At 39.6% G+C, this 72,089-nt stretch overlaps 2 protein-coding genes across 2 annotated transcripts; one reads left to right on the plus strand and one right to left on the minus strand.

Moving 5' to 3' along the window:
- CRYZ (crystallin zeta) lies at positions 634-29,166 on the minus strand. Its single transcript, XM_005678257.3, has 9 exons — positions 29,049-29,166; positions 23,814-23,937; positions 22,047-22,199; positions 18,259-18,422; positions 11,786-11,837; positions 5,833-5,982; positions 2,167-2,268; positions 1,973-2,068; positions 634-1,563 (listed from the first exon to the last, which is right to left on the minus strand). Exons 2-9 carry the CDS (start codon positions 23,922-23,924, stop codon positions 1,399-1,401), a joined length of 993 nt encoding a protein of 330 aa, XP_005678314.1. The 5' UTR covers positions 23,925-23,937; positions 29,049-29,166; the 3' UTR covers positions 634-1,398.
- TYW3 (tRNA-yW synthesizing protein 3 homolog) lies at positions 29,187-51,977 on the plus strand. The gene is made up of 6 exons (XM_005678255.3): positions 29,187-29,454; positions 34,409-34,489; positions 36,756-36,854; positions 37,072-37,143; positions 39,439-39,572; positions 51,528-51,977. The coding sequence occupies exons 1-6, from the start codon at positions 29,281-29,283 to the stop codon at positions 51,742-51,744; spliced, it is 777 nt and encodes a 258-aa protein (XP_005678312.1). The 5' UTR covers positions 29,187-29,280; the 3' UTR covers positions 51,745-51,977.

Consider the following 72,089-nt stretch of genomic DNA (forward strand, 5'->3'; position numbering starts at 1 on the left):
CTTGGAAAATACAAATAGTAAAAACACTTCCGCATGGCATATGAGCCAGAAGCCAATGACGGCCCTGAATTATAAAAGTTAGCAGTGCTTTCTGTTCACTATGAAAGCAGGATTCCCAGTTCAAACTAGAAATTGTTATTCAACAGAACAAATTAGGTCAAGAGAACCAACCATACAACAACAGACAGTTGTTCATGCTGTGTTCACATGAAGAAAAACAAGAACAAAAATAACAACGAAACCTCATTTCCTGAGACATAATGTTAATGGCTTCCCTAGTGCTCAGATGGTAAAGAATCCACCACCAATGCAGAATGCAGGCGACCTGGGTTTGATTCCTGGTCAGGATGATCCCCTGAAGAAGTAAATGGCAACCCACTCCAATATTAATGCCTAGGAAATCCCATGGAGAGGATCCTGGTGGGCTAGGTCCATGGGGTTGCAAAGAGCTGGACATGACTGAGCGACTAACATATGTATTATTGATGGCAAGATTTCCAGGTAATTAACCTTTTATTTAGTTTAGATAAAGACTTCCAACACAGAACACTGTTAGGAAGTAACCTTAGTTTGGTGCTATGTAAACCTGATATAAGGCAAGTATTACATGTAAAATAAACAGGAAAACCACCATTTTTAATTGCCTCTAGAATTTATTGCAATTACCATGTTATAATAGCAAAAGCAGATCATTCTTAATGCATCTAATTTGATTATTAGTTTAAATAAAAATATATGATCCCAATCACACAAAGAGATAATTCTAAATTTACTTTGAAGTTGAATCAATCAATACATATCTATTTGGAAACTATGCACCCAGTATCATTATAGCAAAAAGAAAGCTGCTGTTCTCACAGAATATGTGGCTCATTAACCTAGTGAATATCATAAAATATTGGGGATATTGGGAAAATAACAAATTTCTCTGAACACTGTTTATCTTGCCTTTCTGAGAGACTTGTAGATCTAGATGGGATTAGTTTGGGAAAGGGGTCTCACTTACTCCAGAGAATCATCAGAGTCCAATGTAGTTCTGGGCTAATCAGAGATTAAAGAGCCTTTATAAGGAGAAGTAGGCGTGGAAATTAAGCAGTCCTATTTTGGATTAGTATGTTTTAGTCAAAGGTATGGGATTAATGATGAGCATCGTTTAGGAATTTCTGTAATGTCCTCCAATGCCAAATGACCACTAACATCCTATTTCCTACTACAGTGATTCCTTGATGAGAAGTAGAAGGCATAAAGAAAGTTGCCAGCTATCAAATAAACAGTACTCCAATGCTTATGATCACTAAAATTCACTGAATCAAATGAATGCTAAGTAGAGCAAACACAATGCACATAAAACTGAGATATGGAACCGCTAATTACACAGGAAATCAATGGAAGGATTGATCATTTTAAGAGAAGAATCATTTTTCCAGTAGCCCCACTGCTATGAATGATATTTTCATGAGCCTGGGCAGCCTTCTCCAGTAAATACTGGGGACCTATTACTGGTTTCAACCAACCAATTTCCATTCCGGCGTGAAGGGCTGCTGCAAACTGCTGAAATTCCTCCTGAGGGAAAGAAAACGTCTTTTTCAATAGAGGAACACATGACAATTTTCAGAAGCATTAACATTTTTTAGAGTCTAAGAAAGCAGTAAGAGTTTTCTCGTAAATGTGTAGCTTTTGTCAACTTGTCCAGAACTATAAAAACAGTAGTTTCCTATATGCTAACCAACACTGCAATTTGTCTGTGGCAGTCTCAGTTTACAAAATAGCTATTGTTATGGAGTAACTGGTAATTACCAACAGTATCTCCTCTCTCCTTCATAAGTGCCCTGGCCTAAAAATAAATTATATTGTCACCCTAGTATTCTTCCAGGGATTAATCCTTAACCCACTTAGATAACTAACCTTAACATCTACTTAAATTTTCAGTCTGTCTGACTAGGCAAATTACCCCAATGTATCACTTTCCTACCTTGGTGGATGAAAACAGAGTAACTCCTTTTATGCTAGATTCCTTTGTCATGGTGTCCCGTGGGTTTATTTCAATAGGGCCTCTGCTGCCAACAACCTAGTATGAAAAACAACATGTCTATAGTTAAAGATAACTGAAAAATAGTGTTAAATTATGAAAAAACTGCAGAGTGATAAAAAAAAGGAAATACTTACTATCACTCGTCCTCCATGTGACAAAAGATTCAAATCATTGCTAAGATTTACATTAGCTAACATTTCAATAATCACATCAACTCCTTTTTCACCAACAGATTTCTATATAATATAAAAGAATGCAAGTAGATTAGAAAAAAAATTATCATAGTGCCATATATTACAGAAATATATTTAAAATGACATAAAATGCTATATTTTTAAAGAGTAATAATGCCAATTTTAAGATAACTTAATTATACAGTGATGCTGCAATTCCAAGGTACCAGCCACATCTAGAATGACAGAATTGTATTAAATAAATTGCTATAATGAAATAAAATTTGTCCAAAATTTTCATGTGTTTAGACTCAACTTGACTATAAAGTACTTCTTCCTTAGGTGAAAATTTTCTGTCTTCAAAATGTATTTTAATAGAGGAAGAAGCAACAAATCAAAAATCAAAAACTGCACTGGTGCTCCCATTTTTATTAAAAAACAGACAACAAAAGAAAAAAAATACTGACTTTTTGGTATTGCAGTATTCTGTGTGTGTGTGTGTGTGTGTGTGTGTGCATGTGTGCACGTGCGCATTTAGTTGTGTTCTCAGTGGTCTACAATCAGCTTGGAACACTACTCCTTTTCTTTTGGTCTTTCTGATGTCAATTCCCAACATCTAAAACCAGCTCTTAAATAAGCTAAGCTATATATTTTCATTTTAAGAAAAAAATGAACACCTATGCCCAGCACTGTGTGAGGTATTATGAATGTCAAGATGGACATAGAGAACCCAAAATAAAGAGGAAAATGGAAAACACTACAATTAAAGGTGTGATGTGATGGGCTAAGTACTGCATTGAAAGTGAAAGTGAAGTCATGTCTGACTCTTTGCGACCCCATGGACTGTAGCCTACCAGGTTCCTCGGTCCATGGGATCTTCCAGGCAAGAGTACTGGAGTGGGCTGCCATTTCCTTCTCCAGGGGATCTTCCCGACCCAGGGATCAAACCCAGGTCTCCTGCACTGCAGACAGATGCTTTACCATCTGAGCCACCAGGGAAACAAACCATACGTTTTAGAGGAGGGGAAAGGTTACAACTCTGATCACCTGTAAAGGTCAAAGAAAATTCCACAGAGATGATGATCTCAGTCCTGAGGGGTAAGTAGGAGTTCTTAAGTAGAACAGAAGGAAGAAGGGTCAAGGAGAAGCTAGACATGAGGCAGTCAGTCTGGACAAAAGAAACAGAAGAGCAAAGACACAGGGATGGAGAGTCAAAGCTGGAATTGGCAAGTGGCCCAGCAGAGCTGGAGTATGCATTTGTGAAGGAGATGGGGGTGGGGGTGGGAGGGGAGAGGTAGGAGATAAGAGACTACAAATTGGTTCAGACTACGAAAATACATCAAATGCCATGTTAAAAGATTCGGACTTTGTGGAGACAGATGTTCATTAGTTAATTCTTGTGCCAGGCACTGTTTTAGGCCCTGGAAGTACAGCAGGGAACAAGAAAATAGAAATTCCTATTCTCATGGAGCTCTCGTTTATTTCTGAGGATGTTTTTCTGTTTCTTTCTTTGAAACAGAGAACCAAAGGACTCTGGAGACAGTAGAGGAGAGAGAAGGGGGCATTAGCTCAGCTGTGAGTAAGTCAAGACTGGAAAAGATGAGGACTAAATGAAGTTACAACAGTGAAGGGGAAAGAGAAACAAAGACAGATATGAAAGGCATGTCAGAGATCAAACTGATAGATAAGGTGACCAATTTGATGTGCAAGAGGCAGAAAGGTGATTAAACAACAGGAACGGGAAATGAAATGTGGGTGTCTATCCTGGGGGACCAGATGAACGGCCATGTCTAGCAGGCTGGTGGTGTGAAGGAATGAAACAGGCCAGAGACAGTGCTGGAAACCAGCAGTGTAACGACATGTATGAGATGGTCAGGGTGACGGTGTAGCACCAGAGAAAGTGAGAGACCAAGAGGAAAGACCTATGGAATACCAAGTGAAATGAAGAGGAGGGAGACTAAAAGTGAAGTTAGAGAAGTGAGAAGAGAGCCAGCTTCCAGGAGGTGTGGTCAGGGTCAAGTACAATGAGAACTGAGCCAAGAGCAGCTGACGGGTGATGGGATTATCAGCGCCCCTGACAAGCCAGGTAAGTAGCTGGTATGTGCGTGCGGGCTAAGTCACTTCAGTCATGTTCGACTCCTTGCGACCCCATGGACTGTAGCCCACCCGGCTCCTCCATCCATGGGATTCTCCAGCCAAGAATATTGGGATGGGTGGCACTTGTCAAGGGCATCTTCCTGACCCAAGGATCGAACCTGCATCTCTTACATCTCCTACACTGTCAGGCAGGTTCTTGACCACTAGGGCCACCTGGAGAGCCCTGGGGTGGAAGCAAAATTGCAGTGGGAGGTAAGGAAGTAAGAGTTTAAGTACCCCCTACTTTTTCAAGAAATGTGTGGTAAAGGAGGGAAGATGAGGAGAAAAGGTTAAGAGAATGTTTTTGGAGAATGAGAGAGACTTAAGCAGGAGGAACCAGTATAAGAGATAGAAGCTATAAGGTCTTGTGGTTTTAGAATTACATTGCAAAACAAAAACCTATTCTTAAAATAACTGGCCAATTTTCATCTTTGATAATGACATCAGGAGTGCATGCTCAATCAATTTTGTATTCCTCAGCATATACAAAGGAGAGCCTTTATTCAGGTTTTTGGCAAGATGATTTAGAGGTAACAAACAAACTCACACGCGTTTCTTCCGCAGTTTGTAATGACCTTGTTTACATTGTAATCAGTACCTGGGATATCCTAATTCTTTCTCAACATGAGCAAGTAGTGTGAGGATCAGCAAAGCAATCAGTGTTTAATGAATTGTTGCTATGGCAAAGATGGAGAACTCCAGAACCTGCTTGCATGAGGCTGCAGCAATGGAATAGACGACACAGTCAATCCTGCCTCACCATTTACATGAGGCAGCGGTTTCTCCTCCAAAAACATCCAGTAGACAAAGAAACTTAATTCCCCAGGCCAGACAGATCCAGTCTGTAATCCACGGATAATTTAACTTTCTATGGAAAATTTATACCAATAGAAGTTATATTAAGAATACCTTTTTGATGCCAGAGGTGGGGCAAGGGGTGGGGAACGGGGGAAATGGATAAAGGTGGGATCAAAAGGCACAAATTTCCAGTTGTAAAATAAATAAATCATGAGGATGTAATGGACAGTGACTACAGTTAGAAATACTGTATTACATGTTTGAAAGTTGCTAAGAGAATAGATCTTAAAAGTTCTCATCACAAGAAATAAAATTTTATAACTATGTATGGGGACAGATGTTAACTAAATTTACTGTGGTGATCATTTCACAATATATAAAAATAAATGTTTAAAAAATGCCTCACAGCTGTAAATACAAAGCTGTGGCTTTACTTAAAATGTGATTTGCGTTAAAGAGTACTGATTTTTATAACTATAAGCTTCTAGAGAGGCTATATTTTATTTAGTAAAAATAAATAAGACAGAAATGATAGTGAAGTTTTGAAAAGTAGACATCTCTACTTTTAAATTAATTAAAGCTTTAAAATACATAGGCAAAACAAACAATTTGAAGAGAGTAGTTGATAAAAAAAAACTTATGAAAGAACATGACACAAAATTTTAGTTTTATAAAATTACAGAACAATTTTACCTTAATTTTATCAATATAGTTAGCTTCTTTGTGATTAAACACTTTGTGGGCTCCATTTTCCAAAACAATCTTTTGTCCTTCCTCAGTACTAGCTGTGCCCAAAACCTTTAAGCCGTAAGCTCTCGCAATTTGGCATGCTGCTATTCCAACCTTAAAAACAAAATACAGCCCAGTAGTTTTAGGAACTTTGCATCTCTGCAAACATTTATTAAATACTTATAATTAACGTAAGGTTCTTCTATGTTCTAGAGTATTGCTAATAAATGTTAAGAGTCTAAACAAAGAAATAAACACTGCAAAATGTTCACTTAGCGTCTGCTTTGTACAGAAGATACAGGATTTAACGATGGTCAAAATATACTCAGTGACTTCATACTTTAACAGTACACATAAAATACTAGATAACAACAGTAAGTCATCTACCACTTACGTAGAAGAGACTGGTATGTACATGGGCAATTTTATATTCATGAATACGATAAACATTTATTATTTACTACATTCGAGACATACGATAGACGGAGTGCCTGAAGAACTATGGATGGAGGTTTGTGGCATTTTACAGGAGGCAGTGATCAAGATCGTCCCCAAGAAAAAGAAATTCAAAAATGAAAAATGGTTGTCTGAGGAGGCCTTACAAATAGCTGTGAAAAGAAGAGAAGTGAAAGGCAAAGGAGAAAAGGAAAGATATACCTTTTTGAAGGCAAAGTTCCAAAGAATAGCAAGGAGAGATAAGAAAGTCTTCCTCAGCGATCAATGCAAAGAAATAGAGGAAGACAATAGAATGTGAAAGACTAGAGATCTTTTCAAGAAAATTAATGATACCAAGGGAACATTTCATGCAAAGATGGACACAATAAATGACAGAAATGGTATGGAGCTAATAGAAGCAGAAGATACTAAGAAGAGGTGGCAAGAATACACAGAAGAAGCACACAAAAAGGATCTTCATGATCCAGATAACCATGATGGTGTGATCACTCACTTAGAGCCAGACATCCTGGAATGTGAAGTCAAGTAGGCCTTAGGAAGCATCACTACAAAGCTAGTGGAGGTGATGGAATTCCATTGAGCTATTTCAAATCCTAAAAGATGATGCTGTGAAAGTGCTGCACTCAATGTGCCAGCAAATTTGGAAAACTCAGCAGTGGCCACAGGACTGGAAAAGGTCAGTTTTCATTCCAATCCTTAAGAAAGGGATTGACAGAGAATGTTCAAACTACCGTACAACTGCACTCATCTCACATGCTAGCAAAATAATGCTCAAAATTCTCCAAGCCAGGCTTCAACAGTACATGAACCAAGAACTTCCATATGTTCAAGCTGGATTTAGAAGGCAGAGGAACCAGAGATCAAATTGCCAACATCTGTTGGATCAACAAAAAAGCAAGAGAATACCAGAAAAATATCTGCTTTATTGACTACGCCAAAGCCTTTACTGTGAAGATCACAACAAACTGTGGAAAATTCTTAAAGAGATGGGAATACCAGACCACCTGATCTGTCTCTTGAGAAATCTGTATGCAGGTCAAGAAGCAACAGTTAGAATTGGACATAGAACAACAACAGACCAGTTCCAAATAGGGAAAGGAGTATGTCAAGGTTGTATATTTTCACCCTGCTTATTGAACTTATTTGCAGAGTACATCATGTGAAATGCCAGGCTGGATGAAGCACAAACTGGAATTAAGATTGTCAGAAGAAACATCAATAACCTCAGATAGGCAGATGACACCACCCTTACGGCAGAAAGCAAAGAACTAAAGAGCCTCTTGATGAAAGTGAAAGAGGAGGGTGAAAAAGTTGGCTTAAAACTCAACATTCAGAAAACTAATTTCACGGCATCTGGTCCCATCACCTCATGGCAAATAGATGAGGAAACAATGGAAACAGTTACAGACTTTATCTTTTGGGGCTCTAAAATCACTGTAGATGGTGACTGAAGCCATGAAATTAAAAGACACTTGCTCCTTGGAAAAAACTTATGACTAACCTAGACAGCACATTAAAAAAGCAGAGACATTACTTTGCCAACAAAGGTCCGTCTAGTCAAAGCTATGGTTTCTCCGGTAGTCATGTATGAATGTGAGAGTTGGACTATAAAGAAAGCTGAGCACTGATGAACGATGTTTTTGAACTGTGGTGTTGGAGAAAACTCTTGAGAGTCCCTTGGCCTGCATGGAGATCAAAGTCATCAATCCTAAAGGAAATCAGTCCTGAATATTCATTGGAAGGACTGATGCTGAAACTGAAGCTCTAATACTTTGGCCACCTGATGTGAAGAACTGACTCATTGGAAAAGACCCTGATGCTGGGAAAGATTGAAGGCAGGAGGAGAAGGGAATGACAGAGGATGAGATTGTGGATGGCATCACAGACTTGATGGACATGAATGAGTTTTAGTAAACTCTGGAGTTGGTGCTTGACAGGGAAGCCTGGCGTGCTGCAGTCCATGGAGTCTCAGAGTCGGATGCAAGTGAACTGACTGAACTGATGTGCAAGATGGGGTTCTTCACACATGAAACGTATGTTGTTAGGAAGGGGGAGATAACAAACACACGAAGAAATAAATGAATAAAGTAAATTCAGAGAATGAAAACTACTTGAAAAAAATAGCATATTGGGTTATAAAGAGTTGGAGAACCAGGCCAATTAGGTCATCAGGAAAGGCATTCTGAAGAGACCTGAATGGAGAGAGGGACAAGCACAGTCTGGGACAGGTCTGGGAGGCCTGCTGGAGAATGCTGCAGACTGAATGGTCATGGCTATCCTGCTGAAGTGGGGATGAGCTTGGGGCATTCAAACATCAGAAAGAGGGTCAAGAGGCTTAAGGGTGCGACATGCGGAAGGGAGCAAAGATGAGGCCAGAGAGGCACAAGAAAGGCCAAGGCACACAAGGCCTTGGAGGTAAAGACTTTGGATTATATTTAAGAGCCATCCAGAACTACTGGAGAGTTTAAGCAGGACAGGGATATGATCTGATTTAGACTTTTAATAGAACATTCTAATTATATGGGAGCCAAAAAGAAGGTAGGGGGAAATGGGAGCAGGAAGATCAGGACTTCATCAAAGATTGGAGGTGGGAGGTGAGGAATAGAGAAAAATCAAGAATATCTCCTAGGTCTCAGGCCAGAATAACTGGGTAGACTGACTTGGATGAGGAAGATGAGTGAGGATCAAGTTTGTGACAGCATCAAGAATTCACTTTGAACACACTGAATTCAGCCAACTGAAGATGCTCAGTCATTAGTTGAATATGATAATGGACTTGAAAAGAGTTCAGAATTGGACATATACATTTGAGAATCATCAGTTTATAGATAGTACTTAAAGCCACAGGATTGCATGAGATCACTAGAGCACTAGATAAATGTGCTTAGCATAAAGGAGAAATAAAACTATTTTAGGAATATAGATAAAAGCAATCATTTAAATTATAATACTAGGAAAAATGTTTGATCCCATGCCAAATGAATGGTACAGATAAGGGTCAGCCCATACATTTAGAATAAGCTTTCTCACACTTGGCCCTATTGGGCCAGGTACTTCTTTGCTGTGGGGACTATGCTGTGCAGTGAAGGGTGCTTAGAATGAGCATGCCTAGTTTCTGTCCACTGGATGCCAGACCCTTTCTTCCAGTTGTGACACTCAAAAATGTGCCCAGACACCACCAAATGTCCCCAAGTGAGAGAAGAGATGGTATGAAATTACCCCTCATTGAAAACCACTGCCAAAGGAAGATACAATCATTATGGACTGGGCAAGATAGAAGAGAATTGAGATGAAAAAGATGATGGAAACTAATTAAAATTGTAACAGAATCACAAACTCCCAAGCCTGAAATAAGACCTTAAAGACTGTATGGCATATGGGAGTGAGGAGCCTGAACCCAGCTGGGTTATGCTGAGGATTTGTTTGATTTAACCAAAACAAACAGGGAACTCACTGTGAGTGTGAGAGACATTCAGTTTCATGAAATACCAATACACCATGGGGTTACCATGGCTGATTTTTGCCACTTTAATTTTTCAATTAAAAAAAAAGGGGGGGCCTCTAATAAAACCACGATTTAACCTAAGAGATAATATAAATATTATCTCCTGATGATCTAACTATTTCAAAGGGGCACTCTTTGAAGAGCTATTTTAAAGGAGTTGCTTATTCTATTCTTGTCAACAATTATACTAACAATATTTCTTCAATAGATTATATACCATTATGTGTCAACTATTTTCTTCTATTTATTTTGCTGACAATAAAACAGGGCACTCCCCACCAACATATCAGGATGTTGGCTGTGTTCACAAATTCTACACCATTTTAAATACACAACATAATCCCAAAGGAATTTGATTTAAATGAGGACAGAAAGTACAAATAGAAGCAAGACAAAACCCAGCACTGTTTCCCCCTGATGGGCAGCCAGGATCAGAAGCGCTTCACACACCAGGTCGCCAGCCTATCCCTGCCAGCCAAGGATTTAACAAACTCAGCCAGCACGGAGAACAGTCTGGATTTGGCTTTAAAAAAAAGAAATCATGATGAAGCGACCTGGCTTTTTACAAGAGGGTAAAGGGAATAAAAAGAGATTTTCTTTAAAATCGTCTCTCCCCTTCCTACTGAAATCTCTCTTTTTGATACAGAGCACAAGGTTAGCTCTGTGAAAGCCAAGGCAATTTAAATAAATACATGTTGGACAGATTCTGTACTTATTTAGCATTAAATTTATTTATTTAGGGCTAAATTTAATTTAACCCCCAAACTGCCTCTTCAGTGAGGCTAAACAACGGGAGTTTTTGAAAAGGGTATGTGTCATATTTTCTCAAGCCCCAGAAAGACGATCTTGGTGTTTTTTTTAAGTAAACAGTCTATCTGTGAAATCCTTAAGTTGATCTATTGGAAGTAAATAGGAAGCTGGGCTTGAAACCTCGTGATACATCCACGGAAAGTAACAATTATACAGAGGTTTGAATTCTCTGTATTGCCTGTCCACTTTTAGAGGTAAATGCATTGTCAGGATGCCTCTCATTATGCTGGGAACAATCTGCCATTAATAGGTTACTTCTTTCCATCTCCTCTCTGGAATCCAGTGTCCTGAAAGGGTTAATCTGCTTCCTCATACATCCAGCCCCAGGCCCTGTATTTTAAAAAGGCGAAATGTCTCCAAAATTTCTAAAGCCTCTACATGCAGGATAGAGGTCATGTGGATTTCTTGTTAAATTCCAACCTCAGAGCTCTAACTTTTCCTCTAAGCTCCTCGGAGGCAGATTGACAGCCAGTTTCTTGAAGAGGTTTCTGACAGCTCTGTGTTGGGTGATTTCACTGCAGGGCTGGTTTGATAAGCTCTGAGCATTCCCCAACCCCCATCCCCCCCCACACACCCATTAGCATTTTAAGTTGTGGGTTGTGGTGTGAAGGACACAGCTGTACACTATGCACCCTGCGAATGTCATCAAAGCGCAGCAAGAGAGCAGGAAGGGAGCTAGCAAGGATGAAGAACCCACAGTGTGGCTTTGCAGCGCTGTCTGGGGCAGCAGAGGCAAAGCTTTAATGAGCCTTAGTTTTCTTATCTAAGGGGATGTGGAATTTATATTAACCTTAAAGAACTGTATAAAATTCTAAATAAATATTCTTATAACATTCACTTCTTGAAAAGAAAAACAAAGCCCGTTTATCTTGGTCCATACCCAACACAGGTGGAAAACCGAATGCATACATTTATGATCGGGTAATCTGTTGAATATATTAACCAAGAAATGCTAAACGAATATGATGGGGAATCACCTTCAGAAGACAGAATCTAAAGTCTCACTACAAAAAGAAGAAAAGTCATCACCCTTGACTATATTTATAAATTTGGTTTTTAAAAGCAACTTAAAGAAATATAATGTGAAACCCACAAACATAACCTCTTAAAAAAAAGGCAAAAAACTTAAAAGAAAAAAATACTTACTCCTCCACTAGCTCCATGAACCAGAACACTTTCTCCAGGTTTCACACAGGCGCTGAAAAAGAAAGCACAGGTTCATCGCCTTACTTTGGAGCTAATTAAGCTCAGTGTTTGTAATAATTCTTAAGAAAATTCTACCTTCATGTCAACCAACAGTTACCCAAAGAGGAAACTCATCCTGATAGACAACCCGAGATATTCTCCACACTCCCCAGACTCAAACAATGGTTCTTTAGAGCCACAGATAGAAGAAAACATTCAATTCATTTATTCATTCAACAAATGTCTACTGGGAGTCAACCATGTGCCAGATATTGTTGGGGTGCCAGGATCATAATTGTGCTACCTGCTAAGAGGTTTTGTGAATGTGTCAAGGGAAATTGCTTCACCTGGAAGAACTGGAGTCTCCCATTCATTCCCACAGAAAGTGTCTCAAAAAGGGTCATTATAGCTCAGTCTTTATTCCATGGTTCAGACTCACACCTGAGTAAATGCAGCAGCTACTCTCTTCCTTCTCCATGCTTTTCAACACCTGGCTGCACAGCCTCCAAGCCCTTGTTTCAGAAACCAATGCTGAGTCAGCGATGGGAAGAGAGTAAGAAACATAACAAGTCCTGTCACACAGGTTCCCCTACCACCCCCTAAAATGCCCAGAGCCTCTGGTAAAATGACATATTCTTTTGACCTCTGGTTCACCCACTCCTTTTCTATTACACTGAAAACAAAAACATGCAGCAAGACACAGTGATGCTTTATCATGTCACATGGACAAATGCTGACGTCACAGGCCAGCAACGGCCGTGTGGTCCGGATCTCTCAGTGAGGATCCCTTGTTTACCAGGACAATAGAGGGTGGTCACCCTGTAGAGTGGAGAAGGAATGGAAACCCACTCCAAGAGTCTCACCTGGAAAATCCCATGGACAGAGGAACCTGGTGGGCTATACAGTCCATGGGGTCGCAAAGGGTCTGACACAACTTAGCAACTAAATCACACCACCCTGTACAGATATCCTGTTCAATCTGGGAGTGAGAACACAGTCACCCAGAGTCCTGCTCAAGGCCGTGTGCCAACAGCTGACAAACGGCAGCTGTGAGTCAGTAAATGAAGTTTCTCCAACATGCTCGCTTGGAGATGGGGGGTTGAGCACAGTGAGTTAAACTGAGGGTTTGGAGTGATAAACTGAGACAGCTATTATCAAAACACTTGGACATTTTAAAAAGTAAAATACAAATTTAAGGAAATAGGATTACCAATGTTATACTCTGGGTCATGAAATACTTCCAGTGATTTTTTCTAAATCTTATAAACAAGTCTCCACACACTAACTACATTGTCCTAAACCTCTGGGCCTGCAGCAGGTGGAGAAAAAGCAGGCAAACTGTCTACTGGGTCTCCATGGCTACCTTCCTTCTATCCTCGTGTAGTCACTGTTATGGTTAAGTTTGAGTGTCAGCTTGGCTGGGCCATGGTGCTGGATATGGGTCAAACATTCTGGATATATCTGTGTAGGTGCTATTCTGGATAAGATTAATGTTTAAGTCAGGAGACTTTGAATAAAGCAGATTATCTTCCATAGTGTAGATTGGCCTGGCCACTTGAAGGTCTTAATAAAACAAAGACAGACTTTTCCTAGAGCAAGAAATTCTGACAGCAGACTATCTCTAAACTTGAACAGCTGCTCTTCTCAGGCTCTCCAGCCTGCTGGTCTCTCTACTGACTTTAGACTCAGTAGGACTCCATCCCTCAATATACACATTCTGCTGGTTCTGCTTCTCTGGAGAACACTAATGGTCCTCTGCCCCGGGGCCTGTAGCAGGGTTGGAGCATGTGGCCTGGCTTTCCGTGCTGCTGTGTTACCCCCTCCTAGTCACTGAAGCCTAGGACCTGGCTCATAGGTTTCCTTGTTGTTCAGTTGCTAAGTCATGTCCAACTCTTTGTGACCCTATTGTCTGTGACGTGCCAGGCTTCCCTGTCCTTCACTATCTCCTGGAGTTTGCTCAAACTCATGTCCATTGAGTCAGTGATGACATCCAACCATCTCGTCCTCTGTTATCCCCTTCTCCTCCTGCCCTCAATCTTTCCCAGCATCAGGGTGTTTTCCAATGAATCAGCTCTTTGCATGAGGTGGCCAAAGTACTGGAGCTTCCGATAGGTTTCTTCTTCCACCCCAAATCCAGTCCCAACCTGAGAGATTTCAACATTCATGGGAAGAAAACTCACAATTCCTGAATTCTCCTCTACTTCTACCACTCTCTTCCCATACCTAGCAGTCATCCCTAACCATTCTACCTGAGGAATATCAGACACTAATAACCAGTCTTGATCTCCTGTTGATTCTGTAACCACATATTCCCTCAAAACCTTTCCTTTGGCTTCACAGAGCTTGCTGTCTGCTCCTTTTCTGCCCTCTTGCTGCTCCTGCCACACTCCCATCAGCCTGGATGCCATGGGCCATTACCCCAACTTCCTTCTTTCTCTCCAGTGTTCCCATTTCCTTTGTGCTCTTTCAATTTGCCACTGATATTCCAGCCCTGGATTAATATTATGGTCTACTTTCCCCGGATAATGTATCCAAATGGTTAAATACCCTAAGAAAAAAATCACATGACCATGCATTTTGGTACCACTACAGTTCTGATTCTCAAAAGGTCACTTTGCTTCCTATTTAGTTATGAAAATGAAGCAATCACATATGAGCTCCTTCAATGCCTCACCTCCCTGCCCACAAACTTTCCATTAAGTACACCAATGCTGAAAGGTTGCTGTTGAACCACAAAAGACGCTGGGATTCTTGGCCTCTGGAGAAGAATTCAATCCAGGGCTAGAGACGAGACTTGATTGCTCAGAGCTTTTGTGTAATGAAGTTTTATTAAAGCATAAAAGAGATGGAGAAAGCTTCTGACAGGGGCAGAAAGAGTGCCCCTCCCTAGTGTTAGCAATGGAATTATATACTTTTTAATTAGTTATTACAATGAATCAAAAGAATGTCTGGAGATTGCAAAGATCTTACTAGACCCACTCCCATAATTTACATTTTAAGATAACAGGATTAGCCAGGTTTTTTCCAGAAACTGTCCTCAAGCAGGATACATTTTTGTTATATAACCCTTAGTACAGAGTTTAAACTGAATTGTTTTTTGTGTAATCATCAGTTCAAAGCTTAAAGATAAAAACATGATTTATGTGACTAAGACCAAGGAATGTAGAGGAAAAAAAAGTTTGTCCTTTCCTCCTCCTTGAGCATTCCAGACCCTTCTCTCCTTGGGGACCCCGGGACTTCTTATCAACCTGCCTAGGAATTGACTCTCTCACTGCCTCTGCCAGGTTTGACAGGTGAGTTGTCCTTTTGATCAGAAGCCAATCTCTCTAGCTCTGTGCTAAGTCCAATCCTTGCCCAGCACGGGATCTTGTTACATCTACTATTCTGCCCTCTTCTCCAAGCTTCCCATCTGTCTATTTCGGCTACATCCTTTCTTAGCTATAAAAATAACCAAGTCCTGTCCATCTTAAAAAAAAAAAAAACCTTTTGTTCCCACACTCTCTTCAAGTAGTTTTCCTACCTCTTTCTGCCTGTCTCCCCGCTTTTTAAGAGTAGTCTCCATTCAAGAATCGATTTCCTTTTCCTTTCTCAACCCATTCATTCAAGCTTTGCTCCATCACTCTACTGAAAGTGATCTGACAAAAGCCACCACTGACCTCCTATCACTAAGCCTGGCTGTTATTTTGTTCCCAAACAGTCCTCACTGCTGCACTGACAGCTAGCTTCCCTTCTTGGTAGCAACATCAGCTACCACCCCTACCACCACCCACGCTAACTGAGCACTTGCTCTGTACTATTCGCGTACTAACAGCTTTATATATGCGGGTCAGGAAGCAACAGTTAGAACTGGATATGGAACAACAGACTGGTTCGTCAAGGCTGTATATTGTCACCCTGCTTATTTAACTTCTATGCAGAGCACATCATGAGAAACACTGGTTTAGAGGAAGCACAAGCTGGAATCAGGATTGCCTGGAGAAATATCAATAACCTCAGATATGCAGATGACACCACCCTTATGGCAGAAACTGAAGAGGAACTAAAAAGCCTCTTAATGAAAGTGAAAGAGGAGAGTGAAAAAGTTGGCTTAAAACTCAACATTCAGAAAATGAAGATCATGGCATCTGGTCCCATCACTTCATGGGAAATAGATGGGGAAACAGTGGAAACAGTGTCAGACTTTATTTTGGGGGGCTCCAAAATCACTGCAGATGGTGACCTTGGCCATGAAATTAAAAGACGCTTACTCCTTGGGAGAAAAGTTATGACCAACCTAGATAGCATATTCAAAAGCAGAGACATTACTTTGCCAACAAAGGTCCATCTAATCAAGGCTATGTTTTTTCCACTGGTCATTTACGGGTGTGAGAGTTGGACCGTGAAGAAAGCTGAGCGCTGAAGAATTGATGCTTTTGAACTGTGGTGTTGGAGAAGACTCTTGAGAGTCCCTTGGACTGCAAGGAGATCCAACCAATCCATCCTAAAGGAGATCAGTCCTGGGTGTTCATTGGAAGGACTGATGCTGAAGCTGAAACTCCAATACTTTGGCCACCTGATGGGAAGAACTGACTCCTTGAAAAAGACCCTGATGATGGGAAAGATTGAGGGCAGGAGGAGAAGGGGACGACAGAGGATGAGATGGTTGGATGGCATCACCAGCTCAATGGACATGGGTTTGGATAGACTCTCGGAGTTGGTGATAGATAGGGAGGCCTGGCGTGCTGCGATTCATGGGGTCACAAAGAGTCGGACATGACTGAGCAACTGAACTGAACTGAACAGCTTTATAAGCGTTACCTCATCTAATTCTACCACACCCCAAGGTGCTTTCTATTATTATCTGTATTTTTCAAGTCAGTAAACTACAGTTGAGACAGGAAAGCAACTTGACTAGTAGTAGGTGGAGACAGTACTTAAACTGAGGCCTTCCTGGCTTCAACACGCACGGGTTACAGATGTTTAGCAGACTCAGTGACCTCTAGACTCTTGGCCTTGGGTTACCCTCCCTTTGCCTCTCTCAGGACTCTGTCCCCTACCTCTGACCACATGCTAACTACTAATGCTCAGTACAGCTCCAGTCTCTCTGCACTGGTGTTCTCACTCCCTGAGGAATTTCAGTGATTTTCACTTCGTCAGCTCTTACCACATGCTGACAGCCCCAAATTTAAAGCTCCAGCCTTTGAGTTTCAGACTCTTTCATCCAACAGGCTGCTGGACTTCTCCATGATGATGTCTGTCTCAGTTTCATGACCAAAACTGAACTCAGTTTCCTTCTGAAACTTTTCCCTCCTTCTCTTTGTCAAGTCAAACATTACCCGTTATAAAGCTGTAAGTATTCTTAAGCTCTTTCTCTTCCTCATTCTCCACATGCAAATAGTTCCCAATTATTTCTGATTTTACCCCCTAAATAGTTATCCTTTCCTCCCCACCTCTACCATGAGCCTTGCTCTGGCCCTTAAGTATTAATAATGTCCAGAGGGTACTTCTATAAGATTCTCCCATGTCTTTCTCCACTCTTGTCATAACATCCATCCTTCCCATAGCAGATGGGTGATCCTAATAAAACACAGATATGACAATATCATTCTCCTGAATAAAATACTACATGACCCCCAAGACCTTACAGAACAATATGTGAGCACTAAATCTAGTGTTTTACAATCTGAGGTGCACCTATTTGATAATGACAGCTAACACTTACTGAGAGATTACTATGTTCCAACTTTATTCTTCACCACTCTTTGCCTTGAAATCTTCTAACAAAAGCAAACTGCTATAGCTCTTCTCCCCAGATACCCCGATGTTTGCTCCCCACACCAGCTCTTCCCATTCTCTAGAATACCCTCCCTATTCCCAGCTACCCTTCCCCAGGATAATGCTCTCTGATGCTTTTCAAATACCTAGGGAATTTGATTAAGACATAGATTCTCAGGTATCAGCCATGGAAACTGACCAGGGGGACTAGGGTAGAGCCACTGTACTTTAAAGTTGCAGCAATTAGTTTCTGGAGCTGGATAATGAGATTTTTGAACCATGGCTTTAAAATAATCCAAGACTTATGCCTTGCCAGGAAGCCTGACCTCATTACCACAGGCATGTCCCTTGTGATCCCGTAAATCCCTATGCACATCTCTACCGCTGTCCTTTCCACATTATATATCAGTATTATTACTCTTATGTCTCTCTCCCTTACTAGACTATGAGCATCTTGAAGACAAAGATGGGGTTTTGCTGTTCTTGTCTTTTTTTCTTCAGTGATTAGAACAATCTACCAAATTAGCAGAGTTTCCGCTCCATAAACCTTAACTCAATGGGAACCAAAAATGACCAATGGGTAGATGGGTGGTAGGAAGCATAAATTATATATTACCTTCCTCCAATTAATATCGCCCTCCTCTGGTGCTGGTTATATAGCTGACAGAGTGTGTTATTACCTGTGAAGCAGAGCTCGATAAGCAGTAAAGTATGGGATGCCGATGGCAGCTCCTTGTTTAAAATCCAGTTTTTCTGGCAGTGTGTAAACAGTGTGATCCGCTGCCAGAGCATACTCAGCATAGCCCCCAGAGATCGTCCTGGTAGTGAAAACTCTGTCACCTTTCTGGGGAAAGCAATAAATTAATAAATGCTTCAGGGATTAAAAAGGTTGTCAACATGGGTGTAACCCTTTAGAATGCAACATTTATAACAAGAAATAAAAGGAGTATTTATATATTGTTGTCTACATCCTAAGATCTCATAAAAACAACTTCAAAATATGGAACATTTTTAAATGTTTTATTAATGGAAACTAGAAGAAGAAAAATCAAGGGAAATAGGAAAAATAAGAAAAGAGAGAATGTCCAGAATGGTCTAAAGATTATGATGATAACTTACCTTTATTGACGGCTTGCTGTGCAAGGCACAGCATTAAGTGTCTAATGAGTGGTATCTAATTTGATCTTCACAACAGTCTATGAGGAAAACTTTCATTACCTCCCTTTAGATAATCCCACTTCAAAGATGAGGAAATGAAGGTGTAAATAAGTTCAGTAATTTGCTCAGATCAAGCAGTTAATAAATGGTAGTTAACATAAACGTTTTTTATCCAAAATACTGGGGAGAAGAAACAAATACAATGTAAGGTTTCTTCCAAACACCTGTTCTAAATCCTTTCTGTAGGTTTGTTCCCGCATTTCCCTAATTTTTCACACATGGACCAAAAGGCAGGCAACTCTGCCTGGATCCCGACAACAAAGATGAGCCAGGAAAATGTCCTGACCTGTTGCAGCACCGGAAACATATAACAAACTCTCCATAAACTCCTGCTGGGTCCTCACTACTGGAAGGCAGATGTGTAACTGAGGGTAAGGAAAGGCACTATGCACGCACTACAGGCTGGCTCCATGTGGCCTGTACACCAAGGAAATTAGACTGCCCAGTACAAGCACCTTTTCTAAATCCTGTTTCTTCAATTAAAAAAAAAAAAAAAAGTAAATAGTCCTTGGAATAAGCAAAACATTAAGGCAGTAACTCTCAATACACTTAAATTTGCCCTATAATACAACATTATAGGGTGAGGTAGAGACAGAAAAGTTTCCAAGGGCACCCGGGAGTCAAAGACAAGCATCACTGCTTAACAGTGTTGCCTGCAAACGGTCAAGTATGACTAACATCAGATTAAAAGCACACTGCATTGATTTCAATATAATCCCAACCTGTTTAAGAATTCACTATGAAAAGCAGTACTTTTAGTTCTGTGATGGATATTAACAGCAAGACATTCTCCCTAATCTCAAGCTTCTTAAACTCTAGGAAGAGGGGAAAAAAGGAGAGAGAGAATTTTACAGCAAGGTAAATCTGATGAGCCATCAAAGATAGGTACAAGAAAAAGAAAGAACTATTTCAAAGTTGAGGGAATCAAGAACAGCTTGACTGAGAAACTAGTACTTGAGTTAGGTCTTGAAAGATAAGGGGCTTCCCTTGTGGCTCAGCTGGTAAAGAATCCGCCTGCAATGTGGGAGACCTAGGTTCGATCCCTGGGTTGGGACAATCCCCTGGAGAAGGGAAAGGCTACCCACTCCATTATTCTGGCCTGTATAGTCCATGGGGTTGCAAAGAGTCAGACACAACTGAGCAACTTTTTCACTTTCACTTTGAAAGATAGGACAAGATCTTGAAAACTGGAAGTGGGAAGAGATGCTAGCGATAAAGGAAACAAAGTTAAGTCAGGGAACAGTGATAGGAATAGGTGCTGAGAAATCACCAGCATGCATTCCCAAGGAATAAGTAGTTTAATATGTGGAATATAACAGTTTTGGGAGATAAAAATGAAAAGAAATGAAAGCTGGAGGGTAAAAGCCCCTGAACCCATGTTTACAGGCTTTGATTTAGTTCTGTCACATAGAAGAACCAATACAAAGACACAGAGATGAAAGAGCATGGGACATGCAGGGAAGAACAAGCAGTTATTACTCAAGGATAAACTACAGAGTGAGAAGGAATGGGAGATAAGAATGGAAAGATGGGTAGGAGAAAGACCACGAAACAGTCTTCTTTTGTAACATAAGCATTCCAGCAATACCCTGAAATCTATAAAGAACTGATACAAGATATGAAACATAGTGTAAAACAATCTAAATTACATTTTAGAAAATAACTCCTTATAGAGCTAGGATAGATTTGAGGTACTAGGAGTGAGGGTGGTAAGTTAAGTGTCTGTTATAAAAATCCAGATAAGCGACTATGTAAGATAACCAGAACTACACTACAGTGGGGAGGAAAAGAGAGAGAAAACAGTCCCCCAAGTGGCAGTCAGGGAGAGCAGAGTGAGGGATAGATAAGCCTCAGACCCCAGATGTCACCAAGACAGTCCCACGCGAGCAGCAGGTCCACTGGGAGAAAGAGAAGCTCAGTTGTAGACGTGAGTAAGAGGTTCCTCGAGTTTGCTGATGTGGGCCTTGCAACACAACTTTCTGTGATGATGTAAACGCTCCCCATCTGCACTGTCCAACGGTGGCCACTAGACACTTGGCTCTATTAAGCAATGGAAGAATAGAATTTTTAATTTTAATTGAATTTGAATTTCAAACAGCCACATGTGGCTAGTGGCCACCATATTTGGAAAGAACAGGTCCAGCTCCTAAGCTAAAGATATCACACTAAATCATGGAAACTGAGAGCATACGAGCCCATCATGAAGAAGGCAGATAATACAAAAGGCAGAGTCTACATAGGGTCAGTGGGCACTGGGCAACACCAAGATGTGAGGAACATCCAGAGAAAAAGAAGCTTGAAAAAGGATGCTCAGAGAGGAACAGGAGGTGGGGGTGAGGGGAGACCTGGAGAATATAATGTTACAGGAGCTGAAGTTTTTTTTTTTTTTTTAAGAAAAAGTAAGTGCCTCAGAGTGTCAAATGTCCCAGAGAAGTCAAGACAGATAATAACATAAAAGGACCCATTAGCTTCAGCAACATAGAGGCCATTAGCGACATTAGTAAACATCATCTCAGTGGAGAGGCGAGGGCAGTAGCTGGACTGCCATAGGCAGGGGAGTAGAAGGCAAAAGGAATTTTCCTGGCTTCCTAGGCCAGACCCTGTTAATCTTCGCTCAGTTCAATTTTGGTAAATGTGCTGCCACAGTTGAGCAGGTCAAGGAATGATGAAGACAGATGCTAGAACGTGAATATGCTATCTAGGTTTTTTATATCTTTTTGCACATAAATAACAAAAGCTCTGATCATAACTCATAACATCTACATTGACTCAGCCACCTTGGTCTGAATCATAGCTCCAAAAATGTATAGTTGACCTTGCATTTGTTCATCTTTTACTTATTATTCAAAAGAATTAGCCTTCCCTTTATTTTGTGGAACTAAATTTTATAGAAGGAAAAAAAAAGAAAAAACTATGTTGGCTGAGTATTATCAAGAGTTAGGAAACAGTATAATTTTCTTACTTATTATATTCTTGCCTTAAGTATTTCTGTTAAATCAAAGGATCACAGTTCAATTCTACGGGGATGTGGAGACACAGAAATTACCCAACACTTATTCCCAACAATGCAAACAAGCAAGGTCCCTGGATAAAAGGCAATTTCTTTTTTGACTAGAGGAGTCCCCCAAGTGGCAGAAATTGTGTCACTGGGCCTTTTAAAGACTTAAATACAAACACATTTTAAAACTATGTCAAAATGTTAAAAAATATACATATTAAGCTAAAGCAGAAATAATTAAAAATGTAATACCTTGAAAGCAGATACACTCTCCCCAACAGCTTCTATTATCCCAGCCACATCAAAGCCAGGAGTATAAGGTAGTAGTGGTTTTACACTATGAGTGCCAGAGCGAATGTATGTGTCCACTGGGTTCACACCACATGCTTCGACTTTGATGAGAACCTGCAATGACAATGGACTTCAGTTCATACAGAGTAGTTAGGCATTCATTCAGCATTATCATCGGACTGGAGTGGAGTGATCATGGGAGCTACAAAAAGAGAGGAAAACCCTGCCTTCAGTGAGCTCACATTCTAGTTTTAGAAATCACCATATAAATAAAAAGATAAGACAGAATGGTTTATGTGCTATACTAAACACATCTGGGGAAAATAGTGGTCGAGATATCCGAGGGGATGTGTGCAGAGACCTCTACATGCTCATCAAACCTATTTTCTCCTCCTGGACAGCAAGGTAGGAAGAATATTCCTTCCTGGTTTCTTCAGAGTTATAAGCAGTCAACTCGAATGTAAACATAAGCGACGAAAGCTACTTTCAGGACTGACCCACAAAGTCCTTCCTAGGCAATGTCCATAGTGCTTCCACCCTTTCTTAGTGACCTCAGAAGACAGGTGTTGAAGGTGGCAGAGCCACACAAGAGAAGAAGTACAGGTCCCTAAATCACTTTGGAAGAGAACTCTATGCACTGACATTTTAGAATTGTGGAATTTAGTGAATGAGAACCCCTGAAATTTTTTTTTAAAACTTTTTATTTTGTATTGGGGTATAGTCAATGAACAATGTTGTGATAGTTTCAGGTGAACAGCAAAGGGTCTCAGTCATACATGTACATGTATCCATTCTCCCCCAACTCTCCTCCCATCCAGGCTGCCAACCATTGAAATTTTGAGGCTACATCTATTATAGAAGCTCATCTGACCTTAATATAGGATGATACTTCTGCTATCAAAGTAAGGAGAGGCCTTATGAAGGAAGTGGTATTTGATCTAGCTCTTAAAGGATGAGTAGATATCTTTCAGAATGGAAGAAGTTAAAGGAACAGTATGTGCAAAGACAGAAGGGATGAAAGGACCTCTTGGGGAAATCAGACAAAGCTTGTATTGTCACAGCAGTCTACTGAGAAGAAATTATAAGAAATAAATCTTTGCCAAATCATAACCAAACTGTAAAAATTCTCATAAGGCTTGCTAAGCAAGTTAGACATGGGAGCGATGGAAGGTGCAGTAATAAAAATATACAATGTTTATTGAAAAAGTACATTGTTAAAGTCACTGGAAATGATTAAAATCTATATTTAAAATCTCTTGTATGTGAAAGAGCATGTATGCAGAAGAAAATTATTCTCCCCATGCATAAAACAAAGATCATGAAAGACTGTAATTGAATAATCATGATTCCATTCAGAAAAATCCAATTACTTCACTACACAGATGATTTTCAACTTCAAAAATTTTCTTAGGTTCTTTCTTTTTATACATTGACTTCACTAGTTAGAATTATATGTTCTCTTTGTCAGAGCTTAAGGTGTAAACAGTACAGTGAAGTGAAGGTAGCTCAGTCGTGTCTGACTCTTTGTAACCTTGTGGCCTGTAGCCCACCAGACTCCTCTGTTCATGGGATTATCCAGGTAAGAATACTGGAGTGGGTTGCCATTCCCTTCTCCAGGGTCTGTCCTAAAGCAATGTCTTTATAAATGATTCTTTCAAACAATAACTTCATGTGTTAGAGACATACACTCAGTATAATTATTGCCTGTTTTTAAGTAATGATTTCCACCTGATGGTCTTTTGGAATTGGTACAGCAACATCCGACTGGAGTTTCAGTACTTCTGGTCCACCAAATTCAAAAACTCTAATAGCTCTCATCAACTTCTGTCCAGTTGCCATGGTGATCTAGATACTAAGGGAAAAAAAATAACATATTGTCATATTGTATCTAGGCTATCACTGTGTTTTTCCCCCTGGAGGGGGAAGATCAAACAATTTTTCAAACAACAATTTAAATCATGAGCTTACCACTGATCTCATTTCATGTTTAAGGACCTTTCATCTTACAAATCCTTCAGCTACAAAGCAAAATGCTTCATATTATTTCCTGTAGGGATTCAGTGCTTTCAACAAGGGAATCAAACATACAAACAAAAACATCTGGATAGACGATGCATGATACAATTATCTTAGGTTTCGCTTTGTGTAAGCTTGGGCTATAACATCTTGGAAATTCTAGGAGCTAATGTAAGTTTTCTTAACATTAGATAAACAGATCTTCTTTTGTTAGACTATATTTCAGATATAGAGAGAAATATAAAATATACAATAAACATTTACCTGCTACCCAGCTTTAACAAATCTTACCACTGTAAAAACCTGAAACATTGTATTATAGATATAAATGAAGCCTCCTCTAACTGTCCCCAGACCCATTTCTATGCCACAATTCTAGGAGGTGACTATTCCCATAAACTCAGAGCTCATCGTTCTCAGGCAGGATGTAATTCCACTGCTACATGTCTTTGCACTGTTAAACAGTATGTGCTATTGTTATTATTTTGCATGTTTTTAAACTTTATAAATAAAGTTTATAATCATAGTGGATCACATTGTACTGAATTCTGCAACTTGCTTTTTCCTCTCAGTATTAAGTTTTTGAGATTTATCAACACTGAAACATTCAGTTTTATGAAGTTCATTCATTTTAACAAAGAAAAATAAACAGCTAAAAACTGCTTTGAGTGTAATCTTCTGTAAATCATAAGTGTAATTTATAGTTATCCTTTCTCTTCTACCATTGTAAATATTGAAATGAAAACTCACAGTTAAAATAAGCTTAGAAAGGTAAAGAATATATATATAGAGAGTAACTGGAAATCTTACATTTATAGAGATGTAATGAAAGGGCTTTGTCTGACCTCCATAATTTTGCTTGTCTGCTATGACAATTTCTTGAAATTAACCACACCACATATTGCTAAACTCTGCCACCACCAGGAACATCTTTGCTAACTTCTGGAGTAATCATATTCATCAACCACAAGCAGCTGAAACATCAAAAAGAGCTGCAGAAACTAAGACTTGAGATGAAAGAATTCAGACTTTCGGTGTACTGAAGCCCAACAAGGGACTCCTTGGAACAAAGCTCATGCTAACTATAAAATGCCCTTAAATGTGTGGGGGGAATCAAAGCACTTTGATGGTGTTATTAATGGAAAGTTCTTGATATAATTAACCAAGAGTGGTGCCATTTTAAAACCCTTTATTCAAAATGATTTAATATAGTACCTAGTATAGAAGAGAAAATAAACTCTCCATTGCTAAAAGGCTGTTTAGCAATGAAATAGCCTAAAGGGCAGTATTCTTATTGAAAAAAGGGGTGGGGTCAGAAGCAGGCATAAGCCTCAGGCACTGTACAGCAGCTGAGCAGTCTTATGGGTAAGAAGCCCATGCAGGAACTAGGACAGGGGAACAGGCAGCTCATGCCCTACCTACCCAGCAGTTTCACTCCTGCCTTTCTATTTGTATCTTCACTCAAGCTGAGTATTTCTTAAGACTTGAAAGCAAAAATATATATAAAGAAAATAAAACAGAAAAAGAAAACGTTGTACAGACCAGAGTTTTCTACTCTGAAAAGAAGAACATAGCTCTTTTTTTTCTCCTTTTTGTCTTCAGCATGGTGTTGTGAAAAGAGTGCGGGCTTTGGAATCTGACAGCTCTCAGTATGAATCCCAGATCTATCATTTACTAGCCATGTGGCCTTGGGCAAGGCAGTCACTGTTTTTGAGCTTCTTCATCTGAAAACTGAGTTCTACTCAGGGTTACTATGCAAGAGCCAGGGTAGGTATGAAGCACAGAACCTAGCAAATGTTTACTTCTACACATAGTGATATCATGATTCCTTTCCCCCTTAGTTTCTCCTTTCCAACTTCGTATTCATTAAAATATCTTTGGTTCTATAATCCTATAGTCATCTTTAATTTAACAATATTTATGGGACTGTTGTAAAATCAAGTCCTTAACCTCAAAGAGTTCACAGTCCAGAGAACTATTCAAACAAAGCACTAATACCAAACATTGGTTGTTATTCATTCAACATGCGTTTTTGAACATTAACTACAAGGGAGGCACTGTGCCACACACAGAGAGCACACAGGGCAAGGATAACAAGCCCCAGACTCTCCCCACTCTGCCTTCATCTCCCCTCAATGCACGTGCATGCGCGCACGCACACACACCATGTTAAGAGGTGTAGCTCTCTTTCCATTTTTAATATCTACTTACTTCCTCTCTATTTATTTCTTTCAAGCTCTCACATCTATCTTCTCACCAACAGACATCACTAGTACCCTCAAAAAACTGTAGCAATAATAAAAGCAAAATTACCCTGAAATAGGATCTGTCAAAAATATCTAGCACATACATTTTTTTCCTCGCATCTGGACATTTGCTAAATTGGAAGAAAAGAACAAAGGAAGGTAGAGACTCATGCTTAATCCTGGATTTAGAAGACCCACCCCCAGCCCGATCTTGCCCAGTACTACCCCTTAACCTGTGGAGCTCATAAGGAAACAGGGCATGACCTTGACAACTCTAACTTCTACTTTGCTTCTGGTGGTCTTATTTCCTGAAGAGCCCTTGCCACTATGATTGCTCAGGCTCCAATCTGCAATCATTGCCTTTGAACCCCCTCAACTATCTACAGGATCATCATTTGCTTCATAATATAGGTGCTATGCTAAAAAATTGTTAAAATAGTAATTATTATTCTTAAACCCTTGCAATACCTGATTTCTTCTAAACAGCACATCTTTCACATCCATTTACAGAATTTTCACAATAGGTAGAGAAGCAACAGTTACTAAAACCACCATTTAATTGTATGCAGAACTGGAAATAAAATCACCATCCTTCTTACAGATGAGGAAACATCTAAGGGGTTGAGATTCACCAGGGTCACACTGAAGCAGAGCTGAAACCCAACACCTTAAATGTTATTGGGCATTTTTCCCCTCTAACTGTAAAATCCTTTTCATCTCACCTTTGAAATATTGGCAGAGAGGACATTTAATTTCTTAGAGATAGAATTTATAATGATGATAGTGAGACAGAGTGAGCTAGAGAGATGAAATTCAGCTAACCTGCAGGTAGCATTACATATTTTATGATTAAGACATCTGCTTTGAGTCTGAAATTTTTCAAACGCCTATAAGTTAAGGGATCTACTAGAGATACACAGAATGTGATTCTTTTAGGAAAACTATAATAATAATAAATAATAATAATTTTCCTATCTATAAAATGGGGCCAATGCTCCCTAGCATAGGATCCTTGTGAAGATGAACTGCAGCAGCACATGGGGGAGTGCTTCAGAGCATGCCTGACAGGCTATAAGCTCTATTATTCAGAGTAAATCATTTACAGTCAGCAGCAGGCTCATCACACTGCTTGTGTTTTTTAATTAAAATGTACTTTAGCAGGTTTTTCTATTTATCAAATATAAACTTTCAATCAGAGCACCTTGGTTTATTGTTCAGTTTTACTTTTTAACCTATGAAATGTTACCAACCATATTTTGCAAATAGAGGAAATACAGAATTTAAAATTCTTCCTTCAACACTGATATTTTTCTAGCTATGCTTGAACCCGTTTGGTTTAAATGAAAATTAAAGGGATAGGGAAAACGTTGGAAATATATTCTCGCATAGAATGAACAGATCGATTCACAAAGCCAAAGCAAAGACATATATTATTTTTTAAAAAATTCTTACTTTTCAAGAATTTCTAACAAGGAAAAAAAAAAACTTGGAAAGAGAATCAAACATTATAAATGTGCTACGGTTGATCAAGAATGACTCATAGTAACATATTTATTCTTAAGCCAGAAAAAAAAATTTTTAAATTAAAAGCAGCCAAAGAAAAGTCTCTTCTTAGCTGAATGACCTTGTCAGGATACTACTTCTGGGCCTGGCTCTTAGCACCCACTTCTGATTAGGAGGGCAGGAGAAACTGATCAGATAGTTATTCTAACCCCCTGCAGGTGTTTGGAAGAAAAGATTGGGTGGAACTAACTGGTCAGGCTGCTCCTGCGCTGGGGGCGCAGAGCTCCCTGGGATTTACTACTGCTGACCAGACACTCATGGAGTGTTCCGACGGTTTCAGTGGGAATCACACAGCCATTTTCCACTAATGCTGTGCTGTGCTCAGTCCTGTGGGACTCTTGGGGACCCGGTGGGCTGTAGCCCGCCAGGCTCCTCTGTCCATGGAATTTTCCAGGCAAGAATACTGGAGTGGGCGGCTATTTCCTCCTCTATGGGACTCTTCCCAAGTGAGGAATCAAAACTGCCTCTCTCACCTCTCCTGTGTTGGCAGGCGGATTCTTTAGCACTGTGCCACATGGGAAGCCATTTCCACTAGTTGCTGACAATCAGTCCAAACTTTAGCCTTTCAATGGTTGAATCATTACTACACCTTCCTTGGTCACTGAGATAAGTCTCCTCTAGAAACGTATAAATACCCAACGATGTGCTAACAGGGAATTTTGTTTTTTGCAGAGTCTCCTAGATGAGGGTCATGGCGGGGTGGAAGGGGTCTACACAATTCTCTCCAAGACGTCACCAAAGCAGGAGGAAAGACCGGAGAGAAGAAGCCCTAGGAAAGCCGAACACGAGTGGCCCCGGGCACAGCGGCCGCGAGAGGCCGCAGGAATCCAGAGCCCAGGCCGAGGGGAAATCTAGTGGGGGGCAGGCAGGCAGAGGCTGCGGGGTGGGCGCCCCGCGGTGGGACCCTGCCAGTAAGCAAAACCGGGCTCTCAGGACCAGTAAGTCAAACTGTCCTGGTGACCTACAGGTGATCAACTTGCAGCCCCAGGTGCGGAGTAACTTTGGCCACAAACTCCTTATCCCATGGTTCTCGGGCAGAACGGGACACAGGAAAGGAACGCAGCCAAAATCCAAGTCGGTTCCTTTTGGACGAGCGCTGGGGAAATCCTCAGCCTGAGAGACTTTTAAAACCACTTACCCCGTTCTAGAGTGGAAAATCAAAACTTGCGAGCATCCCCCGAGACTGCACTGGGAAATCGGGAGGACCTGCCCGGGTACAGCAGTTTCAGGCTCCGCCCCGCTCCGCCCCGCCCCAGGGGCGGGGCTCAGGAAGGAGTTTGGACCTTCCCGGCCACCATTGACGCCAATATGGCTGCCTCCAGGGGAAACAAGGCTAACGCGAAAAGTCCAGACCGTAACTCCTTTGTCGCATGGATCTTAGCGCAGAGTTCAAGAGGTGGAAAGCGCAGTGTCTGAGCAAAGCGGACCTCAGCCGGAAGGGCAGTGTGGACGAGGACGTGTTAGAGATCGTGCAGCTCCTAAATGGGCAAGAACAGTTTTTCACCACGAGTTCCTGCGCTGGCCGAATCATCCTCCTAGACGGGGTGAGGACCCTTTGTGCCCTTCCAGTCCTGCCCTGTATTGTGCACGACGGGAACTCCTACACCCGCCCGATGTAACACCCCAACCCAGCTTGCCTGTTGGTCCTTCTGCTCGGTGATCTCGGTCTCCTTAAACTGACAGCGTTACTTAAATCGATGTGTCTAAAACTTTAATGTGTTTATTAATTACTTGGGAGAATTTTTAAAATACATATTCTGATTCTACACGTCAAGGCTAGGGCTTAATCTGCATTTCTTACAAGCCCCCAAATAATGCTGAAACTGCTAGCCTGGGAATGATGTTGAGTTGCAAGGGTTAGAGACTTAAAAACACACACACACACACTCAGGGAATTTTATTTTTTCAATACTAAGGCGATTTAAAGATTTTCTAGTCTGGCGAGGCGGCTCCCTTCTGGTCGACCGCTCTACCAAACCTTTGTTAACCAGTTGATTGCTGCTCGCTATGGTTAAGGCGGAGAAGGCAATGGCACCCCACTCCAGTACTCTTGCCTGGAAAATCCCATGGACAGAGGAGCCTGGTAGGCTGCAGTCCATGGGGTCGCTAAGAGTCGGACACGACTGAGCGACTTCACTTTCACTTTTCACCTTCATGCATTGGAGAAGGAAATGGCAACCCACTCCAGTGTTCTTGCCTGGAGAATCCCAGGGACGGGGGAGCCTGGTGGGCTGCCGTCTATGGGGTCGCACGGAGTCGGACACGACTGAAGCGACTTAGCAGCAGCAGCCGCATGATTAAGGGGTTCACTGCCTCCTAGTGGCCCACTGTATTATTACAACTCTGGTAATTTTTCAGTTCCGTTCAGTTCAGTCGCTCAGTCGTGTCCGACCCTTTGTGACCCCATGAATCGCAGCACGCCAGGCCTCCCTGTCCATCACCAACTCCCGGAGTTCACTCAGATTCACGTCCATCGAGTCAGTGATTACGTTGCTTCAAAAAAGGAAGCCACGAGGGAAGCCTTTGTGTCTCAGCTGGTACAGAGTCCACCTGCAGTGCGGGAGGCCTGGGTTGGGAAGATCCCCTAGAAAAGGGAAAGGCTATCCACTCCAGTATTCTGGCCTGGAGAATTCCATGGACTGTGTAGTCCGCTGGGTCGCAAAGAGTTGGACACAACTTTAAAACTTTAGCACCCTGCCTGGCATATTAAGTGCACTATAAAAGTTAGCTGTGTGTTCACTTTAACATTAAGATCGAATTCAGAGCTTGCAAGACGCCATGCTTGTAAACTCATTCTTTAGATCTCTCACTGACAGGTCATGTGAATGTCTCCCAAGTTAGCAGGGTCTATTCATTCTTATTTTGCTTCCATTGTTTGGCTTGCTTTCTCTCTCTTCCCTCATTTCTCCTGCCCTGTCTTACCTGAATTTATGCAGTGATTTCCTAACAGGTCACTGAATTACCAGTCTCCCTACCCCAAACCATGTTACACGCTGGTAACAGATTCCCCTTTATAAAGCACAGTTTGTGTATGTCACTCATCTATGCTGAAATACTTTGTGCTTTGTTGTGCTTAGTCACTCAGTCGTGTCCAGCTCTTTGCAACCTCATGAACTGTAGCCCGGCTAGGCTTCTCTGTCCATGGGGATCCTCCAGGCAAGAATACTGGAGTAGGTTGCCATGCCCTCCTCCAGGGGATCTTCCCAACCCAGGGATGGAACCCAGGTCTCCTGCACTGCAGGTGGATTCTTTACCGTCGGAGCCATCAGGGAAGCCCTGGTGAGATACTCTAATACACTTTTCAGCTGTTTTTCCCCTCTGACTCCTCATCTTAATTTGGTCACTGAAACTGAACTATTGTCTTTTTCCTCTTACATTTATCTGCCTTTGTTCATCTTTATTTTTCCTGAAATGTTTACCCCCATCTTTGCATATCTGAGACATACCTCCCCAAACTCCCCTTTCCTACCTGAGCACAAACACACGCATCCGCTTGGAAGCAATGTCTACTTCTTCTGAACTATCTTTAGGACTTTTTCCTGAACATCTTTTCATTTTTATTACCTTATACCTTGTATTTATTTTCACTTTGCCTTATTTCTGGAAGAATTTGGATCAGCTTACAAGTACGCAATACAAAAAGGAAAATAAAAAGTGAGAAAATCTGGATAAAAGGAGTATAGATAAGATGAAGCAGAAATGGCATTAGTTCTCAAAATATACCGCGAGACTGTTAATTTGCTAGAGGTGGCTCACACATTTGGCTGTAAGATTTAGGGCAGCCAGCATTAGATCAACATCAGTCCCTGACTGAGGTCATTCAATGAAAACAGATCAGTTATTTAAAGAAGCGCAACTCTTCTCCATTCTAAAGCCAGAGGGCAAAGTCTCCTGTGTACCTAATGTATAAAAGTCACCTTGTGGAAGTATGGTGATTGATTTATTTTCATGAAACACAGCATGACTATGTTTTAATACACAAGCAAAATATAAAACATAGTAAATTGACAGTAAAATACGGTATTTCATTTTCATTGCCTGACAAATGGTTAACCTTAGTCATAAATGAGCTCTTGGAAACCAATAACAAAGACATTGATAAACCAAGACAAATGAAAAAAAAAGAAGAAAATGAAATAACACAAGTGACTAGTAAGTATTAAGCATAAGAAGATGACTGAGTTGAACAGTAGCACATGGAAAGCAGTTTCTTTATAATACCATATTTGGATCTGACCTGGGTCTCCTGCATTGCAGATGAATTCTTTACTGTCTGAGCCACCAGGGAAGCCCAATATTAACATTTGTACAGTTTTAGGAAACATACCCACATAAACACTGGGGGCCAAGACTGATGAAATTCCCTCTGTATAGTAGGGGAAAATCTATTAATAGTTTAGACTCAAAACTATAAATTTTGTATATTTTTAGTCCTAGCAGTTCCAATTTGTTGGAATTATTTCAATAAGTTAGTTGGAAAATTTTACAGTTTATATATAGACCATGTTTACTGCATAGAAAGTGCATGTGGTTTCCTGTATCCTTTTTCAATTGTCCTTGAGGATAGGATCTGTTTATATGTGGTGTTGTCGCTCAGTCAAGTCAGACTCTGTGACCCCATAGACTGCGGTAAGCCAGGCTTCCCTGTCCTTCACCATCTCCCAGAGCTTGCTCAAACTCACGTCCATTGAGTCAGTAATGCTATCTTACCATCTCATCGTCTGCTGCCCTCTTCTCTTTTTGCCTTCAATGTTTCCCAGCATCAGGGTCTTTTGTAATGAGTCAGTTCTTTACATTATGTGGCCAAAGTATTGGAGCTTCAGTTTCAGCATCAGTCCTTCCAATGAATATTTAGGACTGACTGCCTTTAGGATTGACTGGTTTGATATCCTTGCTGTTCAAGGGATTCTCAAGAATCTTCTCCAAAACCAAGCTAGAAAGCATAGTTCTTTGGCACTCAACCTTCTTTATGGTCCAACTCTCATGTCCATACATGACTACTGGAATAATCATAGCTTTGACTATGCGGACCTTTGTTGGCAAAATAGTGTCTCTGATTTTTAATATGCTGTCTCGGTTTGTCATAGCTTTTCTTCTGTTTATATACAAAGTACCTAATAGAACTTGACAAATAAACATTTTTACAGTTAATAAACAAAGAATACTGGTAAAATAAAATTCTTTTTTTTTTTTTTTTAAATAAAATTCTTAACTTTCAGTCCTAGCTCTGCTCTTTGGTGCTGCATATAAAGTCTAATCCAGAGGTCACAAATTTATGCCTATAGTGACTAGGGACATAGAAAGGTATGAACAGATCAGGCATCAGTAAAAAGTGGTAGATCTTGTGTGGGACTGGAACAGTGCTTTCTTACAAAAGGAATTTTAAAAAATATTTTTAATGTTCTGCTAATCATATTAAAAGACGCTTACTCCTTGGAAGAAAAGTTATGACCAACCTAGATAGTATATTCAAAAGCAGAGACATTACTTTGCCGACTAAGGTCTGTCTAGTCAAGGCTATGGTTTTTCCTGTGGTCATGTATGGATGTGAGAGTTGGACTATGAAGAAGGCTGAACGCTGAAGAATTGATGCCTTTGAACTGTGGTGTTGGAGAAGACTCTTGAGAGTCCCTTGGACTGCAAGGAGATCCAACCAGTCCATTCTGAAGGAGATCAACCCTGGGATTTCTTTGGAAGGAATGATGCTAAAGCTGAAGCTCCAGTACTTTGGCCACCTCATGCGAAGAGTTGACTCATTGGAAAAGACTCTGATGCTGGGAGGGATTGGGGGCAGGAGGAGAAGGGGACAGAAGAGGATGAGATGGCTGGATGGCATCACGGACTCGATGGACGTGAGTCTGAATGAACTCCGGGAGTTGGTGATGGACAGGGAGGCCTGGCGTGCTGCAATTCATGGGGTCGCAAAGGGTCGGACACGACTGAGTGACTGAACTGAACTGAATCATATAAAACAGCTAGAATACAACTTAGGGGCTACTAGTATACAACCCTTTGTAATAATACCTTTTCTTCTAACAAAAACATGACCGTATTTCAGAAAATATTTATTAAATATTTTTATCTTAATAAATTTCTATCTCAAATAATTTCATTTCATTTTTGTTTTATGTTTAATTTTACCCAAAAGCCTATTCAATTGTTCTTAGTTATACTTAAAACCACCACTTGTGATTCTTAATTCTTAGGAGAAAGCCTAAAATGGGCTTCCCTGATGGCTCAGACAGAAAAGAATCCTGCAATGTGGGAGACCTGGGTTGGATCTCTGGGTTGGGAAGATCTCCTGGAGGACAGCATGGCAACCTACTCTAGTATTCTTGCCTGGAGAATCCCCACGGACAGAGAAGCCTGGGGTCGCCTAAGAGTTGGACATGGCTGAGTGACTAAGGACAGCACAAGCACAAAATATGCTACACATTGTACTTCTTATTTTATAAATATTATGTGAGTAACTTAAATTATGTTATTTTTTCATTTTAGAGTATAAATGGTTCTGAGGTTCAGAAACAAAACTGTTGCTGGCTACTGGTTACACACAAAGCCTGTGTGAAAGATGATGTGGTAAGTTTTTATATATAAATTTAGAAATAAACTTCAATTCACAATCACTTTAAATATATATGAAAATAATAGAAAATTCAATTTATGTGCACAATTTTAATGATTGCATATTACAAGGGCTAAAGAGCATTCATTACGATGGCTGTTTTTTTAGTTGTGGGAGACTACTATCTATGCTGGATTATTTAGTTCCCTAAATTAAAATGTTTAGGTGAGTTCATATAAATTCATATTAGTCGGGCGTTTTACATTACTGGCTCAGGTGCCTAAATGTTGTATTCAGAGTACTCACTCAGTCCCCCCGCTCAGAGTACTGGTTCTCTCTGTATGTTTGCCCTTCTCTTCTGCTGCAGATAATCTTTGTGGCAGGAAAGATAGCTGCCAGCAACCCCAGCAGAAAAAGATTCACTTTTAAGATCCATGCATTATTTCCAAAGGACTCTGAGTCATCCTGCCTGGTGAGGCATTCTCTGCCAAGATGAGTTATCTTTGGCAGTAGAATAGAATGCTCTCCTTGATTCGACCCAGGCACTTGTTGTCTGATATTATATAGTGGAAGCAATGAGCGACAGGGTCACGACTGACAGTCGCACCAGAGTCAAATGATGTGAAGGAGGGAGAATGGTGCGGTTAGGTTAGGCAGACAGAGGTAACACCTGCCTCGTCCAGATTCTGTTGCTGTTCAGTCACTGAGTCACGTGCAACTCTTTGTGACCCCATGGACTGCAACACACCAGGCTTCCGTGTCCTTCACCATCTCCCGGAGCTGGCTGAAACTCATGTCCATTGAGTTGGTGATGCCATCCAACCATCTGTTGTCCCCTTCTCCTGCTTTCAGTCTTTCTAGCATCAGGGTCTTTTCCTCATGAGTCAGTTCCTCCCATCAGGTGGCCAAAGTATTGGAGTTTCAGCTTCAGCATCAGTTCTTCCAATGAATATTCAAAACTGATTTCCTTTAGGATGGACTGATTGGATCTCCTTGCAGTCCAAGAGACTCTCAAGAGTCTTCTCCAACACCACAATTCAAAAGCATCGATTCTTTGGAGCTCAGTTTTCTTTATTGTCCAGCTGTTACATCCATATATGACTACTGGAAAAAGCATAGCTTTGACTAGACAGACCTTTGTAGGCAAAGTAATATCTCTGCTTTTTAATACGGTGTCTAGGTTGGTCATAACTTTTCTTCCAAGGAGCAAGCGTCTTTTAATTTCATGGCTGCATTCATCGTTCACAGTGATTTTAGAGCCCAAGAAAATGAAGTCTTACACTGTTTCTATTTTTCCCTATCTATATGCCCTGAAGTGATGGGACCAGGTGCCATGATCTTTGTTTTTTGAATATTGCGTTTTAAGCCAGCTTTTTCACTCTCCTCTTTCACCTTCATCAAGAGGCTTTTTAGTTCCTCTTCACTTTCTGCCATAAGGGCAGTGCATCATCTGTATATCTGAGGTTGTTGTTATTTCTCCCAGCAATCTTGATTCCAGCTTGTGATTCATCCAGCCCAGCATTTCACATGATACACTCTGCATATAAGTTAAATAAACATGGTGACAATATACAGCCTTGACGTATTCCTTTCCCAATTTTGAACCAATCTGTTGTTCCATATTCAATTGTGACTATTGCTTCTTGACCTGCATACAGATTTCTCAGGAGGCAGGTTAGGTGGTCTGGTATTCCCATCTCTAAGAATTTTCCACAGTTTGTTTTGATCCACATAGTCAAAAGGTTTAGCATAGTTAATGAGGCAGAAATAGATGTTTTTCTGGAATTCCCTTGCATTTTCTGTGATCCAACAGATGTTGGCAATTTAATCTCTGATTCCTCTGCCTTTTCTAAATCCAGCTTGAACATCTGGAAGTTCTCCAGTCACATAACAGATTCTAGCTGAAGCATAATAATACATGTGTCTCAATCTTCAATCTAACAGCAAAGCATTTAGACAGACAGATCTAGTACAGTCTTCATATTCCATATTCCTTTATTAAAAATATAAAGTAATAGTTTACTCGTTTGAGGTATGGTTTGAAAGAATGCCACAGATGGTTTATGAGAGGATTAGAAATCAAGTCTCCTAAAAGAATAAGCAGATTAATGAGTTTTGGAGAAAGAGATCCAAGAAAGCAGAGTGACGAGTTACTGTGGAAGAACGATGCAGAATGAGTCTGAAAGTTCCTTGGAAGTATTGAAGGTACGTAAGATAAAGGGTCACCAAGGAATAGGATCATGTGTTTGTGTCTAATCCTAATGTTTTCCATATATTTAGACTGTGGCCCTGAAGAAAGCGAAGGGCGATGCCGTTTTGAAATTTGAGCCACTTGTTCTTCATGTGCAGTGTCGACAGTTGCAGGATGCACAGATTCTGGTAAAATTTTGTGATTAAACTTGAATTTATAGGTATATGAGTAGATGTAGTTTTGAACTTTAAATCTTCTACCACAGTTAATACAATGGTAGTTTAATCAACTAATGTTTTATCTCATTATAGATTTGAGGTTATATATGTTTCAGCAGTTTGTAGAGCTAAAGTGTTTATCTGGTTAGCCAGATGATCAGAATTTAACAAATTTGTTTTCTTACAGCATTCAGTGGCAATAGATTCTGGCTTCAGGAACTCTGGCATAACTGTGGGAAAGAGAGGAAAGATTATGCTGGTAAGGTACTTTTGGTGAAAAGCAATTCTTTGATCATGAAGTAATCCAGTTTATCAAATAACCTTCTACTCAAATCTTCCTGCCATTCCCTGTTCAGAAACCTTCAGTGACTGACTTTTCTGTACAGGGCAAAGTCCAGAGTTCTTAGCTTTACATTTGAGGCAGAGTACATCATGAGAAACGCAGGACTGGAAGGAACACAAGCTGGAATCAAGATTGCTGGGAGAAATATCAGTAACCTCAGATATGCAGATGACACCACCCTTATGGCAGAAAGTGAAGAGGAACTAAATAACCTCTTGATGAAAGTGAAAGAGGAGAGTGAAAAAGTTGGCTTAAAGCTCAGCATTCAGAAAACGAAGATCATGGCATCCTTCATAACTTTTCTTCCAACGAGTAAGCGTCTTTTAATTTCACGGCTGTAGTCACCATCTGCAGTGATTTTGGAGCCCCCAAAAATAAAGTCTGACACTGTTTCCACTGTTTCCCCATCTATTTCCCATGAAGTGATGGGACCAGATGCCATGATCTTCATTTTCTGAATGTTGAGCCTTAAGCCAACTTTTTCACTCTGCTTCACTTTCATCAAGAGGCTTTTTAGTTCCCCTTCACTTTCTGCCATAAGGGTGCATGACTAAATAGAAAAGCAGAGCTCATGGTACTGATTTGAGTCCCCATCTCACTCCCCACTGTGTACGTCTGGTGGCCTGAGCGAAAACAGAACCCCTCTTCCACCTTTCTCTCCTTTGTCTTCTATATTAAATTAGTGAGAAATCTGTCACATCTACCTCTAAGTCCTCACTCCGGACTCCGCCTCTCCCAGCCCTCTTCCACTGCCCATGCTTAAGCCCTCTTCATCTCTCACCTCTGTCTTTACAGCAGTCTCCTGCCTGGCCTTCGTCCTCCCCATCTTTTCCTTCAGTCCCTCTAGCCAGTAGTGTCAGAATGCCGGTTTTAAAGAAGTCAAGGTCACCTGGTATTTTCTCTGACTTTCAAGACTTTACATAAATAAACTATTTTGCATCTACCTGATTTATGCTCACATCCCACTAGCATGCTTCCACTCCAGACAGAGAAAATGCTGTTGGTCATTTCCCGAACATATTATGCTTTTCATGTCCTGTCACTATAGAAAAGTTCTTTCTCTGGCTGAATGCTCCCCTTCTCCCATTTTTACATCTGGTGAAATTATACGTATGGTTTAAAATCCCGTAAAACCACCACCTGTCTCAGTTAGTTGCTCCTCTTCTATTGAATACTTTTCCTTAGTATTTTGTGTTTGTGTGTGTGTGTGCATGCATGCATGCACACGCACATTTATATGTTTCTTCTTGGTACCGTGTTGGATTGTGATTCTTTGTTCACTTGGTATTTCGTTCAGATGTGTTAGCTCTCTTTTAGATGGGAACCATGTGTATTCATCCTGTATCTTCATACCTTCCGTGGGGCCTGCAAAATTGCAGACACTCAGTAAAGGCTCGTTGAATGAATTTTTCTGCCTCATAGGAGTTTCTGTTGTTTCTTAACCTATATCCAGTGTTTGGATTTACTGAGAACATGCTGACTGTTTCCTCAATGGGGTTACTAAGATTGGCAACCCTAAAGCATCAAGAAAGCAGCCACTTTGTGTGATGGAACAGGCCTGCTTTATCTTGTAACCACCCTGCACAAGCATTGCTAAGAGGCCCTTCAGCATCCAAGCCATTTTGATTTTCCCTTAAAACTTCTGTTGAGGTTTCATTTATTTTGTTTCTTTAAATAGTGTATTAAAACTTCCTTAGATTTCATGAAATTGATACTATTAAGTTTATTGGACTCTTTGATAATATCTGCTTCTCTGAAAGACAACGTATAAAACAATTTTCTTTGCAAATGACTTTATATGATAGGAAAATCTATTTACTCTCCTTTGATTCAACTGTATTTGACTAAATTGTATCAAAGTGCAAACCTAAGTGCTGTAATGGAGCTAAAGGAAAGGAAAGGAAAGTCGCTCAGTCGTGTCCAACTTTTTGCGACCCCATGGACTGTAGCCTACCAGGCTTCTCAGTCCATGGGATTTTCCAGGCAAGAGTACTGGAGTGGGTTGCCATTTCCTTCTCCAGGGGATCTTCCTGACCCAGGGATCGAACCCAGGTCTCCCACATTGTAGGCAGATGCTTTACCCACTGAGCCACCAGGGAAGCACTCTAATGGAGCTAAACTATATATAAACACAGCCCTGAGTGGACTATTCTTTAGTTATCTTCAGCATCTCTAGTACATAAGTCATCCAATCTAAATTGTTTCTTGTAGGCTGTCCGGAGCACCCATGGCTTAGAAGTTCCATTAAGCCATCAAGGAAAACTGATGGTGACAGAGGAATATATCAACTTCCTACTAAAGATAGCAAATCAAAAAATGGAAGAAAACAAGAAGAGAATTGAAAGGTATGTTAATGATATATTTCCATGTTAGTCTTATATACCTAGGTCTTCTTTGAAAATATTAATACACATCATCTTCAGTTTATACTCCCAGCTGCTTTTATATTTGTAGCCTTATCATAAATAATAAAGATAATGAAAATAATTGATGAGAGTAGGCCAGTGGTAAGAAACCTGCCTGCCAGTGCAGGAGACATAAGAGATGCGGGTTCGATCCCTGGGTTGGGAAGATCCCTCGAGAAGGAAATGGCAACCCACTCCAGTATTCTTGCCTGGGAAACCCCATGGACAGAGGAACCTCGTGGGGTACTGGCCACAGGGTTGCCCAGAGTCGGACACAACTGAAGAGACTTAGCACACAGTACGCATAAAGGCCAAACTGCAGTGGGTACTACATGGAGCATAAAGGGGAGGAAGCTCCAGGCAGGACAGTGGGACATGCAGCTGCCAGCACCAGGCAGTATCGAGAAACACTCACTCAGGTGAGAGCGAGGCAGCCACAGGGACAAAACTGATCCAGCCGAAGGCAGCCAGGGACACAGTACACTCTGCCCCTGGGATGGGACCTACTGAAGATTACTTAAAATCTCCTTTTGAGGAGAACAGCCTGGTTAATTTTAATCTGGTAAATGTTTTATACCTCTGGCTAGATCAGAACCCAGCTCTTGTCATGAATTAGATTTGAATTGGCATAACTGCCCCAGTCAGAAGGATTATGGCTGTCTGTGCACATCTTTATATTTCTCTTGTTTCTGCTTGATTAATTTCACATTACTTTTTCTCAACTTTTTCCTCAGAATAGAATTTTTGATATAAAGAAGTGACTATTATGCTGCTTTATATATATGAAGATAAATGCCACTAACCTACCATCAGTAAGATGTGTATTTCTGAGTTATTGAAGAAATCATCTTGTTGTCATTTATTATTTCCTTTTGGCTTTCTCCCCACCCCTTTGGTCTGGAGAAGGCAATGGCGCCCCACTCCAGTACTCTTGCCTGGAAAATCCCATGGACAGAGGAGCCTGGGAGGCTGCAGTCCATGGGGTCGCTAAGAGTCGGACACAACTGAGCGACTTCACTTTCACTTTTCACCTTCATGCATTGGAGAAGGAAATGGCAACTCACTCCAGTATTCTTGCCTGGAGAACCCCAAGGACGGGGGAGCCTGGTGGGCTGCCGTCTATGGGGTCGCAGAGTCGGACACGACTGAAGCAACTTAGCAGCAGCAGCGGCGGCAGCACCCCTTTGGTCACCTCACAACCAGTCAGTCACTGCTGAAATCACTCCTGACTCACTCTTCTCTCCCCACCCTTCCTGCCACATTCTTCATTCAGGACCACTGATCTAAGAGTAGAATGTTTCCAGGTGTCTCTCTGCTAAGCCATTCTCTGTAACACCATCAGAATCCTGTCTGTAAAGTGAAAAGGAATCCTCTTGCTTAACTCGTCTGCTTAACATTCTTTAATACCTTAAAATTCTTTAATACCTAGAAGTTTTTACTAAACAGCTAAAGCCAGAACCACTCTGGCAGCAGAGTGGCATGATGGAAAGAGGTAGAATTGAGTTCCAGAGGCAGAACCAAGTTCAAATCCTGCACCCACCACAACTTACCTCTCTTGGCTCCAGTTCTCTTGTATCTGTCTTAACAATTTTAGCATATATTAGATGGCATGTATCGAATGACAGGCCCCATCTGTGTCATGTCATGATTCTTAGGGTAGCCTTTCTCCTTCTTCACTGACTCATACAGAGAATAAGCCTATAATTACCTCAGTATCACCATCCAAGCTTTTTCATCCAGAGCTCCTTATTTGAACCATAAAATTAACAAAATTATGCAAGTGACTATTTCTCAGTTCTCCCAGCAGTGCCATATAAATTATACCAGCCAAGATACATTGGAGATAAGTTAATTAATTCATGACATAAAATAGTGGCTGTCTGTGGGCGTTAGGGCTTAATTTTTTAGTGGAAACCTGGTTGAAAAAGCCTAAGAGTTTTCCTGATCACAAGGTACTTTGAGCAGATGTTCTAAATAAAGTGATTTCAAGAAAGTAACTGAAGTTACCCAGCCATTCCACCAGGCTGCTGCAGCTGCTAAGTCACCTCAGTTGTGTCCGACTCTGTGCAACCCCATAGACGGCAGCCCAACAGGCTCCCCCGTCCCTGGGGGAATGTACTTGCCTCCAGGCAAGTACAGTGGGTTGCCATTTCCTTCTCCAACGCATGAAAGGAAAAGTGAAAGTGAAGTCGCTTAGTCGTGTCCAACTCTTAGCGACCTCATGGACTATAGCCTACTAGGCTCTTCCGTCCATGGGATTTTCCAGGTGAAAGTACTGGAGTGGGGTGCCCTTGCTGTCTCCATTCCACCAGGCTACAGAGTTTGAACTGTACATAGGTATTTATTGGTGGTTTTTCAGTTGCTAAGTCGTGTCTACCTCTATGCAACCCCATGGACTGCAGTATGCCAGGCGGCAGTATTTATTGGTACCATCCCAAAAGTTGGCTACATTTGTTAGTATTCTAACTGTGAGACTGTTGGTGAAAAAGTAGGAGGTAGGAAATCAGTTTCTCTGTTTTCTTACTTGAATTTCAACAAGATTATAAATATAGCCCAAGAGCAACTAACTATACACCTGGTGAAGTTAATTGAGCCACGTTCACCAACTATAAAATCAAATTATGCTTTAAATCCATTGACTCAAAAATATGTTTTGAGATTATAGTGTGCATGCTGCTATCAAGAGAGTCATGCTCATCATATAAAATCAGTGAAAAATTAAAGAAGGGTAAAAAGTGTCTTAAGATACTGATTAGAAGATTACATGTGAATTCAGAAAGAGTGAACAAATTAGGGAGCTCCTTGGGGAACAGCTGTATATTCAACCAAATGCAGAAAAAGAGCTACTCTTCTGATGTGGAAAAGAGAAAAATTAAACACTGGAGGTGATGAGTTCTGCAATCAGATGTTGAGTATAAAATTGGTTTGTCATGGGACCAAAGTTTCACAATTCAAACAGCTGTAATAAGAGAAGTTTTAAAAGTCAAAATCCTAATGAGTAGCATTCCAGCAACAAGAAATATTCTTGAAATGTGATAATCAAAAGTTAAGATATTATTTTAATAGCAAGAGGTCTCTTTCGTAAAAAACAATTCCCAAGCCCACTTCTTCATGGAAAGAGGAAGATAATTTCATCTATAATGATTTCCAGGTGAAACATGGGAAGTTTGGAGGTTTATTTACCAGTTACAAGAGGAGGGCTATCTTTGTAGCTGTTAATAAGAGATCAAGATTGACTTAGATTGGATGACATTAGCCGTGTTCCTCTTCTCACCAACTGTGTAATAAGAAAATAAATGTTAAATAAAATGTAGAATAAAAAGTCCAAGTATATTGGCATATAATATTGATGAAAATTAAGCAAATTAGAGCAAAAAAGTAAATATTTCTAATGGTTGGTTTTTTGTTTTTTACTTTTTTATGGTAAAATATCCATAACATAAAATTCACAATTTTAGCCATTATTCAGTTCATTGGCATCCTTTCCTCAACATCCCTGCCAACACTTGTCTTTTGTTTTGTTAAGTGCCATCCTTGCAGGTGTGAGATGATATCTCATTATGATTTTGATTTGCATTTCCCTGATGATTAATGACATTGATCATTTTCCTTACACCTGTTGCTAAGCATTTGCGTGACATCACTTTGCTACTTTCCTTCTGGTGCTTTTTCTTAGCTTCCTTCTGGGTTTCTCTTGTTATTCTACCTATTGGTTAAATACTTTTATTCTCCAGGATTCCTCCCATGGCCCATTGCTTTAGCTTCCCCAGACACTGGTTGCTAAGTCGCTTCAGTCATGTCCGACTCTGAGACTCTATGGACTGCAGCACGCCAGGCCCCTCTGTCTATAGGGATTCTCCAGGCAAGAATACTACAGTGGGTTGCCATGCCTTTCTCCAGGGGAATCTTCCCACCTCAGGGATTGAACCCATATCTCTTATGTCTCCTGCATTGGCAGGAGGGTCCTTTACCATTACCGCCACCTGGGGTAGATCTTCCAAATATCTCCCAAGTTCTGGGCCCATATATCTAATAACCTATTGAATATATCTAACCAAATATCCCATCAGCCTTTCCTCAATATCTTATCTTAGTCTTAACCTCTTTTAACAATTTCCTTGGTTCAGAGTCTTACCATTTACAAGCATTATTACTGTTTATGCCTCAGTGCAAGGAGAAATGTGAACCATATTGAATTACACTTACTTAATTTCATGTATGTCTTTTTACCCCACTACAAGATGGTCACCTTTTAAATAGGACTAACTCCCCCCACACACAGATACCAACCAAACACATATCCATCCATACCCACACTTTAAATATCTCTTATCCTAAAACTTTATAGAGTAGAAACCCAATAACTTTATTGAATTAATCATAAATAATAAAGGAACTGAAAAGTTAATACATTATATTGAGTTCCCCAAAGGCAAGTACAGTTTCTCATCATTTTCTGAGTGTCTGATAGGAGAACAGTGAGTAATAAATGCTTGCTGAATTTATTTGACAGACTTGTTCTAACAGTAGTGCTACTTTAAAAAAAATAGTGCTACCTTTATGGCTTCACAAACTTAAGGTCATTATTCTGGAAGACGTGTAAGATGGCTTACTGATGGGACTACCAGAATAGACTTGCCACACAGTCTGGGTAAGAAGTAACAGGACTCCAAGTAACAAGGTGAATGGGAATCGTACTGCAGAGCATAATCCTAACGTGGCAGCAGATAGAAATGAGGGCAGAGGAGAAGGCGGAGTCAAGTCTTATTTTTTTTTTTTAAATGGAAATAAAGCTGGTAAATAAATAACTCACACAATTCTCTATATACTTATGGTCAGAGAAGTAAGTAATATAAAGGGAAAACATACGTTTTCTGGTATTTTCTCCTTGGATGTCCCCTCCCCTCAGTTTTTCCTCTCATAATTCCTCTCTGTGCCAGAAGAGAGAGGAGTTCACCTCACCTGCTCCCATTCATTTTTGCGATTCAGCCCAGGCTTTGGGGTTTTTTCCCCCAAGGAGTATTTCTTGATCTTTCTTGGAGCTAAGTGCCCCATGTTTTCCTATTTTATCTTAGCTTTTTCGTGGCACATTGAATTTATCTTTACAGCTCTGCAGCTCCCATCAAGCCCTGAGCTCCCTGAGGGTACAGGCCATCTCTTACTTGTTTCTAGCACCTGGCACAAGTTCTGTCACATATGTTTTTTAATAAAAATGCTAGAGCTTAAAATCAGTTAAAAATCCAAATACCTAATATATGAGAATAGTCTTCTTTTGTTACTTGTGAGTAATAGAAGCCTAAAAGGGTGTGAGGGCTTCCCCAGTGGCTCAGGGTTAAAGAATCCACAGGAGATGAAACACAGGAGATGCGCTTCAGTCCCTGGGTTGGGAAGACCCCCAGGCAACCCACTCCAGTACTCTTGCCTGGAGGATCAGTCCATAGCATTACACAGAGTCAGACACAACTGAAGTGACTTTGCACACATAAGTAAGTAAGTAAGTAAGTAAGTAAAGTCACTCAGTCGTGTCCGACTGTTTGTGACCCCATGGACTGCAGCCCACAAGGCTCCTCAGTCCACGGGATTCTCCAGGCAAGAATACTGGAGTGGGTTGCCATTTCCTTCTCCAGGGGATCTTCCCAACCCAGGAATCGAATCCGGGTCTCCCGCATTGGAGGCAGACGCTTTAACCTCTGAGCCACCAGGGAAGTCCACACATGTACGTATGCAAAAGGATATGAAGTTGTGCTTAAGATTTCATTAACTTTATGTTCCTATTTCAGAAGTCAGAAGTACCAGCTTTTTATTGCCCATGGTCCCCTAACTGATCTGAAGAACAAAAATTCGTTTTCCCAGAGCTGGTCTGAAAAGTTCTATCATGAAGAGAACTATATACAAGTTGCCCTGTGTCATGATACCCTTGACTACAGAGGTAGAAAAACGGAAGACAATTTGCTTTTCTTTGGAGAGGAGCAGAAAAACAGTTGCCTGAACATATATTTCTTTTTATACTCCCAGCTCTTTTTGTTGCCTTTGAAAGTTGAGAAAATTATACTTTGAGAATCAGGCTTTGGAATGCTGTATAAAGGGTCATAGCATGAGAAGAGAACATGTAATTGAGAAACAAATTTCTGACTTATTGAGTAAGATAGTTTCCCAAAGGACATTTTAAAAGTTCCCTTAACAAAGAAAAAGAAAGTAATTGAAATTGTATTCTTGGCTCTCAACATGGAAAAGGTCTTTGTTCCTTTTTACCACTTGTTTCTTTGGTTCCCCAAGGATTATAGCTTTGAATTCTTAGGTTGTTTAATGGAAGATTAGAAGTAAGGCACCTCTTCCTCTTTAATTACCTTTTTAGTGTGGTCAACAAGGTATTTTACACAGCTGTTAATTTGCTGTGCTCATAAAAGAAGAATTTAATCTTATCTTTAATTTTCGAGGAATACAGTAGAATCCAGAGAAAAGACCTGGTTACCTAAGTTTAAAGAGCAGGGTTGGGGAGAGACTGATGGAAGAGAATGTTGAACATCATGAATAGCCTCTTATGACCAGATAAGGGTGATCCATACCCTTTTGTAGCATACTTAGATTTGTTTTACATAAAGTGAGTCATTCTACTGAGGCATTTTTAAAAACCATGCTATATAGGCAGTGTGGAAAATGAGAAGAAAACCAATCATTGAAGTTACCCAGGATAATGGCAAGACCTGGAGACAAAGATCAGGCCAAGTGTAGAAGTTTTCATGAGTGTAAAGGACTGAAAAGAATATTGGTAGATAATCTGAGGGGCAGATAAAGTTTAGTCTGGAAAAGTGTTGGTGAGGCACGTGAATTCTTACCTTATTGTTCACCTCTCTGGTGGGCAGGATACTGCAAGAAAAAGCATTCTCCACTTGACAGGAATGCACGGCAGTGGTGTGTTTGTGGGGAACCAGGTTTCAGTTAAGTAAGGATATAAGGAATACGTTAAATGAAAAGGTTGTGACCATGTTATGGGATCTAAAATAAATATCAGTTTAAATTTTTTGAAACCTTTTGCTCTAAATCTTAAAGTTCTGTTTTCTCTTTCACTGTACCTCCCTCTTTGAGATTGATTTATTTATTCTAGAAATACCGTTTAGCCCTAGTTATCTGCCAAGAATGGTGATGAATATCAAGGTGTATAGTGGTAACTACGTAAGTTCTTAAAATATGGATAGGAAATGTGGTAATCATGTTAGGTATATCTTAGCATTGTGTGAAGTATTTGGGAAGAGGCAGTTAGCTTGGTTTTCTTAGGGCATTTTTAGAGCTTTTGCAAGTGAAACTTAGCCTGTTTATTGAATTAAAGTAAAGAACATAATTGGTTCAGATAGCAATCTATCCTGTAGATGTCAAAAACTTCCTGTCATAATCTGCCATTATAATAGGATATAAGAGCATGATGGAAAAGGGAATGGCAAACCTCTTCAGTATTCTTGCTTTGAGAACCCCATGAACAGTATATAAAAGCAAGAAGATATAACACTGAAAGATGGACTCCCCAGGTAGGTGCCCAGTATGCTACTGAAGAAGAGTGGAGAAGTAACTCCAGAAAGAATGAAGAGATGGAGCAAAAGCGAAAACAATGCCCAGTTATGGATGGGACTGGTGATGGAATTAAGTCCAATGCTGTAAAGAGCAATACTGCATAGGAATCTGGAATGTTAGGTCCGTGAATCAAGTTACATTGAAAGTGGTTGAACAGGAGATGGCAAGGGTGAACCTCGACATTTTAGGAATCAGTGAACTAAATGGACTGGAATGGGCAAATTTAATTCAGATGACCATTATATCTACTACTATGGGCAAAAATCCCTTAGAAGAAATGGAATAGCCATCCTAGTCAACAGGAGTCCAAAATGTAGTACTTGGATACAATCTCAAAAAGGACAGAATGATCTCTGTTCGGTTCCAAGGCAAACCGTTCAATATTACAGTAATCGAAGTCTATGCCCCAACCACTAATGCCAAAGAAGCTGAAGTTGAATGGTTCTATGATGACCTATAAGACCTTCTAGAACTAACACCAAAAAAAAGATGTCCTTTTCATCATAGGGGACTGCAGTGCAAAAGTAGGAAGTCAAGAGATAACCTGGAGTAACACGCAAGTTTGGCCTTGGAGTACAAAATGATGGAGGGCAAAGGCTAACAGAGTTTTGCCAAGAGAACACTGGTCATAGCAAACACCCTCTTCCAACCACACAATAGACAACTCTACACATGGACATCACCAGATGGTCAATACCGAAATCAGATTGTATTTTTTGCAGCCAAAGATGGAGAAACTGTATACAGTCAACAAAAACAAGACCAAGAGCTAACCGTGGCTCAGATCATGAACTCCTAATTGTAAAATTTAGACTTTAATTGGAGAAAGTAGGGAAAACCACTAGATCATTCAGGTATGACCTAAATCAAATCCCTTATGATTATACAGTAGAAGTGAGAAATAGATTGAAGGGACTAGATCTGATAGACAGAGTGCCTGATGAACTATGGATGGAGGTTCCTGACATTATACAGGAGACAGGGATCAAGACCATCTCAAAGAAAAAGAAATACAACCAGGAAAAAATGGTTGTCTGATGAGGCCTTATAAATAGCTGAGAAAAGAAGAAAAGCAAAAGGCAAAGGAGAAAAGGAAAGATATAAGCATCTGAATGCAGAGTTCCAAAGAATAGCAAGGAGAGATAAGAAAGCCTTCCTCAGTGATCAGTGCAAAGAAATAGAGGCAAACAACAGAATGGGAAAGACTAGAGGTCTCTCCAAGAAAATTAATGATACCAAGGGGATATTTCATGCAAAGATGGGTACAATAAAGGACAGAAATGGTATAGACGTAACAGAAGCAGAAGATACTAAGAAGAGGTGACAAGAATACATAGAAGAGCTATACAAAAAAAGATCTTCATGACCCAGATAATCACGATGGTGTGATCACTTACCTAGAGCCAGACATCCTGGAATGTGAAGTCAAGAGGGCCTGTGGAAGTATCACTACTAACAAAGCTAGTGGAGGTGATGGAATTCCTGCGGACCTGTTTCAAGTCCTAAATGCTGATGCTATTAAAGTGCTACACTCTGTATGCCAGCAAATTTGGAAAACTCAGCAGTGACCACAGGACTGGAAAAGATCAGTTTTCATTCCATTCCCAAAGAAAGGCAGTGCCAAAGAATGTTCAAACTACTGCAAAGTTGCATTCATCTCACACGCTAGCAAACTGCTGCTCAAAATTCTCTAAGTGATGCTTCAATAGGACATGAACTGAGAACTTCCATACCTTCAAGCTGGATTTAGAAAAGGCAGAGGAACCAGAGATCAAATTGCCAACATTTGTTGGAACATTGAAAAAGCAAGAGAGTTCCAGAAAATCATCTACTTCTGCTTTGTTGACTACCTCAAACCCTTTGGCTGTGTGGATCACAACAAACTGTTGCAAATCCTTCAAGAGATGGGAATACTAGGCCACCTGACCTGCCACCTGAGAAATCTGTATGCAGGTCAAGAAGCAACAGTTAGAACTGGACATGGTACAATGGACTGGTTCCAAATTGGGAAAGGATCAAGGTTGTATATTGTCACCCTGTTTATTTAACTTATATGCAGAGTATATCATGTGAAATGCCGGGCTTATGAAGCACAAGCTGGAATCAAGCTTGCCCGGAGAAATAGCAATAACTTCAGATATACAAATGACACCACCGTTTTGGCAGAAAGCAAAGAGTAACTAAAGAGCCTCTTGATGAAAGTGAAAGAGGAGGGTGAAAAACCCAGCTTAAAACTCAACATTCAAGAAACTAAGATCATGGTCCTGTCACTTCATGGCAAATAGTTGGGGAAACAATATAAACAGTAACAGACTTTATTTTCTTGGGCTCCAAAATCACTGCAGATGATGACTGCAACCATGAAATTAAAAGATGCTTACTCTTTGGAAAAAAAAGCTATGACCAACCTAGACAGCATATTAAAAAGCAGAGATATTACTTTGTTGACAAAGGTCCTTACAGTCAAAGCTATGGTTTTTCCAGTAGGCACGTATGGATGTGAGAGTTGGACCATAAAGAAAGCTGAGCACTGAAAAACTGATGCCTTTGAACTGTGTTGGAAAAGACTTAAGAGTCCCCTGGATTGCAAGGAGATCCAACCAGTCCATCCTAAAGGAAATCTGTTCTGAATATTCATTGGAAGGACTGATGCTGAAGCCGAAACGCCAGTACATTGGCTACCAGATGTCAAGGACTGACTCATTGGAAAGGACCCTGATGCTGGGAAAGACTGAAGGCAGAAGGAGAAGGGGATAACAGAGTATGAGATGGTTGGAAGGCATCACTGACTCAATGGACATGAGTTTGAACAAGCTCTGGGAGTTGGTGATGGAAAGGCGTGCTGCAGTCTACAGGGTCCCCAAGAGTCGGACACTGTTAAAATCGTGATAAGACCTCAACAATGCCAGAAACGTTCTCAACTTTTAGATCATTTTATTTGGGACCTAGGATAACACCTCGGATGTTTACCTTTTTTGTTCAGTTGTTATTGATTCACTTCCTGGGCATATTTTTAACCAGGTGTGGCTGCACTGTACTCCATGCTAAGAATAGAACAGGTGACAAGATAAATGGAGTCCTTGGTGTCACGGAGTTTATATTCTGTAAGAATAGTCACATTGGAGAACTTAATCAGTGCCAGGGTCTGTGCTAAGTACTTACATATATAACCAACCCTCTGACAACTGTGCTAAGTACAGGATAACAGCTAGTTTTCTAAATGAGGAATTTGAGACTCAGTGAGGTTGAAATTAGCAACCTCAGCTTTCCCAATGGAGCACTGATGTGAAGCACATGGAGCAAACCAAGCCACTTGCTGCTTTCTGGTGTCTGCCGAAAATGAACACAAACCCTCCACTGGAAAAATGAGTAAAGGGAAAGAATAATTTACAGTAAAAAATTCAAATAACAATAAACAAAATATATTCACTTTCAAAGAAATAAAAAAATAATGAGAGACCCTATCACTTGTCAAAGTAAAGCATATTTTTGATGTAGTATTCACTATATGAATGAAGTGGTCTCAAGTTCTGCTGTTAGGAGCATATTTTTTTGAATACCCATTCTGGAAAACAGTATTTATCAAGAGCCTTAAATACTTATACCTTTTAACCATGTAATTACTTTCAAGGTATCTGTCCTAAATAGCTGAAGACTCAGATCATATTATTTCCAAAATGTTTATAACATTGTTTGTATTGGGAAAACTTGAAAATAAAGGCCAGTCTAAGTGACATAATGTTATACTGCCATTTAAAAGCATTATTTTATAATTCATTTAGTGATGTGGAAAGTGTTTTCAATAAATATTAAATTTGAAAAAACAAAACTTTGTATGTAATATCACAATTGTATAAAAGACAGGTATATGTATACTTGGACAGATGTATTAATTCAGTAAGCTAGAAAAAAATATTGAGAGTGGTTATTTTTAGGTAATTATGTGGAGGTCATCTCTGTAACTTCATATATTTTCCAAATTCTCTAAAATTAACTTCTGTTACAGTTACGATTTTTTTTTAAAGAAAAGTATTTCTGTTCTTTTTTTACCTTTGTTTGACTCCTACATCTGGAATAGAAATAGGATAGAGGTTGTCAAGAGGTGATTGCAATCCAGTTTTCAAGACTGTTCTTAAAGAACTGAAAATGCATTACTTTTCATAAATAAGCAATCATGAAAACAAGAAGTATATTATTTTTGTGATTTATTTCATATCTTAAGGTTAATATGAGATACCAGATTTATATAATTTTATGTTTGAGGAATATTTCAGTCATTTTGTTTGAGAACACACAGATACATAACAGAAGTATTTTATTTCTTTACAGGTTTTACCACTGCCTACAACATGCTTTGGAAAAAGAAACTGTTTCTACAACCTCACATCCTAAAGAGAAAGTTAATACATCATATATTCGTAAAAAAAAAAGGAACCCAGCAAAAGCACATGGCAAACGTGTTACTGAAGGAAATGAAAAAGAACTGGAAAATAATGACCATGATGATCCAGGAATCAGTGTTACTATCTTCCCTGAAGATTACTGAGATTTGGTTCCAAAATGTCTTGGTAGAATGATGTTTCTAATAGCTATTATAAAGCTGCTGTTAATAAGAGTTTGTCGACTGTATCAGACTTTCAGAAAAGCAAGATTTAACTTTTCTCTATATTTTAGAGAAACCCTTAACTTTTAAAAACAACTATGTATAATATTTACTCCTATATACTATCTTTTAAAATCACATAGTCATTGCAAAAATAAAATTATGATTTTTTTTAATGCCTCGAAGTTTCAGTGTCTACTTCAAAACAGAACTATTATACCCTTCCAAGGGAACCTTAACATTAGGAATATTTGAGTAAAAATCGTAACATTTTTCTTAGTTTTCACTTTGAAATCAATAGCTTTCAAGGGGATCACTTTGCTGCTTATTTTCCTGGAGTCCAAGGACAGGATTTTTCTTCTCTTTAGACTCTGTGAATGAAACAACTGATATCTTTTTTGTTCAGGACAAAATACTTATACCTTCTTTCCCCATTAGGGAATCCCTGGTGGCTCAGAGGTTAAAGTGTCTGCCTGCAATGCAGAAGACCCAGGTTCGATCCCTGAGCTGAGACGATCCCCTGGAGAAGGAAATGGCAACCCACTCCAGTATTCTTTCCTGGAGAATCCCATGGAGGGAGGAGCCTGGTAGGCTACCGTCCACGGGGTTTCGAAGAGTCGGACAGGACTGAACTACTTCACTTTCACTTTCTTTCCCCATTATTTCTCACAAACCAGAGCTTGCCACTGGCACAGCCTCTGTGAAGATGGGCATAGCTTTTCACTATCCTCAGTCAGAAATGATAACTTAAGACACAGAAATCTCAATAAACAAATGTGCTGTGAAAAACCACAAAGAATCAGAAGCCTTGGTTTGAGTTCTAATCCCTTCCATATTTATACCAAAGGAGTGCTGACATCTAAGTTAAATGAAAATGTGGAAGCACTTAATATTTATTTGCTATTTATTTTCACTATAAATTGACATTTCACAATGTATTTTTAGAATACCAAATCATAAAACTATACATTTAAAAAGAAATTACTATTTAGTCATAGAGCTAATAAATTGAAAGACAAAAACTCCAGAACATCAAATAAAAATATGAGGTAGTCAACACTGAGTTGTGGTTTTGGCATTTCCTATTATTTTAATAATTTAAGTCTTCATATGAATTATTTTTAGATCTGCATCACAGATGCTTTCCTTCTGACAAATACCATTTTATACTCTCATTTTAAAAGTTGATCAACTTGATAACTATCTGCTATCATCTAAAATTTATCAGGGATGGGATCCAGGAAGCTCCAAAGTTACTGTGAGATTTTTCTTTATTCCTCTTTTCTATTTTTTTTAAATTATTCTTTCTTAATTTTTACTGAAGTATAGCTGATTTACAATGTTGTGTTAATTTCTGCTGTATCCATCCTAAATGTAGCAGTTTGCCTCTGTTAATCCTAAACTCCCAGTCCTTCCCTCCCCCGCTCCTCCCCCCCTTGGCAACCACAAGTCTGAATCTCTATGAGACTGTTTCTGTTTCATAGATAGTTCATTTGGGTCATGATCTAGCTTCTGCATATAAGTGATATCACATGGTATTTGTCTTTTTTACCTCACTTAGAGTGAAAACCTCTAGGTCCATCTCTGTTGCTACAAATGGTATTTCATTCATCATGGCTGAGTAATACTCCATTGTCTATATGTCCCAAACCGAATCTGTGTCCATTTGCCTGTCAATGGACACTTAGGTTGTCTCCATGTCTTGGCTATTGTAAATAGTGCTGTTATGAACATAGGGTTGCCTGTATCTTTTCAAATTATAGTTTTGTCTGCATATATACCCAGGTTTACTCCTTTTCTGTCACAGCTCTGAACTCTCTCTGTGGCCTTTAAAATAAGAGCTAATATTTCCTTTAGTCATTTTGAGTCCTCCATCTCCTTGCCATCCTGAAGCACTTGGCCTGTTAACACTCTTATCCCTGAATTTGCCCTTTCATCAGCATCCTGAATACCTTCTCAATCATTTCCCTATTTATAATCTTTCTCAGTTCTTTTTCTCTCCAACCCTTTAACATCTTCCAACATTTCTTGCACCTTAGAATCATGTTTAGAACATCGAAAAAACACAAAAGACCTGAAAAGGTCCAGGGATAAGCACATTTTGTTTTAAAGCTCCCAAGTTGTTCTCCAGTTGAAAACCAAAGGGTAGTGACATTGTGCGTGTGTGCGTGCTAAGTCGCTTTTGTCATGTCTGACTCTGTGACACCATGGACTGTAGCCTACCAGACTCCTTTGTTCCTGGGATTCTCCACACAAGAGTGCTGGAGTAAGTTGCCATGCCCTCCTCCAGGGGATCTTCCCGACTCAGGGATCAAACTCACCTCTCTTTACGTCTCTTGCATTGGGAGGTAGGTTCTTTACCACTAGCGCCACCTGGGAAGCCCCAGTGGCACTGCAGGCACTCCCTAGTTTCTGTCTTTGCCCTTCATCTTGCATTCCTGCCTGCACCGCAGCTAAACTCATCCGTCCCAGGAGCCTTACCTTCTGGGACAATGACTCCTGCCTCTCCTGTCCTGGTCTGTCTCCTGCACGCTGAATAACTGCTGGGCCTCTCCAGTACAGTATTACTTTGCAGAAGTTTTCTCTTGTTTGACTATTTCCTGGTTCTTTGGCTAGAGGAAGCAGACTTTTGTTGTGTTTTTCTGTTTGCTTGTGCCCACCTGCATTTCCAGGTTGCTGCCTTTTCTAGGCAGACACTTTACCGTCTGAGCCACCAGGGAAGCCCTTTCTAGTGCCCAGTCTGGGATATGTGAGGTAAAGAGAAAAGCCAGGGAATTCACGACTGTGTTGTTCTTTGGGTTCCCAAATCCCTAGCTGGTCTACCTTTCCCTTGTCACTTCTCAGAGTCTTCTTATGTTTATTTTACATGTAGTGTCCAGAGTTTTTATTTTTTGGCCATGCTGTGTGGCTTATGGGATCTTAGTTCCCCGACCAGGGATTGAACCTGGGTCCCCTGCAGTGAAATTGCTGAGTCTTAATCGCTGGACATCCAGGGAATTCCCTGTGCAGAGTTTTTAGCTGCATTTAGTGGAAGGAATAGGAAAAGGTGTATCTACTTCATCTTTGAGAATCAGAAGTCTAATGTATTTTTATAATTAAGGATGATATCACACCGTGGGGTATTCTTGAGGATAGGTTTGGAACCCATCCAGATAGCCACAGCCCCCTCGACTTGGTACTGCCCCTTGGGTCCCAGTTTGTATGCTTTGCTGCTCTTGCTTTAGGCTGCTGCAGCCTCTTCATTCTAAAGTAAAGGAAAAAAATGCCTGGAGTCAGTTTCCTGTCCTTAACCCTCCACCCCCACCACATACATACCCTGTCTCACAGCCAATAATGGCAAGCGCAGAGCTTCAAAAGACAATTCTGTTGCCCTGAAATGGGATAAACTTGGATATGCAATTGCCATTTAAGCTCCCCATCAGGCTGAGGTTTGGACTTCACCTGAACCCTATCATATTTTTCCCACTCCCTTCCCCGTTTCTCCTGGGAGCTCCTGCTTAATAAATCACTTGCACTAGAATGGTGTCTTCCTCTGCAAGAACCTGACCTAAGACACATATTGGGAGTGTTTTGGTTATATTTTAGAAAGTGATGGCATACATTTATTATAAAGAGCTGATGTTTTAATGTGATAGAAATTATAACACACATTAATCACGTGTGTTAGTGATTTAAACTTATACAATGTAAATAAATTTTTTATATTAGGTACAGAGTTTTAAAAATTCTTTGGGGGTAAATATCTAGCCAACAATATTTGAGGATCACTAGAGAGGGCAATGGCACCCCACTCTAGTACTATTGCCTGGAAAATCCCATGGACGGAGGAGCCTGGTAAGCTGAAGTCCATGGGGTCACTAAGAGTCAGACACGACTGAGCGACTTCACTTTCACTTTTCGCTTTCATGCGTTGGAGAAGGAAATGGCAACCCACTCCAGTGTTCTTGCCTGGAGAATCCCAGGGACGGGGAAGCCTGGTGGGCTGCCATCTATGGGGTCACACAGAGTCGGACGCGACTGAAGCGACTTAGCAGCAGCAGCAGCAGCAGTAGCTATAATACATACTCTCATAAGAACTTAGAGTGAAGTAAGTCAGACAAAGAGAAATACAATATCATGATATTGCTTATGTGTGGAATCTTAAAGGCTACAAATTAACTTATCTACAAAACAGAAATAGAGTTACAGATGTAAAAAATAAACTTATGGTTCCTGGTGGGTAAGGAGAAGAGGGATAAATTGAAGACCCGGATGGACACATACATACTACTATATTTAGAGCATATAACTAATAAGGACTTACTTATGGCACAGGGAATAGATAACTAATAAGGACCTATGTGTAGCACAGGGCACTCTACTCAATACTGTAATGGCCTATAAGGGAGAAGAATCTAAAAAAGTGGATATGTATAGATACATGTATATCTGTATATTATATATATGTATAAGAGAGAAGTCACTCAGTCATGTCCAACTCTTGGCAACCCCATGGACTGTAGCCTACCAGGCTCCTTGGTCCATGGGATTTTCCAGGTATGAATACTGGAGTGGGTTGCCATTTCCTTTCCAATATATATGTATGGATATATGTATGCATTCACTTTGCTGTATACCTGAAACAAACACAAGATTGTAAATCAATTATATTCCAATAAAAATTTAAATGAAAAATTTAAATCCTATATTAAAAAAAAAGAACTTAGAGCCAGGAATAATAGATTCTAGGCAAGGAAATACTACAAGTCCAATTCAAGGGAGTACCATTTTGTTTAGGTTTTAAAGGCCAAGAAACAAGTTCACCTGACAGAAAAAATCCAAGAAAAATTCCTGTTGTCAGAAGGAATGTGGGTATAATTGAGACACCAAAGAACATCGTATATTCAGTGATGGTAAATATTCCATTAAAGCTGAGATACATCATGTGGTATGAAATGAGTCAAACTGGTTGAAAAGCAACTGTGAAGGGCCTTGTGGCCTAGCATGGAGGTAGACCAGTGTTTCCAATATATTAATTAGTTAAATCACTGTCCTTTTCCTTATGTCTAAAGCAGCTGCCAGGAGGAACAGCCACATGTACAGCTGTGTAAGTTGAACTCTGTATAAACTCCAGGAGGAAGAGGCAGTCCGTATATTTGACAATGTGAATGGCACTCCTTGAAGCTGTGCAGTACACATTCTTACATACTAACACATACAGCAGTCTTGCCAGGAGGGAATTTGGGGAGAAAAAATGTATGGCCTCAGAATATCTGGAACATTTCTTCAAATTTATTGAGTAGAATATGGAAATACTTGTCAGGCAGGTAGATGGAAAGAGAAGAGAAACAAATTTTTAAAAATAATCCCTAAATACACAGGAATTGTAGGAAAAAGCTGTGTGTATGGAGAACAGCAGCCTGCGGTGGAATGACTACATGTTCTCTGTTCAAAAATCTCTCTAAAGGGCTTGTAATCCATTGACTTTCCTTTACTTATTCAACCTGCCCCCGAGGGAACTATGTATTCTAAAGATTTGATAAATAACAGGATCCTACCATATTGCAGAGGGAGGTATATTCAATATCCTGGGACAAACCATAATGGAAAAGAATGTATTTATGTGTATAACTGAGTCACTGAGAGCGAAAAAGTTGGCTTAAAGCTCAACATTTAGAAAACGAAGATCATGGCATCCGGTCCCATCACTTCATGGGAAATAGATGGGGAAACAGTGGAAACAGTGTCAGACTTTATTTTTTTGGGCTCCAAAATCACTTCAGATGGTGACTGCAGCCATGAAATTAAAAGAGACTTACTCCTTGGAATGAAAGTTATGATCAACCTAGATAGTATATTCAAAAGCAGAGATATTACTTTGCCAACTAAAGTCCGTCTAGTCAAGGCTACAGTTTTTCCTGTGGTCATGTATGGATGTGAGAGCTGGACTGTGAAGAAGGCTGAGCGCCGAAGAATTTATGTGTTTGAACTGTGATGTTGGAGAAGACTCTTGAGGGTCCCTTGGGCTGCAAGGAGATCCAACCAGTTCATTCTGAAGATCAACCCTGAGATTTCTTTGGAAGGAATGATGCTAAAGCTGAAGCTCCAGTACTTTGGCCACCTCATGCAAACAGTTGACTTATTGGAAAAGACTCTGATGCTGGGAGGGATTGGGGGCAGGAGGAGAAGGGGACGACAGAGGATGCGATGGCTGGATGGCATCACGGACTCGATGGACGTGAGTCTGAGTGAACTCCGGGAGATGGTGATGGACAGGGAGGCCTGGCGTGCTATGATTCATCGGGTCGCAAAGAGTTGGACATGACTGAGCGACTGAACTGACTGAACTGTCTGAGTCACTTTACCATATAGCAGAAATTAACACAACATTGTCAATCAACTATATTCAATAAAAAATAAAAATAAAGATTCAATAAACAGTATATGCATGAGAATCTGGAAGAGAGTCCACAATTGCCTCCTAACTGCTTTATCTAAGGAAACAATTACCCTGGACCTTTTAGATTAGTAGAGAAGACAGACCAGGTGCTGCCCTGGGCCCAAGAAGACACTGAATCCCACTCACTCCTTGCCATGCCATGGTAAGTCTCTTCAGTCACGTCCAGCTCTTAGTGACCCTAAGGACTGAAGCCCACCATGTTCCTCTGTCCATGGGATTCTCCAGGCAAGAATACTGGAGTGGGTTGCCATGCCCTCCTCCAAGGGATCTTTCCAACCCAGGGACTGAACCCACAGCTCTTACGTCTCCTGCATTGGCAGGTGGATTCTTTACCACTAGCGCCACAGGGAAACCCCACTCACTCCTTAGCATCCATTAATGTATTATTTTACTTATATATTCAGTCCACATGACTGATCAACAATGTTAATAACCGCAGCAGGGAAATTTAGTAATAATTTAATATATAAGATAAGCCATTGAGAATTATCTTGTAGTTTGTTTTTATTGTTGTTGATCCATCCAAAATGAAAGGAAATATTTTTCTTTCTCTCAGGATGGAGGCAGGCATCTATTCCTCTGGATTCTCCATTTAAAAAATATTGTTAACTACCTTTGTGCTCGAAAAGAAAGGGGGAAGAAAAAGTTGTCAACTTTATTGAGAAATAGGAAGGAAAATTAAAAAACATGGTTTTGTTTTTAAAAATTTGGGCCAGACACCGTAAACTAGTGACTAAGTTACAGCCAAGCAGATGTGTTTCGTTTGGCCCACACAAAGGATATTCTTCCTAATTGAAACAATATTTTTAAATACATGACTTTTTAAAAGTACATCTCTAATTTTTCTTTAAAAATTGGAAGATCTGGCTACACTGGGCCAGTGACAACACTTAGCAGAGTCCAGTCCTGGGCTGTCCCTTTTGGACACGCTCGTTTCCCTAGCGCCACAGCTGCAGCACCCCTTGCTGGCTCCCTGGCTCACCTGCTGCAATCGTTCACACTTAGATGCTTGGTTCTTGTGGGCACCAGGGTTGGCAAACCTTGGTTAGAAATTTGGGGGAGTTAAACCATGATCTTAGTACATTATACATAAGAGATTAGAGCAGGACAGGTTACTTAATTTTCGGGAGATAATACAAAATGGACATGTGGGGTCCCTTATTAAAATGCTTGAGAATTACAAAATGGCAACAACAGAGTATTAGGGTTAGTGCAGGGCGCTTCTGAGCACAAAGACCTGTGGAACTACACATGAGGTTAAAGCAGCCCTGCAATGGGGGCTTGGTGCGTCAAGAGCTGGCGAGGGGAATACGTGCAGGGTGTCTAGCCCTCCTCCCCCACTAGGAAAGGGGCAGAGTGGTGCCCAGACTTGGAGCACCTCTCAGGTGAGGGACCATGGGTAGCTGTTTGGGAGCCTGCAAGACCTGAGCACTCATCACTGATGTTCTGGAAGCTAAGGCAAAGGTCTCAATGGCTAAACTGAAACCGAGAGAAATAAAGCCTTCTTCAGAGCCACCCGATTTCAAATGAGAGCAAAAACAGTGATGAGCATCATGTTTTGAAAACAAAGGCTTTCCCCATCTTGACAGGAGTTGTGCAAGTTCCTGGGTTAAATGCTAAGCAATCCTGAAAAATAGTCGCCGTCATCCTTCTGTGGGTGGCCCTCACCCAGGCTTTAATTAGGCTAGAGGAGGGGAGTAAACCAAGCCCTACCACAGAAATTTAGAACAAGGAATATTTTGGGGTTAGGACTTTCAACCTTTAAAAATGGGCTTTGACCCTCAAGTCTCTCCTTTTCCTGCTCTACTGTGCTGCTCTCAACGTGCAGACCTCTCTTATTACAAAGAATTTTAATACCTACAGATGCTTATGTTCTATGTCCTGGATTTGTATGTCTTTGTTTTTTTGCTAGGTATTTATTTCTCAGTCCTTTTTGCCTCTAAAATGGTTCATTTAAAACTTTAATTTTAACCCATTGCATATGTTACTGTTTATTTATTTAAATACGTTTTATTTTTTTAGAATAGTTTTAGGTTAACAGAAAAATTAAGAAAAAAGAAAGAGAGATCTCATATATCTGTCCACTTCCCCCTTCCCTGGCACAGTTTCCCACTTAAATTATTGTGTTGCTTTAGTTACAATTGAGGAGCCAGTTTTTAAACAGCATTATTAACTAAATTCTGTATTTCATGCTTCTCCTCATCTCCATTCTCTCCTTATGAAACTGCCATTAGTCATATATAGTGGACCTACTTTAGCTATTTTCCATCTCTCTCACCCTTTTCATCTACCTCCTCTCCCACCCCATCTCTTTATGTGCTTCGTTCCGTGCCTTGTATTCAGGTTATCTTTCAGTAAATTAATTCCTTCTTCAGCTGTGTCTAATTTACAGTCTAGCTTGCCCCACTAAGTTTTATATTTTAAAGACTATGTTTTTTAATTAATTTATTTTTATTTATATTTGTGTTATTTCTGGGATGTTCTCTTTGGTTCATTTTGCAAATCAGCAGCAGATTATTTAAATACTCCAGGAATTTCTTTCTCTTCCTATATAAGTTTTTCCAGATATTTCTGTCAAAACTTTTCACACAGCTGAATATCATAGAAATGGCCTACTTTATCTAGCTATTCCAAGGATAACTGAAAAGAGTCCTTCCTCCAAATATGTCATTCAAGAAGAAAAGTGAAATCTTTGCCAGTGACCAAATTGTTTACTTGCCATTCATACATGTATACAACAACTGCACGATGGTTTTATTATTTATTTACTTGGAAAACATCGAGTGCCTACTATGTGTCAGCCACATAAAGACAAAACAAAGTCCCTCTTCTCGCAGGGTTTCCCCTCCAGTAACACTATTAAAGACCTTGTGTTATGGTCACGGTTGTGTGGATGCTAGGTTCTTCTGTGCTCTTTAAATTCTACTCATCAGTCAAGGCCCAGCTCAAGTGTCGCCTCCTCTGAGAAGCTTTCTAGATAGCCCAACCAGAATTAACTCCTTCCATCCCTATTTTCCCATAGCTATACTACTCTGTAATGCTGTACATTACATAACACTTTGTTTTCATCTCTTTAATCGTACATATCAAAGAGCAACTTTACTTACCTTAAAAAAAATTTTTTTTATTGGAGAATAGTTGATTTACAATGTTGTGTTAGTTTCAGGTGTACAGCAAAATGAATCAGTTAAAAATATACATATATCCACTCTTCCTTATGTTCTTTTCCCACATAGGTCCTTACAGAGTATTGAGTAGAGCTCTCCATGCTATACAGTAGGTCCTTGCATGTGTGCATGCTAAGTCGCTTCACTCTTGTCCAAATCTCTGGACCCTATGGACTGTAGCCCTCCAGGCTCCTCTGTCCGTGAGATTCTCCAGGCAAGAATACTGGAGTGGGTTGCCGTGCCCTCCTCCAGGGGATCTTCCTGACCCAGAGTCCTTACTGGTTACCTAGTGGATATACGTCAATCCAAATCTCCCAATTTATCCTTCTTACTCCTTTCCCCCCGGCAACCATAGTTTGATTTCTACATCTGTGACTTCATTTCTCTTTTGTAATTAGGTTTATTTGTATCATTTCTTTTAGGTTCCACATATAAACAATATCACGTGACATTTGTCTTTCTGTGTCTGACATACTTCACTCAGTATGTCAGTCTCTAGATCCATCTATGTTTATGCAAATAGAATTATTTTTTATGGCTAATATTTCCTTGTATATAGTTACCATATCTTCTAAAAAAAAGGGGGGGGAAGGTTGACATGTATTAATTGCACACACACATATCCACCATCATCACCCTACTAAACTTTGACTGCTTGAAGGAGAAAGTTATATTTCCCTTACTTGTGTATCTCCAGTGCCTTGCCCATTGTTCAGTTCAGTTCAGTTGCTCAATTGTGTGGCTTTTTGTAACCCTATGCACTGAAGTATGCCAGGCTTCCCTGTTTATCACCAACTCCCAGAGCTTGCTCAAACTCATGTCCATCAAGTTGGTGATGCCATCCAACCATCTCATCCTCTGTCGTTCCCTTCTCCTCCTGCCTTCAGTCTTTCCCAGCATTAGGGTCTTTTCCAATGAGTCAGTCCTTCACATCAGGGGCCAAAGTACTGGAGCTTCAGCTTCAGCATCAGTCCTTCCAGTGAATATTCAGGACTGGTTTCCTTTAGGATTGACTAGTTGGATCTCCTTGCAGTCCAAGGGACTCTCAAGAGTCTTCTCCAACACCATAGTTCAAAAGCATCAATTCTTCGGTGCTCAGCTTTCCTTATGGTCCAACTCTCACATTCATACATGACTACTGGAAAAATCATAGCTTTGACAAGATGGACCTTTGTCGGAAAAGTAAGGTCTTTGCTTTTTAATATGCTTTCTGGGTTGGTCATAGTTTTTCTTCCAAGAAGCAAGCATCTTTTAATTTCATGGCTGCAGTCACCATCTGCAGTGATTTGGGAACCCAAGAGAATAAACTCTCTCGCTGTTTCAGTAGTTTCCCCATCTATTTGCCATGAAGTTATGGGACTGGATGCCATGATCTTAGTTTCTTGAATGCTGAGTTTTAAGCCAGCTTTTTCACTCTTCTCTTTCACTTTCATCAAGTGGCTCTTTGCTTTCTGCCATAACCGTGGTGTCTCCTGCGTATCTGAAGTTACTGGTGTTTCCCCTGGCAATCTTGATTCCAGCTTGTGCTTCATCCAGCCTGCTATTTCACATGATGTACTCTGCATATATACAGCTTCCCTGGTGGCTGAGAGGTTAAAGCATCTGCCTGGAATGCTGGAGACCCAGGTTCGATCCCTGGGTCGAGAAGATCCCCTGGAGAAGGAAATGGCAACCCACGCCAGTACTCTTGCCTGGAGAATCTCATGGAGGGAGGAGCCTGGTAGGCTACAGTCCATGGGGTCGCAAAGAGTCGGACACAACTGAGTGACTTCACTTCACTTCACTCTGCATATAAGTTATACAAGCAAGGTGACAATATACAGCCTTGACAAAACGTGGTCCACTGGAGAAGGGAATGGCAAACCACTTCAGTATTCTCGCATTGAGAACCCCATGAACAGTATGAAAAGGCAAAAAGATATGACACTGAAAACTAAACTCCCAGATCAATAGGTGCCCAGCAAGCTATTGGAGAAGAGTGGAGAAATAGCTCCAGAAAAATGACGAGGCTGAGCCAAAGAGAAAACAACACCCCGTTGTGGATGTGACTGGTGATGGAAGTAAAATCCAATGCTGGAAAGAACAATATTGCATAGGAACCTGGAATGTTAGGTCCATGAATCATACTGAATTGGAAGTGGTCAAACAGAAGATGGCAAGAGTGAACATGGACATTTTAGGAGTCAGTTAACTAAAACAGACCAAAATGTGTGAATTTAATTCAGATGACCATTATATCTACTACTGTGGGTAAGAATCCCTTAAAAGAAATAGAATGTCCCTCATGGTCAACAAAAGAGTACAAAATGCAGTACTTGGGTGGAAATCTCAAAAATGACAGAATGACCTCTGTTCATTTCCAAGGCAAACAATTCAATATCACAGTAATCCAAGTCTATGCCCCAAACACTAATGCCCACTGTTGGTTTCTAACGAATATCTTCCTCATTGTTTTAATATAATCTGGTTCCTTTAATTGAGGTATAATTGACATATAACATCACATTAGTTTCAAGTGTACAACATGATAATTATATGTTTATATATGTTGTGAAATGATAACAATACGTCTAGTTAACATGCATCACCATATATAGTTACACAATTTTTGTTGTTGTGATAACTTTTAAGATTTACTGTCTTAGCAACTTTCTTTTTAAAAATAAGTTTATTTTTGGCTATGCAGGGTCTTTGTTGCTGCACAAGCTTTTCTCTAATTACAGCAAGCTGGGGCTACTCCCCAGCTGCATTGTGCAGGCTTCTCATTGTGGTGACTACTCATCGCAGAGCACGGGCTCAGGGGTCGTGGCACATGGGCTTAGTTGCTCCGTGGCACGTGGGATCTTCCCAGATCAGGGATTGAACCATTGTCTCCTGCATTGGCAGGTGCATTCTTTACTACTGAGCCACCAGGGAAGTCCCAGCAACTTTCAAATATGCACTACAGTATTGTTAACTATAGTCACCATACTGTATATTACATCCCATGACTTATTTCTTTTATAGTTGGAAGTTTGTATCCTCTAATCTCCTTCACCTATTTCCTCCACCCCTCTCTTACCTCCCGCCTCTAGCAACCACCAGTCTGTTTTCTGTACCTATGAGCTTGATTTGAGGGATTTTGTTTTTGCTTTTAGATTTCTCGTATGAGTGAAAGTGAAAGTTGCCCAGTCATGTCCAATTCTTTGCAATCCCATGGACTGCAGCCTGCCAGGCTCCTCTGTCCATGGAATTCTCCAGGCCAGAATACTGGAGTGAGTAGCCCTTCCTTTCTCCAGAGGACCTGGCCAACCCAGGAATCAAACCCAGGTCTCCCATCTTGCAGGAGGATTCTTTATCATCTGAGCCACCAGGGACACTCACGTATAAGTGAGCTCATACAATATTTGTCTTTCTCTGACTTATTTCACTTAGCATAATGTCCTGAAATTCCATCAATATTGTTGCAAATGGCAAGATTTTGTTCTTCTTTATGGCTGAGTAATATTCCCGTGTGTGTGTGTGTGTGTGAGAGAGAGAGAGAGACATTCTCAGTCAAAGAGATCTGATTCACTGGCATTTAGGAAACTACATTCTGAACCCTACATCTGTTCATCACAGAAAGTTGCTATTTTTTAAAATAATTATGAAATGACTCATCAGTGTGTATAATAATCACTAAGTGATCATTATTCAAAGGTTGGATCTAGCAGTTTACCCCATCCATGAGGTGTGTTGACAGAAATGACATCTAAAACTGTCTGCTAAATTCATTTCTCTGTGATGTAGCAGCAGGAATGTTCACATTAATATGTGGAAATGCTGTCTCATTATATTCATTTAATGAATTCCTTTGTTCTTTGGCTTTTCATGATTTAATATATACCCCTACCTATTTTGAGGAATATGGTAAGATTTAAATAAGCGGTCCCTCACTCCTTGGAGAAAAGCACTATGCAGAGATAGAGAAATTTTAACTAATTTCATTTTACTTAACAATTGCCAATAATTTATTCAAGCCTCCTGTTAATCTTGCAGCTAATTTGTACTGATGCTTTGAAACGAGGCAAGAGCAAATTAGTAAGTCGGATGAAGTAGCCAGTGTTCCCACAGCAACAGGCATATTGTCAAATTGAAGTTTAATGCACTAGTTCTGCAAAGGAGACGGTAAAGGGAAAGAGAAACAGAATGCGCAAGCACACGGTCTAGAGCTTTCACAAGTCGCCACCAGGTGGCAGAGTACCACACACAGTGGAGCTAAGCAGAGCAGTTGGAGCATCATTTAAAATTGAAGTGGGAAGTGTGAGTTTTGCTCGGCTTTATTTTCTTTATAAAACCAATGGAGAATATTTTGGTGTTTTTGTTTTTAAGAAACAATGGTACTAAGAAAAATAACTCTGCCATTTACTCTTCTAAAAAATAAAATCACATAATGTCAAATGATATTTTCACTATATGGTATTTTAAGAACAGAAGCTAAATATCCAGAGGGTTTCCCTGGCAGTTCAGATGGTAAAAAATCTGCCTGCTGATGCAGGAGACCTGGGTTCTATCCCTGGGTTGGGAAGATTCCTTGGAGAAGGAAAAGGCAACCCACTCTAGTATTCTTGGCTGGGAAATCCCATGGACAGAGGGACCTGGAGGGCTATAGCCCATACGATTGCAAAAGAGTCGGACACGATTTAGCGATTAACAACAACAACAAATATCCAGAAGCTTTCACCTTTGTCCTTTGTTGTTCCAGTATGCTATTACAATTATATTATGTCTTAGGCAAACAATGAAAGAAATACTGGGAACAAGCTATATTTCAAATTTTTATCTGCTTGAATATAAAATCTACGTAGAATTGTAAGATCATCTTCATATCTTTAAGTATTTTTCACGCATCTAAGTAATGTATATGTGTAAAGAAAATGCTTCCCAGGTGGATCAGATGGTAAAGAATATGTCTGCAATGCAGGAGACCTGGGTTTGATCCCCGGGTCAGAAAGATCCCCTGCAGAAGGAAACAGCCACCCACTCCAGTATTCTGCCTGGGAAATCCCATAACAAACTTTTATTTTTTTTACAAATTCAAAGGATAAATCTATATATTTATATATGTATAAGCTCCAAAGAAAACTGCTGTCTCTCTGTGTATCTGTATTCTATATATAGGTATCCTAGAAAAAAAGGTGGGTAATTATAATGAAATTCAGCAGGATTGTAGATTTCCATGTCAAATGTTTTTCTTTTGTGTTTTTAATGTTACTATTCCTCATGAAATCCTGTTTATTCTTTATATTAAATATAATGTTCAATACTTGGGCAACAAGTAGTTGCCAAATTTACCCACTCCAGTATTCTTGCCTAGGAAATCCCATGGACAGAGGAGCCTTGTGGGCTACATTCCATGGGATTGCAAAAGAGTTGGACACAACTTAGCAACTAAACAGCAGCATCAGTTACCAAATATAAATATCTGCATTCAGTCACCAGGTCTGTAAATAATCCATTGCTGTTGATTTAAAACAATCATTCTAAGATTGATGTTCACTGATTCCTGATGACAACATATTCTAGATTTTTTCAGGCACTGACCGAGTTTTTTGATCTCTTGATTTTGAGGGACTTTTGTGACAATGACTTTTTTTCCTGAATGTATAGGTAAGATGTAAAAGGTACACTTTCAATTTAGAGCATAGTGCTGAGGATTCCAAAATTCAGCTGAGTATTTAGGACCTCAGTTGTGGGTGGTGTGGTTGTGAAACCCAGTATGAAAGTGTATCCTTAAAGATAAAGTTCATCAAATGTTGAGAAATCTGCAGTAATTTGTTTCCTTCTCACTCTTGCATGCTAGAAGTAGTCATGATATCACCTGGTTTGTTCTTGTAATCTCTAATTTACACTTTGCATTTGAAAAACAAAGGAGCATTTTCCTTCAATTTTACATTTGTATTTTCACTTACAAACTTCTGGAGGTACTTGGCATGTTTCCTCGGTGAACTTACGTTTTTGCTTTCTTGCCTGAATCTCCTTTTTGGATCCTAAACTTAACCGTTTCCCCAGATTTCTCTATACTGCACTCTAAGCAAGTCAGACCTCTCAACGGGAAAATACTCTTTGTGGGGAAATTATTTCACTCGAGAAACGAAGCACAATTTCCTTAAAGGAGTTACTTTTCATCAACCATTTCTATAGTCACTGTGTTTTTCTGTCTTTCCATGTTTTTTAAATTGGAAAGCTACATAAGATGCTTTAACTCTTGGTTGGTCAGTCACAGGACTGCTGCGCTGTGGACACAGAGAGGTCTAAATATAGAAATGAGCATATAGCTTGCATCAGTTCCTGTATCATGCCTTGTTTCTATGGAAAATACACGATTCAATTTAATTACGTGATCTGCTGTTCTCTAAGACAAGGCTCCCAACAGGGCCAAACAATTCTGAAGTGGGTCCCTCTTTTTATTTTATTTTTTTTAAGAGAGCTAATCAGAAGGGATTTGTGATATTGAAATCACTAAGAGGTAATTATGAATGATTTTGTGCAATTCAGAAATGAAAAATTCCTCCCCAAAGCCCCAAATCTTCGAGTCTATTTTGTTTTAAAAATAATAGAAGTTTGTTGCTTCACTTACCTCGTACGCTAGTGTTGTGCATGGATTTCTCAAATGCTGAAAATGAAAATAAATTCCTACAAAGAAAAATGAATAAAGAGTAATGAATGGATCCAAAGTGACAATAAGAAATGACACCTAATATACTTCTGGAAGCAGAAATGTCTACAGTGATGAAAGATAAGAGAATTTATTCCATGAAAAGAAAATTAATAATGCTGGTCAACACAGATCTTTTTCATTGTTTCCTTACAACCAGAGAAGAAAAACATTTTCCAGAAAACTTTATAGTCTGTTGACATGAACATCAATTTTTGCTATTAAAGTAGAAACTAGTAATTACATTTTTAAAAATGATGCTCTGGTAATTATGTATTTTAAGTATGAATCTTGATGTTTAATTAGGTCATATGACTGTAATATCAGCTTGCATTAGCAGCAGATTATCAAATCCTGGCAATTCAACCCACAAAGACAAGAAGAAAAGGCTGCTATAATTGTGAGATTTAAATAGAATAAGCCATAATGTAGTACAATATTCTTTAAATATTTTAATGTTTACTGCTGTTATTGAGTAATGAAGTTTATCATTATGGCATATTCTTCTTAGATAATTATTCCAGCAGCAATAAGCACATAGGAAGAAGCATGGTGTTTTCAGGAAATCTCTCAAATTAATCTCAGAACAAAATTCAGTACATATATATGAAAGTTGTCTTGTGTATTTTTAACATGCAAAATGTGTGTAATACTAATTTATTCTGAAATTAATGACAATGTGCTTGGTTGTTTAGGTAAGTAATTTTGATTTTTTAATCTGTATCATAAATCTGTATTTCACTAGCTCTGTTACTTTCTAACGTTCATTGATAAATTATGCAGTGCAAACGAAATCTCTTATTTCAACATAAGTATCTATCATTTACAATCAATAGGTTTTAAAAAGTTTAAATATATGCCTATGTTTCGTATTTCATTTCATTTCGCATTTACTTATTTATCGTGAGTGTAGGTTTCTTGTCAATTTTTGTTTTAATCCCTCCTTGCTTCTCTGAATCACGCTGGACTTCACAAGCTTTATTTATTTGCCACAAACATAGGAAAGTCACAATAGAGTTTAATTATTCATTATTGAGTAAATGCAACCCTCTTTCAGTACTGTTTTTCTAAGGTAAAGAAATCCCTTTACAAAGTGTGTGTTGCACTTTTTTGCTACCTTGTGGGAACTTTATTCCTTAATATTATATCTTTCCCCTATATTTGCTCTTTAAGATATAAAAATTAACTGTTAAATGGCTACAAGATTCATTCAATACAAATGTGTTTAAATACTTAAAAATTATAAAGTTTCATTATAATGTCTAATGATTTACACAGCTAAAACAGCTTGAGTACTTTCCCATTTAGTCCATATAAGCTAGGATTTCCTCTACAGAGTAAACTGTACCGCTCAAGAAGCCTGCCTTGAAATTGTTCTACACGCTCTCCTTGACAATGCTACAAGAATTTTTATTAAAAAATTCTTCCTTTTTTTCTCTTCGTAGCTACATCTCCTATAACAAGTATAAACATATATTTTGTAGTGAGAAAAATGTCCCTTCTGAATGACAAAAATCTAACGTTCCTTGAGTGGATCTGAGGATTAGATATTCCTATACTTAATATGCAAAAGAAAAGAGATTGCCTTTACAATATACTTTATGTCTTTATTTTGGCTAAAGCAGCTTATTGTATTACAGTGATAAGATATATGTGCTACTATTACTATATATATAAATAAGATTGGTGTTTATGATTTACCCTAAGGAATCTATTTCCTAGCACTAGGGGTCATTTTGGAGAAGGAAATGGCAACCCACTCCAGTGTTCTTGCCTGGAGAATCCCAGGGACAGAGGAGCCTGGTGAGCTGCTGTCTATGGGGTCACACAGAGTCAGACATGACTGCAGTGATTTAGCAGCAGCAGCAGAGGTCATTTTAGCTTGTAATATTCTAAGATGTTTAGTTTTAGTAAAATAGAAGGTTAGCAATATGACATTTCCTAAAAAAGTGCTGTCCTTGAAAAAGATTTCCCTGGGCTTAGATCCCTAATTTTTCCGCTAGTTAGACTGTGAATGGATATTGTTACTTTATCTAACTTTATAACTGTAAAACAAAAATATGGTTTGAGCTTCTTATCTAAAGTTCATTTTTGCTAATTCTACTAAAATGTTTTGGCTACTTTTGAAAGCATAATGCTTCATTTCATGGTTTTGCCTGTGATCACTGCTCATATTGTGTCAGCTTTTGGGCTTGCTTGGCCTTTTTCTTCAAGCTTTTACATTCTGACACTCCTGAGCCACAGTAAAAGTCTTATTGATTTTTTGCTAATCTTCAAACTGTTTTCAAGTGTAGCAAATGTATTCATTAGAATGAAGATTTCCTTTCCAAAACAAAATGAATACGTCTCACTACAATATCTCAGATTTCCTACTCTTAAAAGTTTTAAAATTTCAAGCTCTGTTCTAAAGTACTTTGTTTTCCCACTCTGGGATTTAATGATATCAATCCCTTATTTCTTTTAGAAAATTCGTTTTAAGGCCGTGGTGCTGGGTGTGAGAGATGATATAAAAATTTTTTTTCAGAGTAACACTATATATTTTAGAATGTGATACAGCTTATGTAATATGAATTATGATCTTGTTTATATTGAATGGAGTGGGTAATTGCAAGCTATAAATCATTTTTGGGTATCCAAAAATTTTAGCCTTCTTACTCTAGTTATACACATAAATAAAGATAGCTGTATTTGTTTTTCTAAACCTAATTTTTTAGATCTGCTTAAAATCTATTGTTCTTCAGAAAACATAGTATATTATGTTTAACATTTTCCATTTAAAATCAAAGTATTTCCTTTGATTCAAAAACTAAATATATTTTTTATACCTAGTATTTGCTAGACATATGGAAAATACCAAAAGGAAGTTATTTTTTTCTAAAATGAATAAATAATTTTAAAATGCTTATGTTTACATTGACTCAAACAGTAGGGAGTTCCACTTTTTCTAACTTAAAATTAAAATTATGACCTGATTTTCCAGGCATGTGAATTGCCTTTCATACAGCTGCAAAGGCCTGTATTGTGCCCACAGAATTCTTCTGCTGGTTGCCTACCACCTGGAAAGAGAAATGAAAGAACAATAGTGTGTTTTGGTTCTGCTACTAATTGTCTATTCTGTCTTGGATAACTGGTCTTAATTTGGGGAATAAAAGAGAAAGAAATATACTTTCAATTGATGGTATTTGAATCATTTTATATCATAGGAACAAAAGGGTTCTAACCTACAATGAAACTTTGCTACAAAGATAATGGAACTTGAAGAAACATGCAGAAACAATATTATTGCTCACACGATAGGCTTAAAGTTGCATGTTGATGTTAAGCATATCCTATTACAAAAATCACTGGTGTTTGTAGTATATGAGGCAAACATGCCATATTTTACTAAAAACAGATAATTTAAAGCCACTTTGAAGAATGATATTGAAAGAATAAGCTATAATGCAAAAGGTGTATTGGTGGGAGCAAGGATATTCAAGTCTCAGTTTAATCTGTCACTTAGTAGCCTGTGACCTTTAGGAAGTTACTGCCTTTTCCCAGCCTTTGTCTCCTTATTTGCATAATAATTAGGCCGAATAGGGTGAACTCCACTATCTTTTTGCCATTGTGATTATATATATAATTCCTCTGTCCCATACTCTTATAGGCTAATTTTCTTTCTCAGAAAGCAGCATGGTCCAAATCTCTTTCATATACTGTTACCTGAAATATGTATGCTTAGCTGCTTTCTGAAGAAAATGTGCATCTTGCTTGGTAGAAAATAATTACATTAGTCTCCTAAATAGTGCCTATGTAAAAGGTATCACACATTTATGAATGCAAAAGGTTAATGAAATGATTGCTACATATATATCCATTCTAATGTACAAATTCAAAAATAAAAGTGTAGAAGGTGACCATATATCACTGTATTTCCATGGGCAATAATTTATCTGAGCCAAATCCATCAACACTGCAACACTCAATGAAAAAAGCCCATGTAGTACTTAACAGTGTGTTTTTTTTT

This window comes from Capra hircus, chromosome 3 (genome assembly GCF_001704415.2).
Source record: "Capra hircus breed San Clemente chromosome 3, ASM170441v1, whole genome shotgun sequence".
Classification (NCBI taxonomy): Eukaryota; Metazoa; Chordata; class Mammalia; order Artiodactyla; family Bovidae; genus Capra; species Capra hircus.

Coding starts and splice junctions, on each gene's coding strand:
- CRYZ (XM_005678257.3), bottom strand. CDS start 23,924: ATGGCAACTGGACAGAAGTTGATGAGAGCTATTAGAGTTTTTGAATTT. Junction 2,269..5,832: donor ACTATATTGATAAAATTAAG/GTAAAATTGTTC, acceptor TATATTATATAG/AAATCTGTTGGTGAAAAAGG. Junction 1,564..1,972: donor CTCTGTTTTCATCCACCAAG/GTAGGAAAGTGA, acceptor TCTTTCCCTCAG/GAGGAATTTCAGCAGTTTGC.
- TYW3 (XM_005678255.3), top strand. CDS start 29,281: ATGGATCTTAGCGCAGAGTTCAAGAGGTGGAAAGCGCAGTGTCTGAGC. Junction 29,455..34,408: donor GAATCATCCTCCTAGACGGG/GTGAGGACCCTT, acceptor TTTTCATTTTAG/AGTATAAATGGTTCTGAGGT. Junction 39,573..51,527: donor AACAAGAAGAGAATTGAAAG/GTATGTTAATGA, acceptor ATTTCTTTACAG/GTTTTACCACTGCCTACAAC.